Here is a 71,405-nt window from a genome sequence, read left to right on the forward strand (position 1 = left end):
AGGAGAATACACACAGTGTGACTTTATTTAATGAGACACTGCAGAAGGCAGACTACACAGATGGGAAGCCATTGGCTCCATGGGTGGTGGAAGAGCATTCCATACTGATATTTAATAGCGGGATACCTACCACAATGCATTATGTCAAAACATGCAGAATTTTACAACCAAAGGGGTAATAAATCAAATTCTATTCAAAATTAATAAATAATGATGGAGAGTATCCCAGGACAGAACATCATGTGAAAAATAATTTAACTATGCTACAAATTACTATGGTTTGAATGTTGCTTGTCCCTGCAAAAACTCGTGTTGAAATTTGACCCCCAATGTGGCAGTGTGGGGGGGGGGCCTAGTGGAAGGTGTTTGGGTCAAGGGGACGGATCCCTCATGATAGATTAACGTCCTCCGGTGGGGATGAGTGAGTTCTGCTCTCACAGGAATGGATTAATTCCTGCAGGTAGTAGTTAACAAGAGTCTGGGTTCCTTGGCTTCCCTCTTGCTTTCGTTCTTGCTATGTGATCTCTGGTGCACCCCTTGCTCCCCTTCCACTTTCCACCATGAGGTGAAAAAGGCTGAGACTCCACCAGATGCAACTGCCCAATCTTAGACATTCCAGCCACCAGTATTGTGAGCCAAAAGACCTTTTTTACTTATAAATTACCCAGCCTCAGGTATTCTGTTACAGAAACACAAAACAGACAAAGACACAAATGTAGGAAAAAACTCTGAAGAAGGTGTAGGGGAAATGGTGTTGACCTAAGTCACTTTGAAAGTGAATAGAATCCATATGCTGAAGGCAAACGAACTATACTTCATCACTGGATTCTATTTTATAAAGTTCTTTCCAACAGAAGCCATTAATTGTGAACAATTGTAAAACCACAGTATCTGTATCTGGAATAAAACAATGACTTACATAAGTCGCAGATGGTAGGAGCCAGGTCTCTCACTGTTGAAGTGGGAGGTTACAAATTAGCAAGGGGAGAAGGCTAGAATGATTCATGTGATAGTAGATCAGAGGTGGAGACATGAACGTAAACTTATGTTTAGTTTAATATAGATACACACAGTTCTACATAGAAAACTTTATAATTAGGTGTGTATAGGTAGGTTAGACACACACATATACTTCCTAGCAGTGCTAATGAGGAACAAGTGCTCATTCAACAATGTGCTCATTCAGCAGCCAGATGTAAGTTTTCCTACCATTCTGAAAGGAATCAGGCTCTTTGAGGAAATGTCTGATACTAGAACAGGGACAGTAAATATAGGAGTCGGGATAATCTTGAAGTATCAGAAAGTAAGTAAGTACTAAAAAAAATATATAAATATATCAAAGAAAAAGAATAGCCAATAAAAACAGCTACCGATGGCCAACACAGGAATGAATTGTAGTGTTGAATAATAACTAAAGCTGAAAGTAATTATCTAGGTGTCTATTTGTATACACAGGAGAATAAGAAAATGGAGTTGCATAGAAATCTCCTTTGCAAAAGAATTCCAAGTAATTGATGTAGACACTCAGCCATCAATAATGTGGAGCCAACTCCTCACTCCGTAAGTGTGGGCTCCGTACAGTGACTTGTTCCAAAAGAACACATGCAGTATGGGCAAGGAGGAAAAATAACTTCACAGTGGAGAAACCTGACAAACAGTAGCTCTTCCAAATGATCCAAGTGAACATCAAAGGTGACAGTTCACCTTGAGAACATGCAGTGACAATGAGGGACATTCTACAAAATTCCTGACCAATCCTCCTCAGTACTATCAAGGTCATCATGACACGGAAAACCTGACGCACTGTCACAGCCAGGAAGAGCCCACAGGGACATGATGACTACATGTCATGCGGGATCCTGGATGGGATCCTGGGTCAGAGTAAGACAGAACCAAGGGCATCCAAATGAAATATGAACTTTAGTTAATAATAGTCTATCAGTATTGGTTCATTAACTATGACAAATTATGTAAGATATTAATAAGCCATGTGAGACACACTGATAGAAGATGTTAATAAGAGATGAAACTAGGTTGCAGCTACATGGGAAATCTCTGCATTTTTTGGGGGGGCAATTTCTGAGTAAGTAAAAAAATGATGTAAAATAAAACTTTATTGAAAACAGTTAAATTTTTTGAACACTTCCTTGTTTAATTATTTATACCACGAATTACTGGTAATTGACACTGTTAACTAGTCCTGTTTTTTAAAATAAGAGTATTTATGACACAAAAAATTAAACAGTGCAGATTGATATATAAATCAAAACAAATGCTCTTTACATGTTTTCTGTTCGAGTAGTCACACATATGTGTAAACTTCATTATCATATTTTTTTCTTGTGCTGTGGTTGTGTCCTGGGTTCATTCTCTAAAATGCTGTTTGCCTTAGACCAGGAAAAAAAATAACCTTACAGATTCTGTTTCAATTCATGGCTAAATATTTTCAAAACAGTGACTTTGTAAAAATATGTTCCAATGGAAAATTGATTCATTGTGATGGGATCACTTATTCCAAAGACTTCTTGTCTTTATTTCGTGCCCATGCATACCTTTTAGCCATAATACAACAGAATCAAATATTAGCCACTGGGAAAAAATATTCAAAGGAAGAAAGTATGTGGAGATAACTTATGACCATGATGATTCAATGTTTTACCACAATGCTTTCTAAAACAGAAGAGTGTAAAAGGATATTCAAAGTCAATTTCCTCAGTGAGGCTTTGCAGAAAATAAGGAAACTAGAGAAACAAAAATGGCAGGACATTCTACAGGTGATTTTAGACGTTGCTATGTTTTACGGGAAAAAAATAGTTTTACCTTTTAAAGAATCAGAAATAATTATTGGAAACCCAAACTCTGGAATGTTTGCAAATTTAGTTGAGCTTCTGTGTAATTATGTCTATATAGCTAGCCACAAAGTTGATGATTTTTTAAAAATCTGTGCCTTATTTGTGTAATAAAATACACAATGAATGATTAATGCTCATAGGAAAACATGTTAGACCTTGTGAAAGGAAAATCAATCTTGAGGACCCAAAATCACTAAACTAAAGGGAAAAGTCAAGCTGGGAACTGCTGAGAGCAAATCTGCCTCCCATTCTATCCAAACTCACCCATCTGCTCACCGAGAGAAATGCATATCTGATTGCCTCATTTGAAGACAGTAATCAGCAATGCAAAAGGATGAAATCTTTTGTCTCTTACCTACCTATGACCTGGAAGCCCCCTGTCTGGCCTTCTCAATTTTCTGGACTGAGCCAATGTACATCTTACACATATTGATTGATGTCTCATGTCTCCCTAAAATGTATACAACCAAGCTGAGCCCCTGCCACCTTGGGCCCGTGTTGTCAGGACCTCCTGAGGATGCATCACAGGCATGCATCCTCAAGCTTGGCAAAATACACTTTCTAAAAAATCTGAGAGCTGTCTCAGATTTTCAGGGTTCACACATGTAATGTAGGATGTCAATGTTTATAAAACAGACATTATTCTATCTACTATTACAAATATGCTGCCAATTAACCTTAGACTTTCTCAACAAAATAAAAAATGTTGATGAGGTACAAATAATATATTTAAACTTAAATAATGTTGCCAGTTTTAATATGGCTACTTTTCAATTTTTCAATACTATTTTTTACTACTTCAACACTGTAAGAAAAATTAGTAATTAAAACATGAATAAAAGTGTTTACAGTGGGGTGCACATGTTTCCTCCAGCCTCTGCCCATCCCAGCTTTCATCCCAACTGTCCTGATGGTGGCTCTAAGCATTGCTCCTTTCTCTGTACCAAGATCTCTCCCCAGAAACAAACCCAAATCTTACCATATGTTATGGCACGCTGTGATGATGAACAGCGACGAGCAGCCAAAGCCTCAAGGCAGGGAGGCTTTTGTAAAAGAAGACTTATAGAATATAACATGTGAAAGTAAAGCCCAGAGCCGAGCTCCCTCCTCAGCACACAGGGAGCAGACAGGAAGCTTTTGCCTCCCCTTCCTCAATGGCCTGCAGCCACATCTCCCCAGGTCAGTCTTAAGGACAACGAAACTCTGGTCTTCAAGGTGGACACACTACTAGGTGCTCCAAAGCCATAGTGACCCACTCTCAGGTGGGTCCCGAGGAGAGCAAAACTCTGGTTCTAATCCTAACCCTAACCCTGTCCCAAGACTTTGACCCTGAACCTAAACCCTGATCCATACCCTGGTCCCTAATTCTGATCCTTACTTTGACCCTAACTTTGATCTTGACCCTGACCATGACCCCACCTCAAACCATACTTCTGGCCCTGACTCTGAGCATAATCCCTGTTATTATGTTTATGATCTATCTCTACTCTTACCCTCTAGTGGTAAATAGCTGTACCCCAATGCACTTTTAAATTATTTAACTTCTTTTCCTTGAATTCTGTAAGGACATCCTAAAGGAAATGTCATTATGTATTTTGTAGTCCCTCTGAGTGGCATGGCTTCAGATAAGTTCTAATACTTTGCAAGATGTAAAAGGTTTGGAGAGTGACAGCACTGGGTTGTTTGGGATGCATGTTGGCATTCATGATAGTCATTGGTGCTGTTCTCCAAATATTTTCAGTTCACTTTTTATGAATGCATTCTGACTGTTCCATCCCACCTACTTAAATTTTCACATGGCCACATGACTTTTTTTTTTTTTCTTTGCCAATGGAAGTGAGAAGAAAATAACATGTGACTTTTTCAGGAGAAATTTCCAAGAAACAGAGTTCTATTCCACATGCTTTTTTCTCTTTTCTATAGCAATGGGGATCTTATTGATGGTCTGTCCTTCCATCTGGATTCCTGTGTTAGGATGATACAGCACAGAGCTACCTCTCACCTGACCCATGATGAGATGTATATAAATGAGGAAGAAGATTTTTGAGCCACTGAAATTTAGAGGTTGTCTGTCACCACAGTTTAACCTAGCTCCCATTGACTGATGCAGCGCTGAAGAATGAGTCCAAACTGGATCTGGACAAGACATGTGAAGAGCACTCCAGGTTGAGTAAAATTCAAGTGTTGTCTCAAGATAACAGTGAGCACGATATGTTATTGGGTGGGTGTGGGATAAATAAGGTATATCAGGTGAGAATAATGAGAAACTCAACTTTAAAAGACGTTGCTGATTTGGACTGTGGAGAGATTCAAATGCCCTGCTTAGCATTTGAGATTGTGATGGTTGAACAAACTAATTAAAAGCCCTAAATGAAGACTTGGGATAAATATCTGAGGGTGTCTAATATCCCAATTTTTCATCCTAAAATCGGCAGGTCCTTGACCCCATTCTAGTGAGACTTCCAAAAGAAAAAAGACCTACATTTCTTCAACAACCCACATTCAGAGACTTTCCTGCACTTTTGACCTGTGGCTAACACTCCTCACCTTTCATTCTGTTATCAGCATTTTGGGGAAACACCTTTAACTCTCTATGATTTACAGGTTATTAAGTGGCCCTTATCATTCCCTCCAGAGGTGGAAAAGACTAATGATGATGGTGTCTGAGCTCACAGCAGCAAGCAGGCATGTGTGCTCAGCAGTCACGTGGCTCATCTGCTAGGAGCTTACTAAATACGATATTCTACAATGTTGCTTAACACAAGGGGAGACACTCCTGACTCAGAGGGTTTAATTGCTCGCCTACTTCTTTTCTGCCTCTTGGGCTCCTAAAATGAAAAACCCTGGGGTGATAAAATGAGTCAAAGGGGTGCCAGCCGTATCACAGCAAAATAGATTCCTAAAAATCCCTGGCCTAAGATGACAGCCTTGGCGGATAAGTTTGAATGTGCTGATAGTGGACATGGGAGAGTGAAGGTGGTTGAAATGTTCATATTAAAGAATTTCTACCCAGATTGCAAGAAAAGAGAGAGGAATGGAGATGGCAGCATGAGTCTCTACAATAAAAGCAGATGTTTTGAGATCACTTATATTTGTTCTGACAAAAATTAAAGACAGAAACCAAAGTTTAGCCTGAGGCTAAAATTAATTGGGCAATAAGCCAGAGGTACATATGACATAGACAGATTTAAACATTTCTCCCTATATTAATACAAATACTAAACTTACAAATAAATTGATTCCAAATAAAACAAATATTCCAAAAATTGGAATAAACACTGGGGTCTACAGTAGTATTTGAAGGAGATCTCACAAACAGGTTTGGTTTTTGAAGGTTAGAACTGATGGTCTAGAGAATTCATTTCATTCCAGAGAGAGAGAAGGAGGACTTTCTTGGGTTCCTTCAGGAATTAGTCTGGCTTTGCCTCATCTTTGTTTGAACTATGGATATGGCAGAAGAAAACATGATGATTTCACCGATTTAGGTACAAAAAGTCACTGGGTTCTCTAAGAAGCCTGGGATTCTTCTGCTGGAAAAATAAGTTTGTTGAGAAAAAATGAGTTGAGGAGGCTGTTACTGAAGTGAAGCAGAATTGTTTTTACATAATCTGCTCATTACCCACTCTGCAGTGTGGATAAAAATTATTCAAGCAAAAGGTCCTCTTACTGTTCCTGGAAAGCCGTGAATAGAGAACAGATTAGTTTTTTTTTCCCTCAGAACACAACCACTAGAAACATTCTACCTTAGATGAGATACTGCCTAATTATTTTCAAAAAACAGTGAAAAGTGATGGATGTAAATGTTTGCTACAAAATGAATACATGATAGAAACAGAAGCATCTGGGTCACAGTTATATTAGAGCTACCTGTGTTCCCCTGTCACTGAGATTAAAACAAAAATGTCCAACACAATCATTCACAGCATGGGAGAGGGGAAGGTGAAAGATGGAAAGGCCGGTCATAAAAAGATCAGAATTTCAGTCCATAAGGAAGTGGCTTTGTGCATTGTCTGTTGCTGTGTGCAAGGTGAAGGCTGGGGCAAGAAAACGTGCAGTAACAAGGGCTCCTTTGTCCATCTCACCTCTCTAGATACCAGGTTGCAGACACGTTGCATTTTAATTGAAAGATTGATATAATTTTTTTAAAAGAACACTTGCAGTGTTTGAAGTGACAAAGGCTTCTGTGACAAAAAAGCAGGGAAAGGGATTTTTTTTAAAAAAGCAAACAACAACAACAAAAACACCACAAAAAAAGCAAGCAACAAACAAACAAAAAACAGAGGAGGAAGTCGGCTGTGACTACTTCCAGGAAAGGACTCAAAGAGGCCACTGGAAATTTTATTCGCTTTGCAACTGTGGATTTTCCAGCCTGCTTCCTTTCTAAAGTATATTACTTTCTTTTTGGTTCATGAAGTTATCCCTTTCTGTTTTCTGGAACAGCTATGTATTTTCTTTATCTGTCATCTATCTACCTGCCTATTATCTATCTATTTACTATCTATCTTTTCTACTTTTCACTATCAAGAGCTTGGGTCAAGCAGGATAGAACTGCAGTGTATGTTCACTCTACCATTTAAAACAAGAGCTCTCATAGGCATTCTCCATCATATCACAAACCTGAGCTTTCTAAAACAGGGTGTGGCAAACTACCATGCATGGCCCATGTCTGATGCAGTCTGCATTTGTAAGTAAAGTTGTACTGGGACACAGCCACATACATGTGTTATATGACGTCTCTGGCTGTTTTCATGGTACAATGGAGGAGCTAAATCATTAACAGAGAGACCATATGGCTTGGAAAACTTAAAATGTTTAACATTTAGCACTTTGCAGAAAATATTTTCTGACTCTTGTTTTAAAAGATCTTAGTTTAGAATGCTACCTATTGCCTTCCGGATAGAATCACAACTCTTTACCACAATAGACACAGCTTGAATCCTGCTTCTCTATCCAGCCTCATCTATTATTTCCATTTCTCCTTATTTTCCTCGTGGCCATGCTGATGGATTGTCAGCTTCCCAGATGTGCGAGAATCTCTCGTCTCTTCCTGACATTCTCATGCTCTGCCTCTGCCTCTCGAGAACTTCCTGTCCCATCTCTCATGACAAATCCCTTCTTCAGCCCCTTTGCTCCTTCCTTAAGGATACCCGTTTGGCTCTATTTTGGGTGACATGCTCCTTCTGCGTCTCCCAGAGCCATCCTGTGTCTGTCAGCTACTGCATTTCTTTGCATCTCTGTGTCATATATCACCAAATCTGCCTAAGCTTTCATGAGTCACTGCATGACAACTTCAGACTCCACCAGCATTGTCCCCACTAACCACCAGGCTTAGACATTTGTCCAGTATGCTCAGGGTTGTGGGGTAGTAGCAGTAACCAGCCGGGGAGCATCATCTCTTACATCAGAATCAAATCTGTAGATCTCTGCCATTCCTAAGTATTTGGAGTTTAAAATTAGCATAAACATTTTCCTTAAAATAAGAACAAATGGCTTGAATAAGCTTTTGAAATGTATGATTTTTCCTCTGGTTCATTTCAGTGTTCAGTATTCAGACATGAATCTAAACACAACTCTGCTCTTAGTAGCTGTGTGACCCTGGGAAAGTCACTCAATCTCCCTCTGCTAAATTGTGTTGTGTGAATAAGGAGAAGAGAGTTGTTATTTGTATTTAGTGAATAATAACAAACAAAAGGCATTAGCTTTCTGGAACCTGGCATGTAGTAGATCCTCATGAAATACCAGCTCTGTTGATAAAACTAGATGAAAAGGAGCTTTCAAAGTCAACAACAACATCATGCAGTGAAGGACATAGATGAGAAGCTGCTGCTGCAGCCTGGAGCTCCTGGGGGCCCGTTTTGTCTGTGATTTAGCAGGAATGCACTACCTTTCCATGAGGAGACACTGCCCACAGAAACCAAGGCCATTCTTTGAAGACAAACATGTTTTAATAGTGTTTACATTGTGTAATTGTATAATATAAATAATAATTATTAATAATGTAAAATTGTTTACATTATTATGGTACGACTATTGTACAGACCTTTACACCTAGATATTCTGAAGTTGGTGGTCTGTGAGTGGCATTGAGTGATGACTGACACACTCTGACCTGGGATAGAACAACACGTGCCCCTGCAGTTTGCTGAATTTCAGGGCATCACCACCTTTTTTCAAGAGTGTGTTTTCCTATCCTCTAGAGTTTTGCCCACTTAAGCAATGGTTTTGCTGTAATAAAGAATTACACTATTTATCAAAATGTTACTTTGGAGAATAGTTTTCTTAAATTATCAGGCCCATAGCTAATGCCAATGGCTCCAAGGATGAGAAGGTAAAAAAGCCTTTTTTTGGGGGGGGGGCCAAGAGAAAAGATCACATTTCAAACTGTCTCATGCTAGTCACTGGAAAATTAGAAGTGAACACACGCCCCTCCCAGCCCAATCACAGCTACTAAATAACCAAGATCTCCCGCAGGTGCCTTGGCTTTGTGAGCCTGGAGTTGCTGGCTGGTACTGGGCAGCAGGCAGCAGAGCTGGTCCCATTTCTCCATGCCTTCCCCATGCTGTGGGGGACACAGGCACATTGAATAACCTGGGTCCTGGCCTGGTGCTGGCTGGGAAGCTATTTGATGTCAGGCTCATAGTGGACTTCTGAGTTGAAAAGAGAGTATGGGTCACCCAGCCCCACTTACTCATTTTACAAAGAATGAAAATGGGGCTCTATTTCAGACATGAGAGTACACATTGTAAGACTGTGCAAGCTTGCTGCACTCATATCCGCTCAGCACACACTTACTGAGTGCCAAGTGTCTCGAGCATGAGAGGGGCTCTAGTCCCCGGGGTCCCCCCATCCACAGACAACAGCAGCACTTCGAAGGACAGAGGTGCAAAGAACAAGGTGGGGGCCCTTCTGTTGGAGAGGCAGCTAGGGAGGGTCCTTAGAAGAAGTGACAGCTGAGATGTTCTCTGAAGGGTGAAGCTGAATTACTTGAAGTTTAGGACAAAGGAGTGTCTGGGGAAGTGGAGCCTATGAGCCAAAAGCATAATGACTTGTCCAGAGAAGTGTAACAACTCCCATATTGTTTCTATGCCAAATTCGAACAGGAATCAAAAAGGAAAGAGCAGGATCCCGGAGCCAGGGCCTTGGATTTCACCCGCTGGCAATGGGAATGTTCACTGGGAATCTTGGGGGTCAAAACATGAAAGTGTTTTCTCTTAGCTCCAATTCTCTCTGTCTTTTTCTGTCCCTCTCTCTCTCCCTTATCTTTACTTTTTGTATTATCCTAAGAAAACACAGATGTGTCAGACATGGGGATTAGCAGCCTGCTTCTGGATGACTTCAGGGGAGCACTTTGGCCTCTGTGAGCTTATTTACAATAATTCAAGAATCTTGCAAAAAAAAAAAAAAGTCATGGTAGCAGAGGTTAGAAAATCTCCTAGTATTTTTTCTGATACTTTGAATTTATGATTAATATGTTTAATCTTCATCTTCTGAAAAGTCACCAGTGCACGGTGAGACCATAAAAGGGTTCTGTTTCTGTGGTTTGTGTCTTCAACAGTCGGTGGTTTTGCAGCAACAGCATTGCATGTGGGTTTCAGGCTGATGATGCTCAACAGTGGACAGTTCTCTTCACCTGCCTGGGCCCCACTGCCCACCCCTTCCATACAGTGCAGGGTCACCTCGAGGCTCAGAGGGGCCGGCCTGGGTGGGGCATCTCCCCGGTCTGCAGTTTTCGTTGTTCTTTTGTGGCTCAATTGTAAGCATCCCACTGATCTTATATCTTCCCCGCTTTTCCTGAAAGTCTGTTTTTCATTCTTCATTCCTTTTCATCATCTCCCCTGTTTTCAAACTGACTCTTAAACCATGCCTAATGCGTTAATGTTATCACTTCCATCTACTCAATGGCAACGTTTTATCGCGTGTTGTTGTGACTTCCATTTTTGTTGTGTGTTTGGTTCCTTGTTCTTTTTCTTTTCTTCCTGGGCTGGTTCCTCGTTCACTCTTTCTATGTATGAGTCGGCGGTTGGTTCATTTTGGCTTGTGGAAATCTTCCATCTTTCCGGGCGGGTGGTGCTGAGCGGGCCCCAGGTGCGCCCTGCTCCTGCGAGGGGTGTGAGCGCCCATCGCGCCCATGGCCCCTGCGGCCTCTGTCCTGCCGGCTCCCCGCAGAGGGGCCTGGTCCCACGCTGTTTCTCCCGCTTCACCTCCTCCAGAGCAGGTCCCGGCTGCCTCTCCCACCTCTGCGTGTAGACCCGAGGTGTGGACAGCCCTTCTTTCGCTGCAGCCGAGTCTTCGCTGTCATCGTTCAAGTTGTCCCTGGGTGGATTCTGAAAGGACAAGGGGCAAATGGCCGCTCTACTCCACGGTGTGTCACTGACCTTCTGCTACATTTTATTTTACGTTGCCTTTGGCGGTTTTGAAACTGACCAATCCTTTCTGGAAATAAGAGAAGGTATAAAACCAAAAATGTTTTTTCAGTTCCTTTCCGAAAATGTGTTCGTTTTGGAGCCACTTGTGAGGACAAAGAGTTTGGAAAATTTAAGTGTATTTGCTTCTTCACTGTGTTTTGCTAACAAGAATGAAAAAAAAAAGCATTAAAAATGGCCTTAATAAACGTCTTCCAACCTCAAACAGGACTACGTTATCAGGTTGTTAATTTCAACAAATCTTAAGTTCCTACCGCAGTGGAGAGACTTTAGCTCTGTAAAGAGCAATTGAGGCTGGGCACGGTGGCTCACACCTGTAATGCCAGCACTTTGGGAGGCCGAGGCGGGCGGATGACCTGAGGTCAGGAGTTTGAGACCAGCCTGAGCAACATAGTGAAACCCTGTCTCTACAAAAAATACAAAAATTAGCCGGATGTGGTGGTGCATGCCTGTAATCCCAATTACTAGGGAGGCTAAGGCAGGAAAATCGCTTGAATCCGGAGGCGAAGCTTTCAGTGAGCCGAGACCGCGCCACTGCACTCCAGCCTGGGAGACAGCGAGACTCCGTCAAAAAAAAAAAAAAAAAAAAAAGCAGTTGAAACACTTCCTCCGCAAGAAATACACCGTTATGCGTGGTGGGGGAGAGTCAGGGCGACAGGGGCTTCCCGAAGCTCATCGCCCAGAGGAGCAGAGTTTCAAGTTTGTTTTTCTTTCTTTTTTGGAGACAGGGTCTCGCCCTGTGGCCCAGATGGGAGGGCAGTGGCACGATCTCGGCTCACTGCAGTCTCCGCCTCCCGGGCTCAAGCGATCCTCCCGCCTCAGCCTCCGGAGTAGCTGGGACCACAGGTGAGCCAGGCAAATTTTACTTTTACTTTTTGTAGAGAAGGGGGTCTCACTATGTTGCCCAGGCTGGACGTTTATTTTTAAGGAAATGGCCTTTACCTAAACACCATGAAGCCTGGCCCTAGCACTGCTGCGCCTCCACCTCCGCCCCCACTCCACCCACACAGGTGACCGTGCTCCGGAAAGGCGCCTGGGGCCCGGCTTCTTCATCTCCAGCCTCCGCACCTGGCAGAGGGAAGGGCTCGCGCCTAACCTGAGGTCAGAACTTGGTCGGGACCGCCGGGTGCAGACAAGGACGCGGGAACAAAACGTATGTGTGTGTTGGGGGGTGTTGCTGCGAGAGGGGGCAAAGGCGGGGACGCCGCGCTGGCTGCGTCCTGGATCCACCCGTGCTGGGCTCAGGGCCGCGGGTTCGGGTCCTGCCGGGCGTCCCACGCGCCGCGCCGGGGACGGGCATGAAACCGTCCACCTGCCTCAGAGCTCGGCTGACCTCTGGGCCGCGGGAAGGCGCGAGGGTCTCTTCCGCCTCTGCTCGCTGCTGAGTCCCCAAGGTCAGAATCCCGGCGGCGGGGGCTGCGCAAAACGCCCCCCACCCCCGCCTCGCTGCCCCCCGAGTCCCCTTCTCTGGCTGTGGGAGTTGGGGTTGAGCTTTGCGAGCCCAAGGGGGCGCCGCAAAGAGAAGGAGAACCTCGGAGCGCTCGGGGCAGGCGGGCCCAGCCCAGGCTCTTCCCACCCCTGCCGGCGTGTGAGGGGCAGCGGCGTGAGGACTCGGAGGAGGGGGGTGTTAAAGCGGAGAAAGAGGGGGGCGGGGGTGAGGAGGAGACGGGGCGGGGCGGCCCCGCAGGTTTCCGAGTCTCCGACCCGCATTCATCCCGGCTGTGCGGCCCCGCGCGGTTCCCGAGCAACTCCAGTAACTGAAACGTGAAGGGGACCCTGGCGCCCGGAGCTGCTGCCCAGGTAACGGCGCTGCGCCCGTCGGGCAGATGCGGGGTGGTCGCCCCAGCCCTGGACTCGGCGAGGGGGTGCGGGGAGTCCACGCTGCGGCCGCGCAGACCCGCGGGGCTGTTCGTTCCTGCGAGCGCCGGAACCGGGGAGGGGGCTGGTGAAGAGGAAGGGGCGGGGGGGAGGCGGGGTGCGAAGTTTCCAGAGGGAGGATTTGAGCAGCTGAGCCCGGGGCGTGCCTGGGGACGCCGGAGATCCGCTGCTTCCCCGGACGCTCACCTGCTGCCCGGCGCTGCGGGAGAAGAGCGCAGAACCGGGAGCCCTGGAGCCCTGGCCCCACTGCGGAGCGCCGCGTGGGTCCTACGCTCCGCGCCTTCTAGGGAAGCCCCTAAAGTTGGTGAGCCCCCTAGAAAGCAATTCCTTTGTGGCTACGTCCAGTAACAAACAGAAACCGCCCCCGACCCCCAAGCCCCAATTGCCTTATTCTGTTTCCACCTGTTTCAGCCCCCACGCTCCGGTGCTAGAGGGGGCCTGGTCAGACTGCAGACCCCGCCCGGCAGGAGGAAGAGGAGGCGGCCGCCGTGGCCCGGGCACCCCCAAGGGGAATGGAAGTCGGGTCCATATGAATATCGCAGAACGTGAAGGGCCAGGCAGCGGCCCCACCCCCCAACCTGCGACCGCCGGGCTCACGGGGAAGCCCCTTATATGTAACCCCTCATGTTCACAGGCAGCCCCTCGTGTTCACGGGCAGCCCCTCATATCCAGTGCTTCATAGCCTGACATTTGGGGGGGAAATCTCTGCCCACACCTAACACCTTAGCCTCTCAGGTAGGAGGAGCAACTTGTGCGGGGGTCGCCGAGGGGTGGGGGGCGTCAACTCTGGAAGAGACCACAGCTCTGGCCAGGACCAGGATTGCCTCCCGGCCACTTCCGGCTTCTGGGGGATTCCCTTTTCTTTGCAACTGGGGTGGGAGTGTACAGATGACCGGCCCTAGGCCTGCGCTGCAAACCCGAACCCAGGTTCCTATGGAAATGAGGCTCGTAGGCCACGTGGACTCGTGTGCAAAGGCCTGAAAAATTAACACTTTGAACAAAATCAGACACGTTTGAGCATTTGTGGCGAGTTTCAGTTGCCAGGGGCGCCTAGCAAAGGGAAGGCTGGACTGCGGCTTGTCTGGCCTCCCCCGTCTCCCTATGGCTTCTGTAGGCGATGTGACTGAATCACAAAACGTAGGTATCTTGCAGTGCCGTGTAAAGAAATATAAGTACTGTGAACAGTTTCCAGCATGTGATGCACGAAAAGCCGGGCTCCCACGCTGGCGTTAACCGGGGAAGGGTCAGTCACGGCAACCCCGGCCTTGCGCCCTCTGTTCCCAGGATGGCCGTGTCAGCCCGAGGACCCGCGTCCGCACTGGCCGTTGGTTGGGGCTGTGAGGGGCTAAGGTTGTCCGGGGATTGGAAACGCAAGTGCGTGTTGGAGGCTTGGCACACTGGGGACCTGGAGTGGGGGCAGAGGCTCTCCAGGACCTCCCTGTGGCTCCAGAGCAGCAAGTGGCCTGGTCTTCTGCCAGGCACAGCCGAGCACAGCTGGGCACTCCCAGCCAGCCCACGTGGACTGTATCTTTCTCCCTGTATTTGCTTTCTCCTGAGCTGTGTATTGTGAGTTTTTGTTGTTTGTTTTTGCTTTACCTGCATTCCTTTTCTGTTCTTAGTTCTAATTCTGCATGCTTTTTGCACACTGGTGCTTTCTGCAGAAGGGGATGGGGATGAGAGGTTTTGTGTGGATTGTGTCTGAGGCAGTGCGCCCACAGAGCATGCAGATTAGGAGAGATCTGTGAGGAGGGCCAGGGTCAGAGCGTGGTGTGTGGAGCTCTTGACCCTGGGGACTGCCAGTGTTCGTGCGGGTTGTGTGAGGGTGTGTTTGTGGGGCGGTGTATCCTATGGGGTGTGTTGCAGTGTGAGGTGAGTGAGGTCAAAGGGGGTTGGGGGGACGCTTCTGAATCTTGAGACCTTGTGTCAACCCAGAACTAACAGTTTTATCACGGAAAGATCATCTCCTGATAACGTTGTGTATTTGTGAGTGATGTCACATGGGGGAGATGGCGCCTGCCGCCCTGCGCCCTGCCTCTCTCCCGGAGCAGCGCGTCGGGGGTGTCATTTCCATGACAGTAAATGGAGATGTGCATTGTTGTTTTTCATGTTTACGTAGAAGAATTTGGGTATTTACTAAAAATGATTAACACCTACTTCTCTCTACTGGTGGAATTTTAGGGTGTTTCATTTTACATTTAATAGAATTTCTAAGGAATGTTAGTATATCTTACAAAGCAAAGATATAGATAATTTTAGGACAAGTGATAAAATGTGCTTTTAAGAGGCTTAATATTTTATTTCCTAGAGATTCACAAGAAAAGATAATGGAATAACTCAGTTTGGATGTGTCCATGATTGCCTAGCATTCAGTGTTGGTTCCTTTACCCCATTTTGGAGAGGTTCCTGATACCAGACAGGCAGTTCAAAAGCCAACAGGATGACAGATTGTCTCTGGTTCAGTTCCTCTATGTAAGTGTTAGAGGCAAAGACTGTGCATTTCACCCTTAATTCTAAATGTGATGAAAGGAGAGAATTTGCAGTGATTTAATTATTACAATAAAATGTACTAAAGTGACAGTTGACAAGCAAAAGGGGACTAACCACTCTGTATTGCCCAGATAAATCCCATTTAGACTCGACACACATACACAGAGACACACACACTTCCCCATGGAAAACAGGTCCAGCTTAGAAACAAATTGGTAAACTACAAGAGGGCCTGAGACTTCTAGCATGACTGAGGAACTTGGCAAATTCTCTTCCCCAAAAGCAACCACAAAGCTGAACAGAATTTCCAAAAACAGTCATTTTAGGATTCTGGAAATGGATTAAAGGCTTGCAAGAAACTGAGAAGCATTGAAACCCTTGGCAAGAACAGTGGGAGCCTGTGGCATTTCAGCGGGGACTGCTCCTGTTTCCCCAGGTCCATGGCATGGTAGCACTAGAGGGGAGAGCAAGACACCAGGAATGCGGACTTGATTTGGGGGAAAGTGTGGAAAAGTCCATGGCCAGCTGTTGTCAGAAACAGTGGAGTGTCGGGCAGACAGCCAAGGAAGGCCAGCATCAAGGCTGCTTGAGGTCATGCTGCTATTTCGGGCAAGCAACAGACCAGTAGATCAGGTAGAAATTCAAAGAAGAAGAAACCCTGTTCTCTGGTGGTTCTGGGACGCTGGCAAAAAGCACAAGGCTTCAGGTAAGCTCAGGGGAAAGCAGACGGGGTTCTAACGACTTCTCATTCCTAGATGGATGTGCAGAGTTACACAAGCAGAAAGTGAAGGTCAGGACGGGCTTGTAAACTTTCCGTGGGGTCCACACATGACACTGACATCCATCAGCAAAGAAAGAAGGCCTTTCCAGCTCAAGGTGTTTATTATCGACTGACTTGTGTCCCCCAAAACCCATACATTGGACCCCTAATCCCGAATCCCCAATGTAACTGTGTTTGGCAATAGGGCTTTTTTTTTTTTTTTTTCCAGTCGAAGTCTCGCTCTGTCACCAGACTGGAGTGTAGTGGCACGATCTCAGCTCACTGCAACCTCCGCTTCCCGGGTTCAAGCACGTCTCCTGCTTCAGCTTCCTGGGTAGTTGGGACTACAGGCACACGCCACCATGCCTGGCTAATTTTTGTATTTTTAGTAGAGACAGAGTTTCACCATGTTGGTCAGGATGGTCTCGATCTCTTGACCTTGTGATCTGCCTGCCTCAGCCTCCCAAAGTGCTGAGATTACAGGCATGAGCCACCACGCCTGGCCAGTGATAGGGCTTTTTAAGAGGTAATTAAGGCTGCATAAGGTCATAAGGAAGGGCCCTGATCCAATAGGACTGGCATTCTTGTAAGAAGAGGAAGGGACACCAGAGGCCACACAGAAGACTATGTGAGCACATTGCAAGAGGCGGTCATTTGCAAGCCAAGGGGAGGGGCCCCAGGAGACCCCAACTTTGCTGATACCTTAATAGTGGACTTCTGGCCTCCAGAACTGTAAGAAAATACATTTCTGTTCTTTGAAACACCAAATCTGTGATATTTTGTTATGGTGGCCCTAGATAACTCACATAATGTTTAAGCACAACCTCTGACTCACCACTGGCATGGGCAGATTCAGAAGAAAAAGACCCAGACTGAACAGGGCTTCCCTTAGACTGTAAGCAGAACAGAGGTGGGGGCTGAGTCTGAGTTGTTTCTCTCTGTATACGCAACAGCCTCACAGAGCTCAGCACACAGAAGCTGTCCTGTGAATGTCAGATGGACAGATAAACAGGTGAGACAAGGACTAACTGGAGACGCTGCCCACATCAGGACCTTGGAGAGCTCCAGACCTCAAGCTGGGAACTCTCTCTGCTCAGGATTCCAATGGCTTCAAGGTACTTCTTAGTCAGCTTTGACCTCTTCTTTGATTGATACTAAAATTTGATACTTTTACCTAAGATAGAGGTCACAAGGAGCTTAGTTTCAGGACTCGTGAAAAGATGGTAGGCCCAGAACGTTTAAGTATATGGCAGGATTTTGGGATCCCTGTGGATAATCTCAATGCCTCAGACTCCGATAGGGTTTGGTATGGCATCCATGTTAGTATTTCTCCCATGTAGGAGTCCTGAAGGTGTTTCAAAACAGATGGATAGATGCAACATTTGCGCATGTAAGGGCATCATGAAAAACTAAATTATGGCCGGGCGCGGTGGCTCAAGCCTGTAATCCCAGCACTTTGGGAGGCCGAGACGGGCGGATCACGAGGTCAGGAGATCGAGACCATCCTGGCTAACACGGTGAAACCCCGTCTCTACTAAAAAAATACAAAATTAGCCGGGCGAGATGGCGGGCGCCTGTAGTCCCAGCTACTCGGGAGGCTGAGGCGAGAGAATGGCGTAAACCCGGGAGGCGGAGCTTGCAGTGAGCTGAGATCTGGCCACTGCACTCCAGCCTGGGCGACAGAGCGAGACTCCGTCTCAAAAAAAAAAAAAAAAAAAAAAAAAACTAAATTATGACATGGTTTGAAATAGGTAGAAAATGGACAATTTTGTGAATAACTTATTAAAAATAAAATGATGATCCCAATACCATTGGATGAGAATCTATAAAATATAACTGAGTTATATAAACTGCTAGCCAGATGGTGGAGCCCGGAGGGGCAAGGGCCGGCACTTTCATGTCTTTTGAACAAGGAAGATGGTGCCTGCCAGGTAGGAGAGCCCTGCCTCCTCTCAGAACCCCCACAGTCTTCGTCCCATTTGGTCCTGCTGTTCTTACCTGTTGCCCTCTCCATATCTCTTCTTGTTCAGTTTGGTCCATCTCTCTCTGGAGTTGTTCCCCATCTCAGTCTCCCTGGTAACTCTTTCCTGTCTGTATGTGAGAGTACCTTGGAGAGAAGGCAGCTTCACCTTCTGCAAGTGGTCCCTGACATACCCTCATCCCTACCTGCCCCAGCTCCCATGTTGGTATATAAAAATATCTTTACAGTAAAAAACAGAGCACACTCAGCCCCATTGCTGTTTGATGTCCTACACAGCCTCAGGACTCTGCAGGGAGTCTCCACCAAGAAGAAGGCCCTCACCAGATTTGGTCCCTCAACGTTGAACTTCTCAGCCTCCACAACTAATTGTACTAATCATCAATTTATTCATGAAGCATGACTTGGATTGAACAACATAAGCTGGGTCAAGCATTTGAAGATGCTTTTGAGGTACTGAGGCAACATCCAACTTTAGATCCTCAGAACTCCTAATTACAAAAATTACCTGTCTTTCATCAACTGTTGTCTTCATATCAGAGGAAATTCCAGCTGCTATGAGTGTTGCCTACAGAGGAACCTGTCTACAATTGGAGAACTATGATGGCAGGGCTGTGGACTTCTCTTTTAAAGGAAATATTCATCAACCTCTGCAGAGCATAACTGAAAACCAGCTGGTACAACCTGCTCTTCTCCAGCAAGAGGAAGAAAAGGCAGGAAGAAGCTCTGGCTATTGAATGCCTTCACAAATCCCTGTGTAATTCTGAAATGGCATCTTGACACCTTTCAGTTTGTAACAAAAAACAAGGAAACTTCCAAACTTTGGAGCAAGAGAAAAGGCAACCAGAATACCATGACTTTCCAGAAATGGCCAGGGCACTGAGGAGCTGTGGAGGAACTGGGGAAATCACCAAAACCCAGTGCCATTTCAGTGAGGCCATTCTCCAAAAACTCTCCATCTTATTTCTTGGGGAAAGAGTTCTTCTACTTACAATATGATCAACCTGATCAAGAATATATTGGTTTCTATAACTGTGATGCAGATTATAACTATACAAATGCCAATTACCGGAAGCTAAACCACCCTGATTCCTAAATATAGTCTTACATTTCATGGTTTCCCGGTATGAGAAATTGCTAGGAGCCTGAGATTTTTTCCCTTGAAGCAAATACTGAAGATAAAAAAACCAATTAACTTTGTTGTTGCTATCTTGTATCCAATGGCATAAAATCTATACTAACTTGATTAGAAATTCTGCCAATGAACAACTTTATTGTTTCAAATGATGAAACCCATTCAATAATATAGGCTCAATGGCCTTGCTCTTACTGTTCCCTATGCAGCAACTTTCTTCTGCACTAAAGTGCCAATACAGACACTGAAGACATTGATTTAAATACATATATATATAAATAGATATTTAAATATGCAATATACAGATACTTTATATATTGATTTAAACATTTTCCTCTCATAGATGAAAAATTACTCTAACGTATATTGATGGCTTCACAAAAAATCATTTACAAAAAATAATTGCATGTGATACAGTGTTTGTGCCAACATGTGTTCATGGCTTTAAAGACTTCAGTGGAAATGTCTATTCAGGTCCCTAGCCCATTTTTAAATTGGTTTCTGTTTTCTTGTTAAGTTTGAGCTCCTTATAGATGTTGGATATCGACCCCTTATAGATATTGGATATTGACCCTTTATAGATGTTGGATATTGACCCCTTGTGGATATATGGCAGGTGCTTTTTCCCAGTATTTAGGTCATCTCTGCACACTGTTGATTGTTTCCTTTGCTGGGTAGAAGTTTTTTGGTTTGATGTAATCCTATTTGTTTAGTTTTACTTTTGTTGCATGCACTTTTGGTGTTAAGTTCAAAATAAAATTGCCCAGACCAATGTCATATAATTTTTACTCTCTGTTTTCTTCTGGCAGTTTTAGAGCAAGTTTATCCAACCTGTGGTCTATGGGCTGCATGCAGTCCAGGACAGCTTTGAATGTGACTCGACACAAATATGTAAACTTTCTTAAACATTATGAGATTTTTTGGTGATTTTCTTAAAGCTTATCAGCTATTGTTTGTGTGTGTGTGTGTGTGTGTGTGTGTGTGTGTGTTTTTTGAGACAGAGTCTTTCTCTGTCACTCAGGCTGGAGTGCAGTGGCATGATCTCGGCTCACTGCAACCTCTGCCTCCCAGTTCAAGCAATTCTCCTGTCTCAGCCTCCCAATTGGCTGGAATTACAGGTCTGTGCCACCACACATGACTAATTTTTGCATTTTTAGTAGAGAAGGGGCTTTTAAAAAAATACTTTAAATTCTAGGATACATGTGCACAATGTGCAGGTTTGTTACATATGTATACATGTGCCATGGTGGTGTGCTGCACCCATTAGCTCATCATTTACATTAGGTATTTCTCTTAGTACCATCCCTCCCCTGTCTCCCCACCCCACAACAGGCCCCTGTGTGTGATGTTCCCCGCCCTGTGCCCAAGTGATCTCATTGTTCAGTTCCCACCCATGAGTGAGAACATGCGGTGTTTGGTTTTCTGTCCTTGTGATAGTTTGCTAAGAATGATAGTTTCCAGCTTCATCCATGTCCCTACAAAGGACATGAACTCATCCTTTTTATGGATGCATAGTATTCCGTGGTGTATATGTGCCGCATTTCCTTAATCCAGTCTATCATTGATGGACATTTGGGTTGATTCCTAGTCTTTGCTATTGTGAATAGTGTTGCAATAAACATATGTGTGCATGTGTCTTTATAGTAGCATGATTTATAATCCTCTGGTTATATACCCAGTAATGGGATCACTGGGTCAAATGATATTTCTAGTTCTAGATCCTTCAGGAATCACCACACTGTCTTCCACAATGGTTGAACTAGATTACACTCCCACCAACAGTGTAAAAGCATTCCTATTTCTCCACATCCTCTCCAGCACCTGTTGTTTCCTGACTTTTTAATGATTGCCGTTGTAACTGGCATGAGATGGTATCTCATTGTGGTTTTGATTTGCATTTCTCTAATGACCAGTAATGATGAGCATTTTTCTCATGTGTCTGCTGGCTGCATAAATGTCTTCTTTTGAGAAGTGTCTGTTCATATCCTTTGCCCACTTTTTGATGGGGTTGTTTGACATTTTCCTATAAATTTGTTTAAGTTCTTTGTAGATTCTGGATATTAGCCCTTTGTCAGATGGATAGATTGGAAAAATTTTCTCGCATTCTGTAGGTTGTCTGTTCACTCTAATGATAGTTTCTTTTGCTGTGCAGAAGCTCTTTAGTTTGATTAGATCCCATTTGTCTATTTTGGCTTTTGGTGCTATTGCTTTTGATGTTTTAGTCATAAAGTCCTTGCCCATGCCTATGTCCTGAATGGTATTGCCCAGGTTTTCTTCTAGGGTTTTTATGGTTTTAGGTCTAACATTTAAGTCTTTAATCCATCTTGAATTAATTTTTGTATAAGGTGTAAGGAAGGAATCCAGTTTCAGCTTTCTATCTATAGCTAGCCAGTTTTCCCAGCACCATTTATTAAATAGGGAATCGTTTCCCCATTTCTTGTTTTTGTCAGATTTGTCAAAGATCAGATGGTTGTAGATGTATGGTATTATTTCTAAGGGCTCTGTTCTGTTCCATTGGTCTATATCTCTGTGTTGGTACCAGTACCATGCTGTTTTGCTTACTGTTGCCTTGTAGTATAGTTTGAAGTCAGGGAGCGTGATGCCTCCAGCTTTGTTCTTTTTGCTTAGGATTGTCTTGGCAGTGCGGGTTCTTTTTTGCTTCCATATGAACTTTAAAGTAGTTTTTTTCCAATTCTGTGAAGAAAGTCATTGGTAGCTTGATGGGGATGGCATTGAATCTATAAATGACCTTGGGCAGTATGGCCATTTTCATAATATTGATTCTTCCTATCCATGAGCATGGAATGTTCTTCCATTTGTTTGTGTCCTCTTTTATTTCATTGAGCAGTGGTTTGTAGTTCTCCTTGAAGAGGTCCTTCACATCCCTGTAAGTTGGATTCCTAGGTATTTTATTCTCTTTGAAGCAATTGTGAATGGGAGTTCACTCGTGATTTAGCTCTCTGTTTGTCTGTTATGGTGTATAGGTATGCTTGTGATTTTTGCACATTGATTTTGTATCCTGAGACTTCGCTGAAGTTGCTTATCAGCTTAAGGAGATTTAGGGCTGAGACAATGGGGTTTTCTAAATATACAATCATGTCATCTGCAAACAGGGACAATTTGACTTCCTCTTTTCCTAATTGAATACCCTTTATTTCTTTCTCCTGCCTGATTACCCTGGCCGGAACTTCCAATACTATGTTGAATAGGAGTGGTAAAAGACGGCATCCCTATCTTGTGCCAGTTTTCAAAGGGAATGCTTCCAGTTTTTGCCCATTCATTATGATATTAGCTGTGGGTTTGTCATAAATGGTTCTTATTATTTTCAGATACATCCCATCAATACCAAATTTATTGAGAGTTTTTAGCAGGAAGGGCTGTTGAATTTTGTCGAAGGCCTTTTCTGCATCTATTGAGATAATCATATGGCTTTTGTCTTTGGTTTTCTTTATATGATGGATTACGTTTATTGATTTGCATATATTGAATCAGCCTTGCATCCCAGGGATGAAGCCAACTTGATCAGCTTTTTGATGCGATGCTGGATTCGGTTTGCTAGTATTTTATTGAGGATTTTTGCATCGATGTTCATCAGGGATATTTGTCTAAAATTCTCTTTTTTGTTGTATCTGTGTCAGGCTTTGGTATCAGGATGATGTTGGCCTCATAAAATGAGGTATGGAGGATTCCCTCTTTTTCTATTGATTGGAATAGTCTCAGAAGGAATGGTATCAGCTCCTCTTTATACCTCTGGTAGAATTCGGCTGTGAATCCATCTGGTCGTGGACTTTTTTTTGGTTGGTAGGCTATTAATTATTGCCTCAATTTCAGAGCTTGTTGTCGTTCTATTCAGGGATTCAACTTCTTCCTGGTTTAGTCTTGGGAGGGCGTATGTATCCAGGAATTTATCCATTTCTTCTAGGTTTTCTAGTTTATTTGCATAGAGGTGTTTATAGTATTCTCTGATGGTAGTTTGTATTTCTGTGGGATCGGTGGTTATATCCCCTTTATCATTTTTTATTGCGTCTATTTGATTCCTCTCTCTTTTCTTCTTTATTAGTCTTGCTAGCAGTCTATCAATTTTGTTGATCTTTTCGAAAGACCAGTTCCTGAATTCACTGATTTTTTGAAGGATTTTTTGTGTCTCTATCTCCTTCAGTTCTGCTCTGATCTTAGTTATTTCTTGCCTCCTGCTAGCTTTTGAATGTGTTTGCTCTTGCTTCTCCAGTTCTTTTAATTGTGATGTTAGAGTGTCGGTTTTAGATCTTTCCTGCTTTCTCTTGTGGGCATTTAGTGGTATAAATTTCCCTCTACACCCTGCTTTAAATGTGTCTCAGAGATTCTGGTATGTTGTGTCTTTGTTCTCATCGGTCTCAAAGAACATCTTTATTTCTGCCTTCATTTCGTTATTTACCCAGTAGTCATTCAGGAGCAGATTGTTCAGTTTCCATGTAGTTGTGTGGTTTTGAGTGAGTTTCTTAATCCTGAGTTCTAATTTGATTGCACTGTGATCTGAGAGACAGTTTGTTATAATGTCTGTTCTTTTACATTTGCTGAGGAGTGCTATACTTCCAACTATGTGGTCAATTTTGGAATAAGTGTGATGTGGTGCTGAGAAGAACGTGTATTCTGTTGATTTGGGGTGGAGAGTTTTGTAGATGACTATTAGGTCTGCTTGGTGCAGCGCTAAGTTCAAGTCCTGGATATCCTGGTTAACTTTCTGTCTCGTTGATCTGTCTAATGTTGACAGTGGAGTGTTAAAGTCTCCCATTATTATTGTATGGGAGTCTAAGTCTCTTTGTAGGTCTCTAAGGACTTGCTTTGTGAATCTGGGTGCTCCTGTATTGGGTTCATGTATATTTAGGATAGTTAGTTCTTCTTGTTGAATTGATCCCTTTACCATTATGTAATGGCCTTCTTTCTCTCTTTTGATCTTTGTTCGTTTAAAGTCTGTTTTATCAGAGACTAGGATTGCATCCTGCTTTTTTTTTTTTTTTTTTTTTTGGTTTTCCATTTGCTTGGTAGATCTTTCTCCATCCCTTTATTTTGAGCCTATAGGTGCCTCTGCACATGAGATGGGTCTCCTGAATACAACACACTGATGGTTCTTGACTCGTTATCCAATTTGCCAGTCTGTGTCTTTTAATTGTGGCATTTAGCCCATTTACATTTAAGGTTAATATTGTTATGTGTGAATTTGATCCTGTCATGATGTTAGCTGGCTATTTTGCTCATTAGTTGATGCGATTTCTTCCTAGCATCGATGGTCTTTACAATTTGGCATGTTTTTGCAGTGGCTGGTGTTGGTTGTTCCTTTCCATGTTTAGTGCTTCCTTAGGAGCTCTTGTAGGGCAGGCCTGGTGGTGACAAAATCTCTCAGCATTTGCTTGTCTGTAAAGGATTTTATTTCTCCTTCACTTATGAAGCTTAGTTTGGCTGGATATGAAATTATAGACTGAAAATTCTTTTCTTTAAGAATGTGGAATATTGGCCCCCACTATCTTCTGGCTTGTAGTGTTTCTGCTGAGAGATCTGCTGTTAGTCTGATGGGCTTCCCTTCGTGGGTAACCCGACCTTTCTCTCTGGCTGCCCTTAACATTTTTTCCTTCTTTTCAACCTTGGTGAATCTGACAATTATGTGTCTTGGGGTTGCTCTTCTCAAGGAGTATCTTTGCAGCATTCTCTATATTTCCTGAATTTGAATAGTGGCGTGCCTTGCTAGGTTGGGGAAGTTCTCCTGGGTAATATCCTGAAGAGTGTTTTCCAACTTGGTTCCATTCTCCCTGTCACTTTCAGGTACACCAATCAGACATATATTTGTTCTTTTCACATAGTCCGATATTTCTTGGAGGCTTTGTTCATTTCTTTTTACTCTTTTTTCTCTAAACTTCTCTTTTTGCTTCATTTCATTCATTTGATCTTCAATCACTAATACCCTTTCTTCCACTTGATCGAATCAGCTACTGAAGCTTGTGCATGTGTCATATAGTTCTCGTGCCATGGTTTTCAGCTCCATCAGGTCATTTAAGGTCTTCTTTATGCTGTTTATTCTAGTTAGCCATTCGTCTAATCTTTTTTCAAGGTTTTTAGCTTCTTTGTGATGGGTTCGAACATCCTCCTTCAGCTCAGAGAAGCTTGTTATTACCGATCTTCTGAAGCCTGCTTCTGTCAACTCATCAAAGTTATTCTCCATCCAGCTTTGTTCCATTGCCAGTAAGGAGCTGCATTCCTTTGGAGAAGAGGCACTCTGATTTTTAGAATTTTCAGCTTTTCTGCTCTGGTTTCTCCCCATCTTTGTGGTTTTATCTACCTCTGGTCTTTGATGATGGTGACCTACAGATGAGGCTTTGCTGAGGATATCCTTTTTGTTGATGTTGATGCTATTCTTTTCTGATTGTTAGTTTTCCTTCTAACAGTCAGGACCCTCAACTGCAGGTCTGTTGGAGTTTGCTGGAGGTCCACTCCACACCCTGTTTGCCTGGGTATCACCAGTGGAGGCTGCAGAACAGCAAATATTGCAGAACAGAAAATGTTGCTGCCTGATCCTTCCTCTGGATGTTTCATCTCAGAGGGGCACCCAGCTGTATGAGGTGTCAGTCGGCCCCTACTTGGAGGTGTCTCCCAGTTAGGCTACTCGGGGATCAGGGACCCACTTGAGGAGGCAGTCTGTCCATTCTCAGATCTCAAACTCCATACTGGGAGAACCACTACTCTCTTCGAAGCTGTCAGACAGGGACATTTAAGTCTGCAAAAGTTTCTGCTGCCTTTTGTTCAGCTATGCCCTGCCCCCAGAGGTGGAGTCTACAGAGGCAGGCAGGCAGGCCTCATTGAGCTGCGGTGGGCTCCACCCAGTTTGAGCTTCCCAGCTGCTTTGTTTACCTACTCAAACCTCAGCAATGGCAGATGCCCCTCCCCCAGCCTCGCTGCTGCCTTGCAGTTCGATCTCAGACTGCTGTGCTAGCAGTGAGCAAGGCTTCATGGGCATGGGACCTCCCAGCCAGGCTCGGGATATAATCTCCTGGTATGCCATTTGTTAAGACCATTGGAAAAGCGCAATATTAGGGTGGGAGTGTCCTGATTTTCCAGGTACTGTCTGTCACAGCTTTCCTTGGCTAGGAAACGGAATTCCCCGACCCCTTGTGCTTCCCAGGTCAGGTGATGCCCCGCCCTGCTTTGATGCATACTCAGTGGGCTGCACCCACTGTCAAACAAGTCCCGGTGAGATGAACCCAGTATCTCAATTGGAAATGCAGAAATCGCCTGTCTTCTGCATCACTCATGCTGGGAGCTGTAGACTGGAGCTGTTCCTATTTGGCCATCTTGGATATCTGCCTTGAGAAGGGGTTTCATCATGTTGGCCAGACTGGTCTCGAACTTCTGACCTCATGATCTGCCTGCCTTGGCCTCCCAAAGTGCTGGGATTACAGGTGTGAGCCACCGTGCTCAGCCTGTTAGTATATTTTATGTGTGACCCAAGACAGTTCTTCTTCCAATGTGGCCTAGGGAAGCCAAACAAGTGGATACCCATTTTAGAGTTTCTGGTGTTATGTTACAGTCTTTGGTCCATTTTAAGTTGATTTTTGAATATAGTGTGAAATAGGGGTCCACTTTCATTCTTCTGCATGTGGAAATCCAGTTTTCCCAGCATCATTTATTGAAGAGAATGTCCTCGTCTTCTTGGCACCAGTGTTAAAATCAGTCACCTGGACATGCGTGGGTTCATTTCTAGGCTCTCTGTTCAGTTCCATTGGTTAATGTGTCTGTTTTTCTTCTTTTTCTGGTCAATTTTGTGCTATTTTAATTACTATGACTTTGGCATATACTCTGAGGTCAGGTGATGTGATACTTTTTTTTTTTTTTTTTGTATTTTTGTAGAGATGGGGTTTCATCGTGTTAGCCAGAATGGTCTCGATCTACTGACCTTGTGATCCGCCTGCCTTGGCCTCCCAAAGTGCTGGGATTACGGGCGTGAGCCACTGCGCCCAGCCGGCGGTGTGATACTTAACAACTTTGTTCTTATTGCTCATGATTGTCCTGGCTATTGATGGTTTTATGAGGTTGTATATGAATTTTTTATTACTATTTTTTATTTCTGTGAAACAGACATTGAGATTTTGTTAGGGATTACATTGAAACTGTAGGTTGCTTTGGGTACTATGGACTTCTTAACCATATTAATTATCCAATCCATGAATATGGGATATCTTTCTGTTTATTTGTGTCATCTTCAATTTATTTCATCAATGTTTTATAGTTTTCATTGTCAGGTCTTTCATCTCCTTGGTTAAATTTATTCCTGGGTAATTGTTTAAAGCTATTATGAGTGGGATTGTTCTCTTGATTTCTTTTTCAGATAGTACATTGTCAGTATATACAGAGACTACTGATTTTCGTGTGTTGATTTTGAGTCCTTCAGCTTTACTGTACTTGTTTATAAGTTCTGAGAGTGTTTTAGTGGTGATATAGTGTGGCTATGTCCCCACCCAAATCTCATCTTGAATTATAGTTCCCCATAATCCCCATGTGTCTTGGGAGGGACCTGCTGGGAGGTAATTTAATCATGGGGGGTTACACTCATGCTGTTCTCGAGATAGTAAGTTCTCATGAGATCTGATGTATGTTTGTTTGTTTGTTTTTGAGACAGAGTCTTGCTCTGTCGCCCAAGCTGGAGTGCAGTGGCACAGTCTCAGCTCACTGCAACCTCTGCCTCATGGGTTCAAGGGATTCTCCTGCCTCAGCCTCCCAAGTAGCTGAGATTAAAGGTGCATGCCACCACACCTGGCTAATTTTTGTATTTTTACTAGAGATGAGCTTTCACCATGTTGGCCAGGCTGGTCTTGAACTCCTGACCTCAGGTGATCTGCCTGCCTTGGCCTCCCAAAGTGCTATGATTATAGACGTGAACCAGCACACTCAGCCCCGAGATCTGATGGTTTTATAAGGAGCTTTTCCACCTTTTGCTCTGCACTTCTCCTTGCTGCTGCCATGTCAAGAAGGATGTGTTTACTTCCCCTTCCAACCGATTGTAAGCTTCCTGAGGCCTCCCCAGCCATGCTGAACTGTGAGTCAATTAAATCTCTTTCCTTTATAAATTACCCAGTCTCAGGTATGTCTTTTATTAGCAGGGTGAGAATGGATGAATATAGTAAGTTGGTACCACAGAGAGTGGAGCACTACTGTAAAGATACCCAAAAATGTGGAAGCAACTTTGGAACTGGGTAATAGGCAGAGGTTGGAACTATTTGGAGAACTCAGAAGAAGACAGGAAATGTGGGGAAGTTAGGAACTTACTAGAGACTTGTTGAATGGCTTTGGCCAAAATGCTGATAGTGATATGGACAATGAAGTCCAGGCTGTGGTGGTCTTAGATGGAGATGAGGAGTTTTTTGGGAACTGCAGTAAAGGTCACTCTTGCTATGCAAAGAGGATGGTGGCATTTTGCCCCTGCCCTGGAGATCTGTGAAACTTTGAACTTGAGAGAGATGATTTAGGGTATCTGGCAGAAGAAATTTCTAAGTGGCAGAGCATTCAAGAGGAAGCAGAACATAAAAGTTTGGAAAATTTGCAGCCTGAAGATGTGATAGAAAAGAAAACCCCATTTTCTGGGGAGAAATTCAAGCCAGCTCTGGACATTTGCACAAGTAACAAGGAGCCAAATGTTAATCACCAAAACAATGGGGAAAATGTCTCCAAGGCATGTGAGAGACTTCCACAGCAGCCCCTCCCATCACAGGCCTGGAGGCCTAGCAGGGAAAAATGGTTTCATTGGCTGGGCCCAAGGCCCCCTGGTATGTGCAGCCTAGGGACTTGGTGCTTTGCATCCCAGCCACTCCAGCTGTGGCTAAAAGGGACCAAGGTACAGCTTCAGAGGATGCAAGACCCAAGCCTTGGCTGCTTCCCCATGGCAGTGAGCCTTCAGGTGCACAGAAGTCAAGAACTGAAGTTTGGGAACCTCTGCCTAGATTTCAGAGGATGTATGGAAACACCTGGATGTCCATGCAGAAGTTTGCTGCAGGGGCAGAGCCCTCATGGAGAACCTTTGCTGGAGTCATGTGGAAGATAAATGTGGGGTTGGAAGCCCCATACAGAGTCCCCACTGGGGCACTGCTTGGTGGAGCTGTGAGAAGAGAGTCACCATCCTCCAGACCCTAGAATGGTAGATCCACTGACTGCTTGCACCATGCACCTGGAAAAGCTGCAGACATTCAATGCCAGCCCATGAAAACAGCCAGGAGGGGGGCTGTACCCTGCAAAGCCACAAGGATGGAGCTGCCCAAGGTCATGGGAGCCCACCTCTTGCATCAGCATGAGGTGAGATGTGAGACATGGAGTCAAAGGAGATTAATTTGGAACTTTAAGGTTTAATGATTGCCCTTTTGGATTTAGGACTTGCATGGAGCCTGTAGCCCCTTGGTTTTGGCCAATTTCTCCCATTTTGAATGGGCATATTTAGCCAATGCCTGTACCCCCATTGTATCTAGGAACTAACTTGCTTTTGATTTTACAGGCTCATAGGCAGAAGGGACTTGCCTTGTCTCAGATGAGATTTTGGACTTGGACTTTTGAGTTGATGCTGGAATGAGCTAAGACTTTAGAGGACTGTTGGAGGGGCATGATTGTGTTTTGAAATGTGAGGACATGAGATTTGAGAGGGGCCAGGGATGGAATGTGTCCCCACCCAAATCTCATCTTGAATTGTAGTTCTCATAATCCCTGCATGTCTTCGGAGGGACCCAGTGGGAGGTGATTTAATTGTGGGGGCAGCTACCCTTATGCTATTCTCGTGATGGTGAGTGAGTTCTCATGAGATCTGATGGTTTTATAAGGGGCTTTTCCCCCTTTTGCTCTGCACTTCTTGCTGCTACCATGTGAAGAAGTATGTGTTTGCTTCCCCTTCTGCCATGATTGTAAGCTTTCTGAGGCCTCCCCAGCCATGCTGAACTGTGAGTCAATTAAACCACTCTTTTATAAATTACCCAGTCTCAGGTATGTCTTTATTAGCAGTATGAGAATGGACTAATACAGGTGGAGTCTGAGTTTTCCACGTGTAGGATCACTTTGTCAGTAAACAATGGCAGTTTCACTAGCTCTTTTCTTATTTGGATGTCTTTTGGTTTTTCCGTGCCTGATTACCCCAGCAAGGACTTCCATTTATATTAATATATTGCGTGGATGCAGCAAGAGTGGGCATTCCTTGTCTTGTTTCAGATCTTTGAGGAAAGGCTTTCAGTTTTTCAACACTGAATATAATGTTGGCTGTGGACTTCTCATAAATGGTCTTTATTGTGTTGAGGTACATTCTTTCTATTCTTAATTTGGTGAGTTTTTAACAGGAGGGGATGTTCAGCTTTATCAAATGCTTTTTCTATGTCTGATGGGGTAATCGTATGATTTTTCATTCTGTTAATGTAATATATCATATTTGCTGATTTGCCTGTGTTGAACCATCCTTGCATCCCAAGGATAAAGACATTTCTCAAAAGAATACATACAAATGGCCAACAGATACAAGAAAAAAATGCTCGACGTCATAGTCATTAGAAAACGCAAATTCAAACTACAATGAAATACCATATCTCACCTGTCAGAATGCCTTTTTTTCAAGAAGATGAAAGACAAGTGTTGGCAAGGATGTGGAGAAAAGGGAACCCTTACACATTTAGTGAAAATATAACTTCGTACAGCCATTATGGAAATTAGCATGGAGGTTCCTCAAAAAACTAAAAATAAGCCATTGCACTCCAGCCTGGGCAACAGAGAGAGAGACCTCATCTCAACAACAGCAACAAAACCTAAAAACAGAATTACCCTGTGATCCAGCAATCCCACTTCTGGTTATTTACCCAAAAGTTGTGAAATCAGTTTGTTAAAGAGATGTCTGCAGTCTGGGTGTTTGGATAGTGTTTATTGAAGCACTATTCAAAATGGCCAAGTCATAGAATCAAAAATAGCAGCAGGTGAAATGGATAATGAAAATGTGCATATACATCATTGAAGACATTTCTGCCTTAAAAAAGAAAAAAATTCTTGCATTTGTGTTGACATGGATATAACAGGAGAACATTATGCTAAGTGACATAAGCCAGGAACGGAAAGAGAAATACCACATCTTCTCACTACATGGAGAATCCGAGACAATCGGACTTACAGAGGCAAAGAGCAGACTGATGGTTACAAAGGTTGGGGGGACGGGAAGATGATTGTCAAAGTACAAAATCTCAGAAAGAATACATATATTTTTCTTTTTTGATTTATATTGCATAGTGTGGCGAATCTAGTTAATAACAGAGTATTACACATTTAAAAATTGCTAAGAAAGTAAATTTCAAGTGTGCTCAGCACAAAAAATGTTAAGTATTTGAGGTGCTGGTTGTGTTAACTAGCTTGATTTAATTATGTCACATTGTATTCGTAAATTACAACATCACTTTATACCTCATACATTTACACAACTTTTTAAATAAAAAAAAACAAAACAACAAAGATCACAGTTGCACAGAGGCAAAAAGGCATAAAACCGAGTCACAAAAGTAGTAGAAACAATCAGCAATTATATGAAATGAGTGTTGCAAGAACTTCAAATAGGCAGCTTTTTCTTTCCTTCCCAGGGTCTGGCTCCTTTCAGAGTTCCAGCCTCTCGAGTGATTTCTCCAGAGCCCACTCAGTGACACCTCTTATTTGACACATGCCTCTGCCTGTATATTCTGTGACCAAACAGGGTTTTACTTGTGTTTGGTTTGTTTCAGATGCAAAAGAGAGCTTGGCATATATGCCTGGGAAGTGGAAATGTTGGAAAATCTGGGCCTCTGAAATAAGGATTGCTCAGAAAGTCAGTATTTCTTCCCACAACCAGGGGAGCCACAGCTAACTGGCCCTTCTCTATCCCGGCAGGCCTGGTCCTATGTGGATTTTAGTGGCTGTTATGGACCCCTCTGAGTCAAGGGCAGGGGCCCTTCCCCCGGTCACGTTGGCCTTTCCAGGCCCTTCTCCTGCCCTGTGTCCTGTGGTGTGACAGTGACGACCATGTTGCTTTTGGGGCAAATACTGTGAGCTCAGGAGTGGATTCAGGCTCAGCTTTGAGATACTCGGCACAGGCTTTTAAAACCCACTCTGTCCTGATAACATCACCTATGTATTTGGGCCTGGAGGAGCCTCAAGACTGCAGAGGCCAAATGTTTTGTATTTTTTGTGTAATTTGTGCCATGAAGAACCACCAGGGTCTGAACATTGTAAAGCAAGAGGCAGAGCTCCTGATTCTCTGGGAATGTTGTTCTTAGGATGGTGTACAGAAACACTCGCTGGAGGCAGGTGACTTCATCTGGCTGTTTCAACATGGTGAACGACACAGCATTATTTTTATTTTTAGAGAGTACCAGGTGCCATTAGCAACCTGTATTTGCCTTAATCTTTTCCGCAGTGGGTAGGGCTGGCCAGATGCACTCGGCTTCTGACTTTCTCTTGAGTCAGACCGACGGGGGGCTCTGATGCTTGGGAACAGAGACAGGCCTGGGACACAGGAGCCACTCCTTGTCCAGAATATGAAGTTCCCACCTTCAAGGGACTTTCTGAATTGGTAAATATGAAACACCATGGAAAAAAAAATAAAAACATTTTCACATCTACTTAAGCATAACTGGGAGCGACAATGATGTGCTGCTGAAGCGAATCGCCCCTTTGGTTGCAGTGCAGCTGACCGTGTCCAGATGCCCAGTGTCTGTGTGCTCCGAGGCTGGGGAAAATAGGCTGCATCCAGCGAGTCCAAGCAGTGTCCACCTTTGCCTCTCCACCAGGCATCGCAGAAAACCCGCCGTGAGGCTGCCACGCTGCCTGCCCGCGTGGCCTAGTTCTCCCCTCCAGTGAGCAGATTCCTTCAGCACCATGTGCAGCAGAGAGGGAAGGTGGTGAGACGTGGGCCGTGAAGCTGCTCAGTGCAGCCCTCAAGTCTCATCCCACCCCACAGCTGCTGTCCGGTGGTGCGGCTCCAGCATGAGGGGCTGGTTTGAATCCCATGTCTCCATCAAGTTGAGCCCCAACCCCCATTCCCCAGGAGGCCCTGGAACACAGGAGGCCGGGTCCCACTCACTGTCCACTCCCCAAGGCCCTGGAACACAGGTGGCCGGGTCTCACTCTGTCCACTCCCTGGAGGCCCTGGAACACAGGAGCCCAGGCCTAACTCACTGTCCACTTCCTGGGGGCCCAGGTCTCATCACTGTCCACTCCCTGGCACGCCCTGGAACACAGGCGGCCGGGTCTCACTGTCCACTCCCCGGAGGCCCTGGAACACAGGAGGCCGGGTCTCAACTCCCTCGATCCTCTGCTTTCAGGGCCAGAGCCTGGAGCGAGGCTTCACCTCACTCACAGATCAACCTGCCTGGCCCCAGGAGACCTGCAGGGTCAGGGCCACATGCCCGTTCCTTCCTAAAATGCTTGTCACAGACTCCCCACCTTCCCTGGGTCTTCCCCAGGCCAGAGGCCCTTTAGGCTTGTGCTTTTGTGTTCCCGTGTCTCCGGGTAGTGCCAAGGGTTGCTGAGATTGGACCGGAGGCAGCTCAGCATTTCAGGAGTGTGAGGCGTGGAGTGGGGGACACCAGGGCTCCCTCTGCGCGCAGGCGGATGACCATGAGGCGTTCTCATAGTGGGGCCTCAGTGTCCTCATGTCTCAGAGCGGGGGCTGATGACAAAGTCTCTAAGTCATTCCAGCCCCAACGTTCCTCAGTGCTCTCCCGGGCCAGGGTCTTTGCTGGGGAACTGGGGAGCTGTCGGAAGGTGAGGAGCTGTGAAGAGAAGAGGCTGGGCTGTGGGGAGCTGGTGCAGGGAGAGGCTGAGCACAGGCCCCAGGAACAGCTTGGCCTGACCCGATCCCAGCTCCACCACCCGCTCCGTCTCGGGCCTCACCTGTGTAACATGCGGTGCTGAGAGTCCGTTCTCTTGAGTGCTGTTGTGAGAGTTCACTGAGGGGATGCGGGAAAGGAGCTCAGCATAGGACTTCCGTCTTCCATCCGGGAGCCCTTGATCACCTTGTGGCTGTCATCAGGGAAAATCCATGTTTCCACCGAGGGGAGCAGAAAAGACGCCTCCAGGGCACAAGGTGAGAAGACAGGCAAAGCGGGGGCCCCAGGATGTGCATCCAGAGGTCAGGAGGGTGGTTTGTGGAGTCTGCCCCCCACATTCCAGGCCACCCCAGGCAGAAGGCAGAGTGTGTGTGTACACGTGTGTTTGTGTCTTGCTTGTATGCACGGGGTTGTGTTTGTGGGTGTGTGCGCACACTGTGGGGGGCAGGGCAGGCCTAGGGACTGGGGAAACAGATCCAGTTCCCATCCCGCCTGTCCAGCTGCAGGGCTGCATCCTCAGCCCTCAATCCACAGAAAGTCTCCTGGCATGGTTTTTGTTCTTCCTTCTTTTTCCTTTGGCCCCATTTTTTTCCTTCTTTTTTTACTTTCCTTCTCTTCTTCCCCATCATTGTAATGATTTAGTCTCTCTTATATTTGTCTCCTTTTATAATAATGACACTTGTTTGCAAAATACCACATAGGTTTTCCAAGGATGGCCCTGCCCAGTGTTCCAGTTCCCAGGACAAGAGTTCCTTTTCCTCTATCCCCAGCCCCCGTGCCCCCTTCCTTTATGGCAGCACTAGTGCCATCATATTGGGAGTAGAAACTTCCATAAATGCTTCCTCGTTTGATCTTCCCAAAATCTGGGGACAGAACTGGTAGACAGGTGATCACAGCATCCTGCTGCTCTGGGGGGTCCTGGGCCCATCTGTCCTCTCGTTCCGACCTACACAGGGCCTCCTCCTCTTCCACCTCCTCCTCAGGTGCACTGGGGTCTGCAGAAAAACCCTGGCTGCAGAGGGCAAGGTGGGAGGCGGCAGCGGGCCAGGTGAGTGGCTGCAGAGGGTGAAGTGGGAGGTGGCAGAGGGTGAGGTGAGTGGCTGCAGAGGGCGAGGTGGGAGGTGGCAGCGGGTGAGGTGAGTGGCTGCAGAGGGTGAGGTGGGAGGTGGCAGAGGGCGAGGTGAGTGGCTGCAGAGGGTGAGGTGAGTGGCTGCAGAGGGCGAGGTGGGAGGTGGCAGCGGGCGAGGTGAGTGGCTGCAGAGGGTGAGGTGAGTGGCTGCAGAGGGCGAGGTGGGAGGTGGCAGCGGGCGAGGTGAGTGGCTGCAGTGGGCGAGGTGAGTGGCTGCAGAGGGTGAGGTGGGAGGTGGCAGAGGGTGAGTGGCTGCAGAGGGTGAGGTGGGAGGTGGCAGAGGGTGACGTGAGTGGCTGCAGAGGGTGAGGTGAGTGGCTGCAGAGGGCGAGGTGAGAGGTGGCAGAGGGTGAGGTGACTGGCTGCAGAGGGCGAGGTGAGAGGTGGCAGAGGGTGAGGTGAGTGGCTGCAGAGGGCGAGGTGGGAGGTGGCAGTGGGCGAGGTGAGTGGCTGCAGAGGGTGAGGTGGGAGGGGCAGAGGGTGAGTGGCTGCGAGGTGAGGTGGGAGGTGGCAGAGGGTGACGTGAGTGGCTGCAGAGGGTGAGGTGAGTGGCTGCAGAGGGCGAGGTGAGAGGTGGCAGAGGGTGAGGTGAGTGGCTGCAGAGGGTGAGGTGGGAGGTGGCAGAGGGCGAGGTGAGTGGCTGCAGAGGGCGAGGTGGGAGGTGGCAGAGGGCGAGGTGAGTGGCTGCAGAGGGCGAGGTGGGAGGTGGCAGAGGGCGAGGTGAGTGGCTGCAGAGGGCGAGGTGAGAGGTGGCAGAGGTGAGGTGAGTGGCTGCAGGGTGAGGTGGGAGGGGCAGAGGGTGAGTGGCTGCAGAGGTGAGGTGGGAGGTGGCAGAGGGTGACGTGAGTGGCTGCAGAGGGGAGGTGAGTGGCTGCAGAGGGCGAGGTGAGAGGTGGCAGAGGGTGAGGTGAGTGGCTGCAGAGGGTGAGGTGGGAGGTGGCAGAGGGCGAGGTGAGTGGCTGCAGAGGCTGAACACATCTACCTGATGCAGAGCCTTCCCTGTGGCTTCTCAGCCTGCGTTCCGCCCTCCTGGGAGAGAGACAAACCTCACAGGGTTTGCTGTGAAAACACCGGGTGGATGGTGGCCAGACCTCACATGGAGATAAAGGGCCCGAGGAAAGGAGCACAGTTTGGGCAGGGGAGAACTCTAGTGCTTGCAAACGACTGAAACCCTGGCGTGGCAAAGTGTTCTCCGGCCAGCGGAGGGTGGTGTGATGGCCGTTTAAGCTGATGTCAACCTGAAACCTGGAGCAGTTTCACTGTTAGGACATCTGTTACATGGCACGCAGGCACCCCTAAGAGCCCAGATGGGGCCTTTGGCACATCCTGCTTCCAACACATGATTATCCATAGAAGGGCTTTCTGCAGCTTAGGCGAAGCTTGATTTTCTCATTTCCAGCCTTTGCTTGCTCCTCTGTCATTGCAACCCAGTGTGGCCTCGTTTTGCACCACGGGGATGTATAATGAGCATTCAGCCCACAGGAACATTGACAACTAACCCACACTCTCTGCTGCTTTTGTGGCTTTCACTGAAACAGGAGCCAGTGGGGAACCCCGAGGTAAGTGGTGGCCTCCCATAATTACAGGCGTGTTTCCCGCTGCGGCATGTGGACCTCACCTATTAACAGAAGTTGGAGGTAAAGCCTAAAAACCAACTCTGCTGTGAGGTGGAGGTCAGGGACGGGTCTGGACGGGAGCCCACCTGCTCACCTCCCTCACGCTCCCCTGCAGCCTCCAGGCTTCATTCTCTGCCATGCCGCCTTCAGCAGTATTTTTAAGAGTTTTCATTCTCATCAAAGAGGTGGAGATTAAATGGTGTCCTCACCCCAAAAGGTGCCCTGCCTTGCCATTTGACCACAGAGGGCTGCTGGGAGTGAGGAGGTCTGGCATCGGTCACGGCAGTGAGTCAGAAGACACGGGGTCCCTGCCGGCTTTCTGAGTATCGGCTGTGACCCACTGAACTCAGTCACTGAGCAGCTGCTCTGTCGGGCATCGCCACCCCTCACTTCTGCTGCTGGGGAAACCTGTGTGCTGGGGACATAAATACGAGGAGGAGGAGGAGGTGGGGGCTGGCTGGGAGACTCCATGAAGAGGAGGCCTAGGAGGGACAGGGTCAGGAGGTTTCCTCAGCAGAGCCTGCTGGCAGCGGGGGAATTAGCCTACACCAGAAGTGGCAGGGCGCCACACGGAGAAGTGGCGGATGGAGGATGCACTGGGCAATGTCTTAAAGCCCCAGTTAACTGGGGGTGCAGTGAGGAGCTGTGGAGGGTTTCATGAGCTGGTGCTGCCCCAGATGCAGGATCGACACCACACTTCTGTGTCTGTTCCCCTATGCTTAGCGTCCTGTGTGACCCGGAGTGGATGCCCCGTGTGCATGACGATGCTGGGTAGGTCAGCCTCGTGTGCTGCAGGGTGAGTTGACTGGCAGAGCCTCCTACAGGTGTCTGGGCAAGAGGGGACGGCGCTGAGCTAGTTGGGGCCAGGACCACTCATCACTGCCCCAGCATACCGCAGCCCCTGGGGACACAGAGGGGAGGAAGGGGGCAGGAGAGAGGGTCAGAGGCTGTTGGTGTTGTGGACAGAAGTAGGTGTGTGGCCTCAGCAGGTTGGGTCTGGCTCAGGGGAGCAGTAACAGTTGGAAGGAATAGCAGCCCAGACCTCCCTGACGGGCTTGGGATGAGGCTGTGCAGGCAAGAAAGATGAGAGTCCAAGGAGGGCTTTTCCTTTTTGTCCACTGGGGAGAGACACTGAGGGAACTTCTTGTTCATAAGGAAGCGGCCGCAATCCAGTGACCAGCTTTAAGGAAGATGCACACAGACAGGTGTTAGCATATCTTGCTTTACTCTGAAGGGTGGAAGTTCATTAGAGTGACTTGTGGTGGATTCAACAGCATTAAAATGCCAATGAATTAAGGTAATGGCATGACACAGTTATTCATTTGTTGCTCACATGGTCACGGCAGGTGTGTGGCCTGCAGGTGGTTCTTTCCTGTGGGCCATTTAGAGACCCAGGTCTCTTCCTGCCTGTGACTCTGCCTTCCCCGGAGCAATGGCATCTATGTCCCGGTGAAAATGGGAAGAGGGCCTGGAGGAGGCGCACCTGGTCCTCCCACAGGAAAGACCTGTGTTCCATATAGCCGCACGACCGCAGGGGAGGCCACAGGCCTGGCTGGACAACTCGCCGTTGCTGCCCAGCTGCCTTGCCATGAAATTCCCAAATCTGAAAGCCGTTCATCAAAAGTGCAGAATAATATTCTGTACTTACATGTGACTTTAGTTAATAATCTTCGCTTGTCTACTATTTAAATATCTGTAGATTAGAAAGGTGTTTTTGGTCAAAAGTAAAAATCTAACCCGGTATTTCGCATGGCACATTAGCGTTCCTGTCTCATTTGTGTTGCTGTGAGGTGCTGGGATTTGCGTCACTGTGTGTCTGGGGGCGTGGAGACTGCTGGTCCCAGGACTTCTTTGCCATTGTTCTATTAAAAATTCCTGACATTCCCAGAACACTGCAGGGGTTTCTCACCCCTGTCATGGGTTTTCTAAAGGCTGATTCCAGGCTGGGTCCAGGCACTTTTGTCCAGACGCAAAGAGGTGGAACCTGCCAAGCCTCCCAGGGCCCCTTGGAGGCAGGAGGCCCCTCTCTGGCAGGCTCCAAGTGCCTCCCCGCCACCACCACCATTATGCAGCCTGGAGTGGGGACAGAATCCCTGGTGTCCGCAAGGGCCCCCAACTCTGGGCGCTTCAGAAAAGCCCCTCCAACCTAAGGGAGGAAGAAGGAGGACATCTATGCATCTCTGGCCTCTTGGCAGAGTCTTGCTCGTGTAGGACACATCAGATCGGGAAACTCCAGACACATCTTCCACAGCAGCTCAAGTGGCCTGGAGCCTCCTCTACCAACCCGTTTCCTCCTGTCCTGTTGGCTGCCCTCAGGTTCTGTGAGTGGACCCACCTCACATGTGCTGGAAATTGTCATCCTGTCCCTCTGCATCTAGGGCTGCCTTGAGGTCACCCGTTCACCCTGAAGGAGGCCAATGCTTGGGGCTTTGTGTGAAGCCAGCAGCCTTGGGTGCTGCCCACTGAGGGGTGCATGGGGGCTGAACAGATGCCATCTCCAGGCTGCCCTCTACTGACCACCTTCCTCCAGCCGCCCTCCCCAGGCCACCCTCCGCTGGTCACCCTCCTTGACCCTCCTCTGCTGATCACCATTTCTTCTTACGGTAGGAATCAGGGTTCCCAACTCAAATGCCAGTGTGGAGGCCCTGCCTCATGTCTGCCTGCTCAGCACCTCTCTTCCCCTCCATGACTTGCATTAATAAGGCATTCAGTTTATATTCTAAAGCAGTTCTAAAGTTTTGGATGCAATTTTTCCTAGTATATCTGGAATAGGTTACCGGGGATTGCAGTTAAGTGTTGAATACATGCCATTTTTTAAAAGATGGCAGTGTAGGAGCTGCCTAGTGTATCAAAGGGTTGGTCAATCCAAATAACGAAGATGAGATGGTTTATGGCAGAGAGGAGAGTGTGGATTAGCAGTGAAAAGAGTGAGGGTAAACCTGGATGGAACGGCCTCGGGTTAGTAAAGAAAGAAGGAAACGCAGCAGCCTGCCACCAGGACCAGCAGCAAACCTGGGTCCTGCCACCCCAACAAGAGAACAGCAGGCTGTTCTCCTCTGTGTAGTCTCAGGCGTGCCCGCAGAGGCAGGCAGGGAGCCGGGCTGAGCAGGGTTAAGGGGAGGGAGAGCCCTGGTTTCTGTGCCACCGTCTCTCCCATAACACTGTGCAGTGTGTGTTCTTTGCCCGGTGTCTAGATCCTTCTGAGTATAGGTGCAACCAGCCTCAAGAGTGCAGAAGGCCCTTTCCTTTCAAGGCTGCACAGCCCTGGCTGCTGCATCTGCTGAGTCTTCAGCCCCTTGAAAGGGATGCCTGAGGAGAGGAACCAGTTGGGTGGCTGCCATAGCCTGCCCCTGCCCAGCCCATCTGACAAATGTCAAACAATGTTTGACATTTAGGACACAGTAATGATTGGAGAGCCTGGCCCGCAGGAGCCGCACCTGTCCATTCCCACAAGGGCCACTTCCGTTTGTGCTCAGTAATCTTGAGGAACGGGGGTTCCTGTGTGTCTTTTTATATTTCCAGAATAGAAACCTTCGAGAAGTTGGAAGGGGCCATTTTGGAAGGAAGCAATGGCAGAGGAAAGAGGGTTATCCTAGGTAGCATGGGATGCGATTACCAAACAATAGTGGTTTTCATGAAATTAATTAGATCATCTTGCAAATAAAATTCCCTAGGGTAGAAATGCTCACTCTGCCCTGAGTGGCTGTTAAACTGTGCTTTGGTTCAGAGTGGGGGACAGGAGCACGTTTCTCTGACAGGTTCACAGTGTGCGGTTGCCGGTGAGCCTGGCTTGTCAGTGCCTGCATGGGATCCAGGGGACTGGCAGCGGAGGGACCAGGACCTGGCTGGGAAAGGAGGGTGGTTGGGACTGGGCTTGTCCCCAGGTCGGGGTTCAGGTGGGGTCCCCACTACCCTAGCAGACCACAGAGCAGAAAGGCCGGAGGGACCTGGCCTGAGGCCCCCTCTGTGGCTCCTGCCTTCTGGGCCAAGGGCAGTGGACGAGCTGTCAGCCTGCAGCATCCAGGATGAGTCTGTGGAGCAGTGTGGCTGCTCTATGGTGAGAGGCACCAGGAGCATAACGGACAGACGACACTCTAAGATTGGTGTGAAAGGGTGCAAAATAACTCAATAATTTTTATATCGATCAGGTATTGCTACGACAGTATTTTCTTTATGTTGGGTTACATAAAATATATTTTTCAAGTTAATCAGTTTATGTTTGCCTCTGTTTATCTTTTTAAGATGAGGCTCATAGAAACTTTCAGTGAGGTGCTTTGAATTCTCTATCTAGGCCCCCACTTGGGGGAACGGGCTGCCCTGGCCGATAGCCCAGATTGTGTACTTGGAGCTAGGCTGATTCTGGCGGTGACTTGGATGCTTTGTGCACACAGGACAGGTTTACCGATCCTTATACAAAGCAGAAGGCATCCGCACGGGCGGCCCAGGAAGAACCCTACAGATGTGACCTGGGGGTGCCATCTTGGCCCTAACACCCACGACCCACCACAGCTTGGACATGTAGCAGAAAATAAGTGAACACTGGGCTCCCCACCCCCATCCTGTAATAGTGAACACCGGGCCACCCCGTCCTGTAGTGGGCTATGAGGGCACTGGGCTTTTACCTCATCCTGCCGTGGGTATGAGGGGACATTCGCTGGACTCAGTGGACCTTCCTTACATCCTGCATCCATCTATTCCTAGAGGTTTTTTTCAACTTGATAAATAATTCACATTTGTTCATACAAGAAAATTACACCATAGCTGTGTTGTGGGATGGCATTCCTGGGTCCTGTGGATCACCTCATTCTCCACTGAGCTCCTTTCTATGGTGACAGCTCCCGGGTCAACATGCAAGGCAATGACAATATGTTTCTACCTTTCTTCATCCAGCCCCTTGTCCCGTTCCTCATCCGTCTTTCCTCCCCATTGTTTGCCTCATTTTGCTTCTTCATCCATTTCTCACCTCCCACCACCTTTGCCCAACAGGGAACCTCCGCAGAAGCATCCCAGGTCCACTAACAACCATTTTGTTCTTGTGGAAGAACATACAGGACGCTTTTCTTTGTGTTCCTTTCCCGGGTTCTCAGCTCACGGGTCCCAAGGAGGGCTCCTGTGTCCTGTGTATTCGACTCCCGTCTCGCGTGTGTTGCAGTCAAGTTTCGGTCACTGTGTGAAGGCAGCTGCAGGCTCCCAGTATTCTCCAATCTTTCCCTGTCACGTGGTCCCACTGATGTGTGTGCCCAGGGAGGAGGGGCACTGGGTCTTGGTGAGTGCTGAAGACCCCACAGACCCTCGGTGTTGGCACTCTTTTCCCCCCGGAGACCTACACATCCACCCTGTTTTCTTTCAGGACTTAGCACCTCCCACCTCCCACCTCCAGCCTCCCTTTCTTGCGTCCCACTCCTCAGGTGCCTTCCCACCCCCCGTTTCTGCTCTTGGCCAAGCCCATCTTCCTGGAGAAAGCGGGTCATGCCCAGCGGCGCAGGCGTGAGAACAAATGTGGCGAGCGCCCAGGCTGCATCCGCAACCACACCAGGGTGGCACGTAGGGCAACCCCTACCCCTCATTCCGTTCTTCGCAGGCCACTGCTGACCACAGCTGGCTGTCCACCTGGGACGTGGCACTGTGGCTTTCCCCACCAGGGCCCCCTTTTACCTTGTGAACCCCCAGCAGGTCCCTTGGACCATGGCTCACTCTCTCGGAAGATGGGTCAACGGGCTTCCCCGCGGAGCACAGCTGCACACTGTGTGCTGGTCACGGCTCACCGTGAAGCGGCTCTGTTTGCGTCTCCACTGACTGCACGGTCGGCACTGTGGACACAGCAGCATCCTGCCCTCTGGAGCTTGAGCCCTAGTGGAGAAGCCAGATGCTACCCAGACAACCACAGTATTCACACGAAGCTTACACCGTGACAAGTGCTACCCACCCACAGCCTGGTGCAGCAGGTGCCTGGTCACAGAGAGCCCAGGGCAGGCTTCCAGGGGGATGGCTCTGGCTGAGTTCTGCAGGGAGTCAGAGCTGGATGGCACCAGAGGGAACAGCCAGTGCCCAGGGTGGGGCTGGTCTCCCAGTTCCTGACCTGCAGAATGGGAGTGTGGCCTTCGTTCAGGTCCATCCCTTGCACTCCACTGAAGGCAGACTGGTGGCTTGGACTTAAGGACGATGAGGAAATGTGTGTGGAAGTGGTTTTTGAGTCTTCAGGCAGTGTTGGAGCCCAAACCACACAGCAACTGCCAGGTGGAATGCAGGATTGTCCTGCACGGCAGTGTCTGACCCTCCCTGTCTGTCACTGGCCGGCTTGATGTGTGGAGACACAGAGAAGCTGCCCCAAAGTAACTCACATTCCAGGGCAGGGTGGAATGTTTGCCTCCCTGTGCGCGTCTGCTCCCTGTGCGTCTTGCTTTGTGCTGGGCTGCAACCCCGTGCATAATGAAAGAATATGAGCAGACTGTGCCCCAGTCTCCCACTGAGCTCCCTGGAGGGGTGATGGGTCTGCAGAGTAAGAACACGTAGATTTTTGCTGGCACTGTCTGGTTTTAACTATTTTTACCTGAGAAAAAACTTCAATTCATGTGCTCCATGAGTATGGGGCTAGTGATCAAGGGGTTTGTTCCTACGTGTACCTCAGAAGAGGTGGCAGATTCACCTTAGAAACTTTTATTTTAACACGTTTAATTTTTTTTATTTTACTGCTCTTGCGGTTTTCACGTTTGTTTAAATTTGAAATGCCAGTGGTTTGAGGAAAAACATGTTCAGCGTGGAAGCAGAACTTCAGCAGATGCAGCTCTTTTCCTGTCTTACTTTAGTGAGGCTTTGAGCTGCCGCGCACAAGCAGGCAATGATCCGGCCATCGCCCCTGTTAACATGGGGTCCTTGTCCGTTGCGTGTGAGTTCCCCTCTCTGGTGGAGGGGATTTGCTGAATACTAAGTGTCATTCTTAAGGGTTATACAAATTATTTAGTAATGTGCAGTGTTTCTCAGCAGCCATGTGCAACTAATACCACGTGAATTCATGAGTATTTCTGGAACCAGGAGACTTTTTAAGATCATATATTCGTTCATTCAATGAATCTTTATGGGTGTCTGTTGTGTGCTGGGCATCATTCTAGGGGCTAATATTCCAGTGGGAGAGAGAGATGCTAAACATGAAACTATAACTGGATATCAGCATAAGTGATTCACAGGGTGTGTTACAGGGAAGCCTCGAAGAGAGGCCGGGTGGACAGGGAAGCCTCGATGAGAGGCAGTGGGCAGACACATGCAGGAGGGAGGGGTCGGGCTAGGCAGAGATCAGGGAGTGTGTGTAGGGCAGAGGGAACCATGGGTGAAGTTGTGTGTCTGAGTGGCATGTGGGGAGGCCTGTGGCTGGAGGAGAGGCACTGGGGCCTTGGGCCTGGCCCCGTCTCGCACACTCACACACGCCTCCTGCTCCAGCCACCGTCCCTGGGTTATGGATGCAGTAACATTCGAGACACTACAGAGTCCACACCCCGGGGCCCTGGTTCTGTTTGTCCCCAGAGAAAAACAGGCTGGCCCTGAAACACTCCTGTTTCTTCCATGGCTGACGCTGGCGAGTACACCTGCAGTGCCTGTGAGGGTGCTGCTGTCTGCCACTGAGGGCCAGGCCAGGACAGGTGCCACATGTACAATGTGAGGGCTCAACACAGCCATTTCCAAGGCTGCACTGACTCCACGGGAGCGTGGGGGTCTCTGAGCTCCCACATCCTGTGGGTGGCCACAGTGTCCTGGATGGACCAGTGCTGCAAGAGCTAGTCTGCCAGAATGTTTACGCAAACTCAGAAAGACGTTTTTGCTTTTTCATGAAATTACAAATTTTAAAGTATCTACTCCACCCATATTCAAGAAAAGTATAACAATTCCTCAGTATAGGACAAACAGACTTTCCACTCTGATAGGTCAAGAAGGGGGCGTCTGATACCCCACTTCCTTCTCCAGATGCTGCACCGTTTACTCCCTTTGTAGAAAGTCAGTCTCTTCCTGTCTTTCTCTGTCTGCCCCTCTCCCCACTCTCCTTCCCTTCCCCCCTCACCCCCTCCCATGTTCCTTTCCCTCTCTCCCCCGCACTCTCTCCCGCTCCCTCTCCCCTCTCTCCCCGCTCCTCCTCCCCTCCCCCATCTCCCCTCCCCTTTCTGATTGGCTCTGTCCACCTCACATTGAGCAGCTGTCCCGACCACTCTGTGGATGCTGCTCTGAGGTCACCAGTGATCTATCTGTTGCCAAATCTAATGATCAGTTCTCCGTTCCCGTCTTGATAGACCAATAGCATTTGGCCAAGGTTTGTCATTCTCTCCCTTTTAAAACACTTTCTTCCTTGGACCTGGGACATCATTGTGTGTAGAGACCACATATGGTTCATCCATTCTTCTCTTGATGGACACCTGATTTGTTTCTGTCTTTTGGCAGTAGTGATTAATGCCATGAACGTTGGTGTACAGATATCTGTTCAAGTCCCTTTCTTCCTACCTCACTGGCTGCTTCTTTGCAACAGCCTTTGTTGGTTCATCCATATTTTGGATTTTTGCAACCAAAAGTTTTTATCTAGAAATCTGTCATAATAGCACATTATGTTTTATAATCAGTTATAATCCATAATTGGGTGGTTACAGTACTGCTAGTATTTTGTATAGTGGTAGAGTATATGCAATAATTACAATTCTAACCGTTTGTTGAGTGTACCATTTAATGGCATTTAAATACATTCACAATGTTGTGTAACTATCACCACTATCTATACCCAACACTTTCCCTATCCCAGACATCAACTCTGTACCCAGGTGAGAACTCCCCATTGCTCTCTTACCCAGGCCGTGATAATGTCTACGTTCTCTCCCTGTGAATCTGCCTGTTCTAGTTCCTTTATGGAAGTGGGATCGTACAGTATTTGTCCTTTCATGTCTGCATAAGGTTTTCCAGGTCTATTCAATTCATGCTGTCACAGATCTCAGCATTTCAGTCCCTTTTATGACCAAATAATATCCCATTGTGTGTAGAGACCACATATGGTTCATCCATTCTTCTGTTGATGGACACTTGATTTGTTTCTGTCTTTTGGCAGTAGTGATTAATGCCATGAACATTGGTGTACAGTTATCTGTTCAAGTCCCTACTTGCAGTTCTTTTGAGTCTGCAACTAGGAGTGGAATTGCTGGGTCCTATGGTACATCTATGTTTAACTCTTTGAGGCACCACCAGACTTTTCTGCAGTGGCTACACCATCTTACATTCCCACCAACCTGTGGGTACCAACTTCTCCACTCCTAGCCAACACTCACTTTCCATGAAAAAAGTATATTATTAGAGCCATTCTAGTAGGCAGGAAGTAGTATCATTATGGTTTTGATTTGTATTTCTGTAATAACCTATGTTGAGCATCATTTCATGTGCTTATTTGTCTATCTTCTTTGCAGAAATGTCTATTCAACTTACTTGCCCATTTTTAAATTGGGTTGTTTTGTTGTGGAGTTTTAGTTCTTCATGTATTCTGGAAATTAGGCCCTTATCAGGTATGTGATTTGCAGATATTTTCTCCACTTGGCAGACTGTCTTTTTGCTTTCTTGAGAGTGTGCTTCAATGCAAATCCAATGCCATGAAGATTTACTGCAGTGTTTTCTTTGAAAGTTTTATAGTTTTAACTCTTAAATTTAGGTCTTTGATTCATTTTGAGTTAATTTTTTACAGGTGTAAGGTAAGCTTTAACTTCATTCTTCTGCATATGGATGTCTAGTTTTCCCAGTGCCATTTGTTGAAAAGACTGTCCCTTACACAGTGAATGTTCTTGGCACCCTTGCCAAAAATCATTTGACTGTCTATATTAAGTGTTTATTTCCAGGCTCTCTTTTCTATTCTGTTGGTCTGTAAGTCTGTCCTGATGCTAGTACTGTACTGTTTTAATTACTGTAGCTTTGGGGTAAATTTCAAATTCAGGAAGTATGTATGAGTCTCCTAATTTTGTTATTCTTTTTCCAAGATTGTTTTGCTATTTGGGGCCCCTTGCAATTCCATATGAATTTGGGGACCTGCCTTTTCATTTCTGCAAAAAAAAGCCATTGCAATTTTGAAAGAGATTGCATTGAATTTGTAGATCATTTTGGTTAGTATTTACGTCCTAGCAACGTTGTCTTTCTATCTATGAACATGACATTGGCTTTCCATATATTTGTTTCTTTAATTTCTTCCTCAATATTTTGTAGCTTTTAGCATATGAATCTTTCACTTCCTTGGTTAAACTTATTTCTAGGTATTTAATTCTTCTGGATGCTATTGTAAATGGAATTGCTTTCTTAGTTTCCTTTTCGTATTAACTGCTGTTGCATAGGAACACAAATACCGATTTTCACATGTTAATCTTGTACCCTGTAACTTTGTTGAATTTTTATATTAGCTCTAGTAGCTTTTTGTGTATTCTTTGGAATTTTCTCCATATACGAACATGTTACCTGTGAATAGAGAGAGTTTTACCTCATCCTTTCCAATCTGAAAGTCTTTCATTTATTTATTTTTTGTTGGTTGTCTCTGTTGCTGTCGCTGGAACTTGCGGCAGAGTGTTGAGTGGACATGGCAGCAGTGGGCACCCTTGTCTTCTTCCTGATCTTGGGGAAAATGTTCAGTCTTTTGCCATGGAGTATGATGTTAGCTGTGAGTTTTTCATAAATACTTTGTATCACTTGAGGAATTTTCTCCCACCCTTGTTTTCCAAGAGCTTTTTTACGAAAGGGTATTGAATTTTCAGAAGCCTTTTCTGCATTGATTGAGATGATCGTGCGGGTTTTCTCCCTTCGTCCTGCTACTGCAGTGCATGACATTGACTGATTTTTTTATATTGAACCACCCCCATCTTCCTGGGATAAATCCCACTCGATCGTGGCGAATAGTCCTTTTAACATACTATTTCCTACCATCTTTTTGAGGTTTTTTGCACATGTAGTCATAAGGGATATTGGTGTGTAGTTTTCTTTTCTTGTGATGTCTTCATCTGGCTTTGGTATCCGAGAAGTGCTGGCCTCCTACCATATGTTAGGAAGCATTCCCTCCATTCCAGTTTTTAAAAAGAGTTTGGGAAGGAGATCTATCTACTCTTGTGACTTCTAAGCATGGACACATTCCCTGGCCCAGTCCTAGTTCCTCCTGCCCTCTGTCTGCACACATAGTTCCACCTGTCTAGACACACCTGCATGGTAGATGGTTCTAGAACCACATCTCCAACCCAACCGCTACTCCAAGAACCAAACTCATACAGCAGTGAGTCCACTCAGTACGTTCAATAGGCAGCTCAATCTTCATATGGCATTTCCTTCTAGACATGCTTCTCCAGTCTCTCCCATCTCAGTCAGTGGCAATACCTTCCACCTGCTGGTCAGGCCCCAAATCCTTGAATTGTTGTGTTGCTGCTGACTCTTGACTGCAGACAGCAGAATCCGCTGTAGCTAATTTAAGCAGTGAAGGATATGTGTGAAGCCACTGGGTAGATCATAGCATCCATGGGAGAGTCAGGAAACCAGAACAGCGAGAAACCACCACAACCCTGGAGAAACGCCCAGCCACGCTGTAGGACAGTTAGGGAAACCCCCACTCCCTGTCCTCTGCTGCTCAGCACCAACAATGCCGGGGACAGGACCCAGAAGAACCAAACACCTCAACACCCAGCTGCTGTGTGCAGCCCGCTTCCTGTGTTCCTTCCCCATCTCACGTCATGCATCTCCTGGCAAAACTGGGCACATCTGCACACCAGGTGCAAGGGATCCTGGAGTGTGGCATTGCAGCCTCCAACTTCTGCACACTGGAGGGCATACTGGGGGGGGTGGTGGCAGGGTCACTAATTCAGTGTCTGCCTCTATGCTGTTTGGGTTCTTTCTCTCCACAGCCAGTTTGTCAGCAGTCCTGCCCCCTCTGCCTTTACAGGTCCTGCTTTGACCGTTTCCCACGACCTCTGTCATTCCCCCGTAACCCAACCTCATCACTTTCACCAAGGTCAGGCGTCCACTTCCTGATCTCCTGCCTGGGCCTGCTGAGCTCTCTGAAATGTAAGTCAGAACAGGTCGCCTCCTTTCCAACCCCATCCCCTCTCAGTGTCCCCACATTCGCTGTGTTTGTGAGCTCACCAGATCTGTCCTCCCCACCCCCACCCCACAGGGCCTTTGCACAGGTGGCTCCTTTGCCTGGAAGTCCCAGGTAGCTTCCTCTCAGTGTCTGCTCAGACTGCCCCACCAGAAAGGCCTTTCTTGACTGGATTTGTGTTTTCTGTCCATTGGCTTATTTCCCTCCACTGGAATGTCAGCTCCCCAAAGATGGGGGTTGTGCTGTGACTGACCAGTAGTAGTTGATGAGTAAGTGCTTTTTAAATAAACCAAGCTATGTTATCCATGTTTTGGAAAAACTTCCTAGAAAACATCCCTAATTCCATGGATCCATGGCAAAGAAGGAACCAGATCCGTAGAAACTGGGGCTGGAGAAGCTCACAAAGGACTCCTGGGCTGAGAAAGCCCCACACGGTCCTACTTTCTTTCTGCATAGTGGAGGCGTGGCAGGGGTGAGCTCCTCCGACTCCAGAAAGAGTGAGATTCCGGGCTGCACCCTGACCAGGTGCCTGGGTCGCTGCAGACCGTCCTGGAGGTGCTGAACAGGGATGAAGCCGTTTATTCTGGAGGCATGCCAGCATTCTTGGGTCCTGCTCTGGCAGGAGCTGTGGGGCCACACAGGCTTAGAAAGGTGGTTCCCATCCTGCACAGCACCGTGGGCAGTCCTGTCATGGGGACGGGGTGGGAGGAGGATGAGGTAGGGGTGTCGAGGGCGTCAGGTAGGGGTCGGCACAGAGGGCAGGAACAGGTCAGCTCCCTGCTTGCCTGGGCTCAGGGATGGGGCTGGAGGTCCTAGGAAGCAGAGCAGGTGGGCAGGGCAGGGAACAGCGAGAACACAGGTGTAGACGGAGAATCAAGGAGGGCGCAAACAGGGATTCCAGGGAGGAGTAGACAGAAACTCAAGAGAGGCCTCGACGGGGATCCCAGGGAGAAGTAGACAGGGACTCAAGGGAGGCTTGACAGGGATCCCAGGGAGACTGCCTACTGCATAGGAGGGAGGCTCCCCGCTGTGTCCCTGACCTTCATCCGCTCTGTAACCTGTGATGAAACGGAGCATTATCTGTAAATGAGCACATCTGTGCTGCAGTTTTTGGGATAGTGCCAGGGTAGGGGTGAGAGACAAGAAGTTGAGGGAGGTTTCTAGATGGAGGTGAGGTCCCTGTGAGGCCCTCCTGGACGGGTGGACTCTATGAGACCCTCCCTAGCTGAATTCCCAGCAGGAAGCCAGTGCCCAGAGCAAGAACCCTACAGCCGCCTCCCTGGACTAATGGATGGGAGAGGGACTTTGTTTTGGGAGGTTCTTTGTAGATCAAGGCATTAAAATTACACCTTTGGGGAAAGCATGTTCCAGAGCGCCAGACACCCGAGGCGCCCTGAGTTGGGGGGGTGGGGGGTGACGGAATTCGGGCCCTCGCTAAAGCCCTCCATGCTCCAGGCCAGGCGCGGGGAGGCGCGCAGCTCCCACAGCGGCCCCTGGACGGAGGAGAGGGTCTGGGCCGTCCACACCTGCAGAAATCTGGAGCCTTTCGGCCTAGACAGGGGAAATCGGTCCCATCCGCGGACACTGGCAGAACTCAGGGGTCAGATCCTCTGCCCTGGAACATTCGGATTTGTGCGTCTACGTTGTGGAAACCAGGGGCCTGGCCGCGTGCAGCGAGCGGCAGCCACAAAGTGGCGGGTCCCCGAGCTCCGGGCTCCGGGAGAACAAAAGCAGAAGCGCCGCCGCCCGCGCTCGGGGAGGAGCCGCCCAGGTTGGCGCGTCCGGGGCCAGGGGAGACGCCCCGCCCAGGCCGGACCCTCGGAGCCTCCTGGGGAGACCCCGGCCCCGCCTCTCGCTGCCCCGGATCGGGCGGGGCCCCGGGAACGGAACGCGCGCAGCGAAGGCGGCCTTGGCCCAGCGCACGGCAGAGTTAGTTCGGGAGACTCGGGGCCAGGATGGGTCTCAGCGCAGCAGACGGCGGAGGCGGCCCGGGCGCCGGGGTAAGAGGGGGCGGGTGAGGGCGCCCGGGTGGGGGCGGGTGAGGGCCCGGCGTGGGGACGGGTGGGAACGGGGATGGGGGCGGGTGGGGGCGCCCGGGTGAGGGCGGGTGGGGGCCCGGCGTGGGGACGCGAACATCCAGACCGGCCGGCGGTGACGCGGGCGCACTGGGGGTCCTGGCGCAAGTCCTGCGGGCGACGCTGCAGGAGCGGGAGGGAACTTCTTCAGGTTCCCTTTTTCTCTAACCTCATGAATATGCGGAGAAGAAATATGCTTTCAGGACAGATTTGCCCTCTCGGTGCCTGAAGGGGAGCCAGGGGAGGGGAGTCTGAAATCTCATCGCCAAAACTGAGAGTTGCTAAGTTACTCTTTAGTTCAAACCGGTGGGACCGAACAGTGATCTGCGGTGGCCCGGAACAAAGAGAATTTTTACTTAAAAATACCAAGGTTGACTTTTGTGTTGGAATGCCAGTTGATTTAAGTAAGAAACATTTCATAGTAAAACAAGACAATTATTTCAGGTTTGGGGAAAGAGTGATAAAGCTGTTTTCGGGTTTTTCATGTGAGTTGCAAAAAGTACGTTGGGTTTTTGCCTTTCCCTGTTTCGTGTGAAACTAAAGAGTGGTTGAGGTGTGGTAATTACCCTCTACTTCTGTTACTCAACAGCACTTTTGCCTAAAAAGTTTAGTTGGTATGTCTAGATGTCTATTAAGAATTAAAACCTATAATTAAAAAATTAAGTTAAATGTCATTGAAACGGGGCATAATTGATACTTTTGGCTGAGCCTTAGGCAGCGGGTGGGTCCTGAATCAGGATTCCTGGGAAGGTAAGTTTCTCAGCCTTCCGAAGAGATTTACTGTAAATCTTCATGTAATGTGGACAAAGGTGAGTTTTAGCTTTCAATTTCCCTGAGCCTACCTCGAATTCACAAAATTCCAGGCTCTCTGGGTCAGGGGGAGCTTCAGGGATCTGTAGGAGGCCGACGTTTCCGAGATTCAGTGAGATATTCAGCATTTCCATTCCCTATAGGATCACAACCCACTGGGCAGCAGTCCTTGGTGACCCCCACCGAGAAGTGGGTTCAGACTTCTGTTTCTGAGGAGACACAGGTTTTTATTTCACTGTGTGGCATCTGGTGTGCAAATGCAGGTGTGGCCTGGGCTGGGAGCACACAGGCTCTGACCTCGCGGCCAGCCAGGAGGCCAGGGTGTCAGGTCCCCTGTGTTAGCCAGAGGCCTCTCCTCTTTTATCCTGGTAGAGGGGCTCTGCTGGCCTTTCTGGTGGGTGGGTCTAGTCTGAAATCGCCTTTGTGGGATCTGTGGCACTGGCTAGCTCTCAGGCCGGCCCGTGGTCTCACAGAAATTCTTCATTACTTGTAAAGTATCCAGAAAATGCTGGGCTGAGGAAGTAATTTGCCCCAAGGCTCTCTGAGACCTGTGTTCAGAGGTTGTATCATCCCGCCAAACACAGGAGGCCCCAGATCCCCAGATCTCAGAGACTGTTGTGAGAAATCATTTGAGTCCAGCTCAGACACCTCCGCCTCCCTCCTTCCAAACAGAATGAGTTTGTTCTCTCTTTGCGTTTGAACAAAAGTCAGGCCATCTAGAGCCTCCTAATCCTCACCTCAGACCTCCAAGGTGGGGCTACTCATTCTGTACACGCTGGAAATTGAGGCTTCAACACCTGCCTGGCGTCTGCCTGCCCAGAAGCAGCAAAGCTAGGTTTGAGCCAAACTCAAGGCCCTGGTTCTCCTTCTCCCCTCAAGGTGCCTGAAATTTTGGTGCCTCTCCTGGCTGACACAGCATCAGTGCTTCTGTGCCCTGGGGCAGCAGTTCTGTTCCCCACCTGGGTGCCCCCACACCTGACACAGCCACTGCCCCCTATGGACAGGCCAGTGCTGTTGGGTCCAGCCAAGACCGCAGGTGCCACGTGTGTGGTGAGGGGCTCCCTTCTTCCAGCATGCTGTTGAAGACGGAGCCTCAGACTTTGTCTGACCTGAGAACCCAACATGCTTCTGGGCAGGGGGAGAGTGAAGAGAAGTAGGCTGGGGTGAGTGGGTGGCAGGTGGAGGGGGTTGAGAGGTGGCAGGTTCTATCCCAAAAGTGTTGGTCCTGGGCCTGGGAGTCTGGACTCTGGTGAGCAGAAAGCACCCACCGTCTCCCTTTACCGTATGGGGGGCCCTGGGGGTAGGTGTCTGTGAAGTGGGTAACAGGCTTCAGACCCCGACCTTGTGTCCAAAGAACAGGCTTGGGATCTTGGAAACCAGCACATCCACCGTCCATGAGCTGTTGTCCTTTGGGCCAGTAGCTCAGCCTCTCTGAGCTTCAGTCTGTTCATTGTTTGTAGGAATCGTCTGTGCCCCCCCTACCTCTCCGAGTACCCTAGATTCAAACTTGAAAAGAGATGTACACAGGCTTTTTACAAGGAAACACAGTTGCACTCTTCACTTACTTTACCGTCCTTTAACAGTGTTCCTGAATTGAAAGCTGCCTACGTCCTGATATCTGGGACACTTTTCTGGGCCGCAGTTCACACCTGGGCCCAGGTTCTCAAAAACAAAGCTTTTGAATTATTTTAGATTGATCTTACAAAATTTTCCCTGACAGAAAATCACATTGTGCAAAAGAGATACTTTGTGGCGAATTTCTTTGACATGTTAAAACTGCTTAGGTTTCTGAGGCTGACACAGCCTGGACGTGCATTCTGCACTGGAGTCGCTGTAGTCAGCCAGGTAACAAGAATACGCCTCCCCTGGAGAAGCTAAGCCTGCCCACATCCACCCTGTGCCCCTCAACTCTGGTACGCCTCACCTTGAAAGGGCTTTGCGGGCACCCTGCCTGCTTCGTCAGCCCAGAGCCTCTCCGGCCCTGAGGAGGGTCTGCATACGAGGATCGGAGCCGACTTCACCATGCCCTGTCTCTTGCCAGATCCCGTGTCCCCAGGCAGCATTGCCAGTTGCCTCATTCCCCAGCTTCTGTGGTGCTCAGCAATCTGTCCATCCTCTCTGATAAAGCCCGGATTCCCTCCCTTTCCAGCCTTATTCTAAGACAAATTTGCCTTTGGTTGCTACGTGGATGGGCGGAGCCTGCCCTGTGGGACTCTCCTTCCAGGCTTCCCACCTGAACATCATTCCTGAGACAGTCAAAAATAAAAATGACCCTCCCCTCCCGTGTCTAGTGGAGGGGGTGGCCCTCCCCTTTGGTGTCTGGTGGAGGGAAAGCCCCACCTTTCTAGTGTCTAGTGGAGGGGACCACCCACCCCTTTGGCGTCGACTGGAGGGGGATGACCTACCTCTCTAGTGGCCGTTGGAGGAGACCACCCGCCTCTTCAGTGTCTGCTGGTGGTGATGCCTCACTCCCTCGAGGTCTAGTACAGGAGGTACAGTTTGGTGGAAACGTTTGCTGAAGTTCTCACCTGCCTTTAGGCAGTGACAGATTTCCGTACATTCAGTGGGACATCGGGGGATTGGAATGAGTTTCTGAAAGCTCTTGGTCCCTAACTCTTGATATCATAGAATGAGGCATAGGACGTTTGGTGTGGGGGGTGGTGTTACAGTGCTTTGGGATTCAGGCTGTGCACACACTGGCCCAGGGCAACTTTTGGTTTCCCCAGTGAGAGGGAGGAGAAGGCCCTGGTCCTTACCTTAATCACCTTTAGTCTTGAGTGGTAATAGCTTTGCAGTGTGCTTAGAGCAGTGTGTGGAGCACAGGAACCGCTCAATAAATGTTAGCTATCATTCTATGATTCCAACATGAGAGAGAGGGAGATTTTTCTAGAAATAAGGAAAAAAGAATGAGTTCCAATTTTTTGTCAAAGGTCTTAGGGAAAAATATTCAATGAAATTATTTTCATGTTGTTTATACTCAAAGATACCACCAATAAATAGGAATTACAACTATAATATATAGTATTTTAGCAAAACAATCATGTAATATTTTAAAGAAGTGTTTTGTAGAAGTGCCCAAATTGTTAGGCAGTGAACCCCACTAAGTTCAAGGGTTCCTGAGTTTTCTTTATGGATTGTTGAGAAAGATTAAAGAAGACCTCCTTGGAACAAGCATTTAGTCAGCCTGTAGGACCACATTGGGCACAGGTATGAGTATTCGTGCGTCTGGAGGCTGGAGCATTCTATGGCAGCAACCCAGAGAGTCACAGTGACCACTCACGCCTCCAAGACAAAGGTACCCTCTCCGCAAAAGACAGCATGTAAGAAGAAGAGCATAGGGAAGGGGGTTGTTGGGGAAAGATTATAGCTAGGGTGGGAGTAATAAATGCAGGGAGAGCAACGGTTCCAACAAATGAGAAAAAAAAATTAGCACAATTTCCACAAGGTACTAGGACTAACTTCCTGAAAAGAATTTAGCAAAGTGAAATTTACATAACGTAAAATCAACCCTTTTAAAGTGACCAGTTCAGTGGAGGTCAGTCCATTCACAATGTTAGGCAACCACCATCTCTTTCTAGCTCCAGATCATTTTCCTCATTCCAAAGTCAAAACCCCTTCCCTGTCAAGCCGTTTGTCCACATTCCGTCCTCCGCAGCCCCAGGCAACTCATCTGCTTTCTGTCTCTATGGATGTATCTATTCCAGACATTTCCTATCAGCGGAATTGCACAATATGTAGGCTTTTGTGTCTGATTTCTTTCACTTGGCATGATGTTTGTGAACCTCATCTGTTGCAGCATGTATCAGTATTTCATATCTTTTCATGGCTGTATAACTCCCCACCGTACGGATAGACCACAGCTTGTGCATTCATCTGTTGATGGACATTTGGACTTTTTCTTTTGGCTTTTGTGGATAGTGCTGCTATGAACGTGTGTTTATAAGTGTTGCGTGTGTATATATATTTGCATTTCTCTTGCATATATACCTGAGAGTGGAATTTCTAGATTCCATGATAGTTCTGTGTAACTTTTTGACAAACCACCAGACTGTGCCCCACTGCAGCTGCACCATTTCCATTCCCACCAGCAACTGCACAGGTGCAGTTTCCCCACATCCTCACCAACACTTGTTCTTTTATATTTTTTACGTTATCGTTATAGCCATCCTGGTAGATCTGAACCGTTATCTCAGTGTATCTATGTATCTTTTGACCCATTATCTGTTATTCAGTTTATCTATATTTTCTTTTGTTGCTCGTGCTTTCAGTGACACATTTAAGAATCCTTTGCCACATACAAAGGCATGAAGGTTTACCCCAATGTTTTCTTCTAAGAATTTTATGGTTTTAGGTCTTGTGTTTAGGTTGCGGATCCATTTTTAGCTAACTTTTGTATGTGGTGTGGGGTATGTGGTGTGGGGTATGTGGTGTGGGGTAGGCGTCTAACTTCATTCTTCTGTATGTGGCTATTCAGCTCTGTCAGCACCATTCATTGAATGAAGTATTTTTTCCCCATTTTCAGCCAGGGTCTTTGAACCCTGGGTTTGTTTCCGGACCTCACTTCTGTACCCTCAATGTCAGTTCTTCTTTTGTCAGTACCACATTGTTTGATTACTGTAGCTTTTTTTTTTGAGACTGAGTCTCACTCTGTCGCCAGGCTGGAGTGCTGTGGTGTGATCTCAGCTCACTGCAACTTCTGCCTCCCAGGTTCAATCATTTCTCCGGCTTCAGCCTCCCAAGTAGTTGAGACTACAGGCACATACCACCATGCCCAGCTAATTTTGTGTGTGTATATGTAGTTTTAGTAGAGAAGGGGTTTCACTGTTAGCCCTGATGGTCTCGATCTCCTGACCTCGTGATCCACCCACCTTGGCCTCCCAAAATTCTGGGATTACAGGCATGAGCTACCCCGCCAGCCAAATGCTGTAGCTTTATAATAAGTTTTGAAATCAAGAAGTCTGAGTATTCCAACTTGGTTCTTCCATTTTTTTTCAAAAAAAATTTTTGGGGGGACCGGATATGGTGTTTCACGCTTGTAATCCCAGCACTTTGGAAGGCTGAGGCGGGCGGTTCATGAGGTCAGGAGTTTGAGACCAGCCTGGCCAACATAGTAAAACCCTGTCTCTACTAAAAATACAAAATATTAGCTGGGTGTGGTGCTGTGCACCTGTAATCCCAGCTACCTTGGAGGCTGAGGCAGGAGAATTGCATGAATCTGGGAGGCGGAGGTTGCAGTGAGCCAAGATCATGCCACTGCACTCTAGCCCAGGTGACAGTGTGAGAGTCTGTCTTAAAAAATGTGTATATATATGTATATGTATGTGTATGTGTGTGTGTGTATATGTATGTGTGTGTGTGTATATATGTGTGTGTGTGTGTGTATGTATATTGAGATTTTGGGGCCCTTGCAATTCTATACGAATTTGAGGGTCATCTTTTTCATTTCTGCAGAGAAGACCATTGCAGTTTTGATGGGAATTGTACCGAATTTGTAGATCACTTTAGGTAGTCTGGACATCTTACATGGCAAGCCTCCCAGTTCATGAACACGTGATGTCTTCCATTTGCTTGTGTTTTCTTTAATTTCTTCAGCAATGTTTTGTAGATTTCAGCAAGCAAGTCTTTTACCTTTATATTTAAATTTATTCCTAGGTATTTAATTCTTTTAGATGCTATTGTGAATGGAATCGTTTTCTTTTTTTTTTTTTTTTTTTTTTGAGACGGAGTCTCGCTCTGTCGCCCAGGCTGGAGTGCAGTGGCCGGATCTCAGCTCACTGCAAGCTCTGCCTCCCGGTTCACATCATTCTCCTGCCTCAGCCTCCCGGTAGCTGGAACTACAGGTGCCCGCCACCTCGCCCGGCTAGCTTTTTTTGTATTTTTTAGTAGAGACGGGGTTTCACCGTGTTAGCCAGGAGGGTCTCGATCTCCTGACCTCGTGATCCACCCATCTCGGCCTCCCAGAGTGCTGGGATTACAGGCTTGAGCCACCGCGCCCGGCCGGAATCGTTTTCTTAATTTCCTTTTCAGAGTATTCATTGCTGGTGTATAGAAGCATAACTAATTTTTGTGTGTAATTCTTGTACCCTGCAACTTGGCAGAATTTACTTATTAGCCATCTGGCTTTTTATGGATGTTTTATATCAAGGATTATGTCATCTGAACACAGAAATGGTTTTACTTCTTCCTTTCCAATTTGGATGCCTTTTATTTCTTTTTCTTGTTTGATTACTCTGACTAGAACTTTCAGGACAATGTTGAATAGAGGTGTAGAAAGCAGGCATCCCTATTTTGTTCTTGATCTTGGGGAAAACTTTTCGTCTTTCACCATTGAGTGTGATATTAGCTGTGGGTTTTTCATAAATACCTTTTACCATATTGAGAAAGTTTCTTTCTATTCTTGGTTTTCTGGGTCTGTTATCTTGAAAGTGTGTTGGAGTTTGTCAGAATGCCTGTTCTGTGTCACTTGAGATGATCCTGTGAGCTTTTTTCTTTGTTCTATTAATGTGGTGTATTACATTGATTGGTTTTCTTATGTTGAAGAACGCTTGCATTCCAGGAATAATTACCACTTGGTCACGGTGAATAATCCTTTTTTTTTTTTTTTTTTTTTTTTTTTTTGAGACGGAGTCTCGCTCTGCCGCCCAGGCTGGAGTGCAGTGGCCGGATCTCAGCTCACTGCAAGCTCCGCCTCCCGGGTTCACGCCATTCTCCTGCCTCAGCCTCCCGAGTAGCTGGGACTACAGGCGCCCGCCACCTCACCCGCTAATTTTTTTGTATTTTTTAGTAGAGACGGGGTTTCACCGTGTTAGCCAGGATGGTCTCGATCTCCTGACCTCGTGATCCGCCCGTCTCGGCCTCCCAAAGTGCTGGGATTACAGGCTTGAGCCACCGCGCCCGGCAAATAATCCTTTTAACATGCTGTTAGATTTGGTTTACTAGTGTTTTGTGGAAGATTTAGAACTAACTTTTTGACTCTGCTCTTAAATCTCATTATGTTGTATGAAAATACATCTTAAGAATGTAAATTTTGAAGTGAGAAATGACCTCTTTGAGAAACAAGTTTGTGCCAAAGGCCAAAATATAAAATTACTAGAAAGTCTGCAAAAGTTAGTAAAAGTAACACGTAAGACTTCAAAATGTAGCTAACTGGAAAAAAGTCTGTAGGGGAAAGACTGTTGTGAAGTTAATCCATATGAAACCCTCAAGTAGTACCTGACATATACTAGAACTCACATCAGTTTCTGTTATTTTGTTATTGTTATGAGTATAATTAAGCTACATTTTTTAGGATTTGACTATATTTTGTAAATGGAAATACCACTACTAAAGCCAGAATGCTATAAACATAATGATATCTTTTGTTTCCAAAGCTGACGTACTAGAGCTATGTAAAAATAATAATAAAAGCAAGATATTTTGGTGGCAAAGTTATCTCAGGGTAAACACTGCAACTGCCAGTGCTGCAGGCGAGTATTCTCGGGGCAAATGGATTAAACGTGTGGCACCTCCCCCGTCTCTCTTGCCCCTGCTCCTGCCTGTAAGACACGGGCTCCCCTTTACCTTCCTCCGTGAGTCAAAGCTCCCTGAGGCCTTCCCAGAAGCAGAGGCTGCCATGCCTCCCGTACGGCCTGCAGAATGCTGAGCCAATTAAACATCTTTTCTTTATAAATTACCTAGTCTCAAATATCTCTTTATAGCAGTGTGAGAACAGACTAATACAGACAGCACCGACACTAACACTGGCACTAATACTCCACCAATGGCTTGGGCCCCCTTGGAACTCCTAGGGTGCTCATGGATTTGGGGCCCTGCCTGGGCTGACATCTGTGTGACACGTGACTTTTTTCTGCTGAGGCTGATGCTGGCTGTGTGTAACCCTCAGGTCTTGGAGCGGGTGGTTATGGTGAGCAGATCTGGTAGAGTCTTCTTGCTAGCACATCTGGCTGAGGCTCCAGGTGAAGCGTCAGGAAATTTGTACCCCTCCATTGCAGAGTTACCACTCTGTTCTCTCCCTGGGCCCGATCCTTCCCTGGCCCAGAACAGGAGCCTTGCCCTGGGATAGCTGCAGCATTGTCTGTCTTCAGCCTTGTGAACTTACAGCCAGTGCGTGGGGTGGGGACTGACACCACCTGCCATGTGTGAAGTCAGATGTTCCCGCCCGGGTCCTGTCACTCCCACCAGGGGCGTCCTGTGAAGTTCAATGCCGTGTGAGTGGGTCACAGTTCAATGCCGTGTGAGTGGGTTTTCCCGGGTGCTTTGTTCTCATTTTTCCTTTCCCATCTTCGTTCATGGGCTGACACTTTTCTCAGGACTTTTTTTCTTTTTCTGCTTGGATTCAAACAATAAGCAATTGAGGAGGGAGTCTAGCAACCCCCACTCTGGGAGAAGAGGGGGTTCAGCCCAGCCATGATCAGAGAACACACCGCATGCAGTGGTTTCCCCAGTTTTCCCTGCGTTTATCTTTATATCCCTGAGACTTGCTTGTGTACATAACTGTGTACATTGTCCCACCCTCAACTCTGGATATACTGCCATTTCCTTTGCAGAATTCCTGCCAGATCCTTTTCTATTCCTTCTTAAAAATTGATACGTAATAGTTGTACCTATTTTTGGGTGCATGTGATATTTTGATACATGTATACAAAGTGCTATGATCAAATCAGGGTGGTTGGGATATTCGTCACCTCAAACAGTTTTCTTTTGTTTTGGGAACATAGTGATTCTCTTCTAGCTATATACAGTAATCTATACAACAAATTATTAACTATAATTTGCTTACTGTGTTATAGACTACTAGAACTTATTCCTTCTATCTGACTGTATTTTTGTACCTCTTAACTAACTTCTTTCATGTTCCCCTCTCCTTTCCCAGCCTCTGGTAACCACTAGTCTACTCTCTCCCTCCATGAGATCCATTTTTTTAGCTCCCACATGAGTGAGAACTTGTGAAGCTTGTTTCTGTGCCTGGCTTATTTCACTGAACCACAGCCTAGTCCCAGCACCGGTTCCTAAACAGCCCCAGCCCAGTCCCGGCACTGATTCCCAGACAACCTGAGCCCAGTCCCGGCACTGATTCCCAGACAACCTGAGCCCAGTCCCGGCACTGATTCCCAGACAACCTGAGCCCAGTCCCGGCACTGATTCCTAGACGCCCTCAGCCCAGTCCCGGCACTGATTCCTGGACGCCCTCAGCCCAGTCCCGGCACTGATTCCTGGACGCCCTCAGCCCAGTCCCGGCACTGATTCCTGGACGCCCTCAGCCCAGTCCCGGCACTGATTCCTGGACGCCCTCAGCCCAGTCCCGGCACTGATTCCTGGACACCCTCAGCCCAGTGCCAGCACTGATTCACTCACAGATGTGCATGTGCCAGAAAAAACTTAACACTCTTAAAAGAAGACAACAAAATCCCACTGTCAACATGCAGTGTCCACTGTATCCAGCACATAATAAACATTTCTAAAATAGGGATCATTCAAGGAAGAAAATCATTATAAAGGGGTCAAATGTTCCAATATTAATTATGTTGACAACCAGTAACCTGATTTAAAGTGGTTTTAAAGTAATTTTCTTCATCTCAATAGATAATAAACCTGATTTTTTTACACAATTTTGAAAAGAGGAAGAGGGCTCTATTAATCACTGTACAGTATACAGTAATTATGATAATAATCCATTTTTCTGGTGAGCAAGGCCCCATGGCAGCCCTGCCCGGCCTCAGGCAGAGACTCTGATAAGTTGTTTGACATCCTTCCAGCTGCATTTCAACCACCATTGCCGCTCAACTCAGATTAAAAGGTGAAAGATGCTTTAGGAAAAGCACAAGAATCATGCATAATTTAAAACATGTCTGTGGTTTTTCACTAACACTATAAATTACAACCTTCCTGCTGTAAGACAAAATCAAATCAGAACAAGATGCCAGCTCCCTCCACGGTGGAGGAACACTGCGCAGTGGGTGAGGGCTGTCCTGGGTTCTCCTGTCCTGAAGGCGGAGGAACGCTGCACAGTGGGTAAGGGCTGTCCTGGGTTCTCCCGTTCCTGTCCTGAAGGCGGAGGAACGCTGCGCAGTGGGTGAGGGCTGTCCTGGGTTCTCCCGCTCCTGTCCTAAAGACTTCTCCATGAGGTTGATTCCCGTCGCAGCTGTGGATTCCCAGCTGTGACTGGGGGCCCTGCCCAGAGGCTGCTTTGGAAGCATGTTAGGTGAAATTTCAAATCCAGTCGTGCAAATACAGAGCATACCTCCACTTACCACTTTTGTGTCTACTCCTATTTATATTGTTAAATGGAATCTGAAGGTGTTGGAAAGAAACCATGTTGATGACTTAGGTGGAATCTGCTGTTAGATCTACAATGTAGAAAAATTAGTTTCAGTCATCCTGTCAATGGTATCATCCAGAGTTAGTTATTTCTCTTTTGGAAACAAGCATGGCAATGGTTTGGGGAGGCCAGGTGTGCTGTTTAAAGACAGGATCCCGACAGACCTGGCAAAGCAGCTGGCCTCAGATGAAAGGGAATTCGCTTTTCGTTGGAAGTTGGTTTGTTGTGGTTTCATTCAGCAGTGCTGCTAGCAGCAAAGCCAGCAGACCCTTGGAGGAACAAGAATGCGTTTTTCCCTTTGAGACCTGAGAAGATGTACGTCTAATTAAGCCGACACATTTTGAGGACATTTTTTTTTTCTGCCTAATCGTCTTCAAGACAATGTATGCAGGAAAGAATGGTGGTTATCACCTGCTGTCCTGCAGAACTGTAACATGCGGCAGCTGCAGAAGCTGGGGGGCCCGTGGACCGAGCACACACGCCCTGCCTCTGTCTCCTGCACTGTCGTGGGACCAGGTCTTGATGGAAGCCCGCAATTTCCCTAATTGGACACAATGGTAGAAAAGTTAGATTTGGTATAATTAAGACTGTAGGAAATTTTCTTTTAGATTGGTGTGCTCTTTTCTGCCTAGTCATGGTTTGGAATGAACAAATCCTTACTTCCAGCTGAAGTCGTATTTTCGCATAAAGAATCCAGCTCAGGGCTGATTGTGGTTAACATCAGTCTTGCACACTTCTTGTTAAGGGCCTTCACCACCATAAAAAGTCCGAGGACCCTTGTTTTGAGTGTGACAGAACTGGGCGTGGTGTGTTGTGGTTCTCCTCCTAGTTATTTTCAGTTCTGGGGAAAGCACGAGAGCTGCTGCCCCGGGAAGGGCATCTGGGCAGGTTGGGGTCCGTCTCCGAGGGCCTGACAGCTCCCCCATCCAGCACTTTGCTTTGCAGAACAAGGTTCCATTCCTCGGATTAAAATTTTGCTGTTTAGATTTCATGATAGAAATTACCTTAGGCCTAAATACAGTTATCTTCAAATACTTGCGTATTTATTTATTTCAAGGTATTTTGTTTTTGTTTGGCAGAAAAATCTGCCGACGGTACTTGGTGGCCGATTTAATGAACACATGGAACTCCACTTTGTAATTGTCCACAGTGCTCACATTTCAAAACCTGAAACAAATTTAAGGTAGAGGTTTTTCTCAGGACCCTGCTCTGCAAGCTCCACGTGCCGCTGAATTCACAAATGGTTCCTCCTGCCGCAGAGTGAGGGCTGAGAGCAGTTGTAGGTGTGGAAGCAAGAGCCGGAGCCCAGGGTGGCTGCACAGGCAGGGGTGGGAGGAGTGTAGGTGCAGTTTCTGAGTTCTGTGCGCACGTGTGTGCCCACAGGGAGACCGAGGTCCTGCGTGCAGCTTCTGTGTGTGTGTGCGTGCTCACGTATGTGCCCACAGGGAGACCGAGGTGCCGCCTGCAGCTTCTGTATGTGTGTCTGCACATGTGTGTGGTGAGAGACAAGGTGCAGGGCACAGTTCTTGTGTATGTACGTGTGTGTGCCCACAGGGAGACAGAGGTGCCGCCTGCAGCTTGTGTGTGTGTGTGTGTGTGTGCACGTGTGTGTGGTGAGAGACGAGGTGCAGGACACAGTTCTCGTGTGTGTGCGCGCGCAGGTGTGGAGGTACTGGATGTTGCCCACGTGAGGAGACTCGTGCAGGGTGCAGTTCTTACCCGATTCTCTTCCTGCCATGGTCTGCTCAGTGCAGACGTGGGAAGAGGCTGGAATGTGCAGCTTCAGGGGCCGCCCGCGGGGACGTGCCAATGCAGACTCACCTCTCTGGGGCTTTAGGGTTAGCTCCAGGTCCTGCCCATCTCTGCCTGCTGGAGGAGAGTGCCAGTCCTGCTGAGGCGGCCCATGTACCCATCAGGCACAGCCCCTGGGGCTCACTGGACAGGGCCTACTTGATGTTTGCTGTCAGGGACGCTGGCCCCAGAGATCCCATGCTTGGCCCCTCTGCGGTCCACTGCTGTTCTGTGCTCTGGGCCCCATCCTGCGCACCCAGGCACTGGCCCCACCCTGTCCTGCCATTGTAAGTTCCACGACGTTGCCCCTGAGGCCTCCAGCGAACCTGGACAGCCCTGGCCTTCCCAGGAGGAAGGAGGGGCTGCCAAGCCTGAAGATTCACCTGGGAGAGTCTTGGGTGCTCCCTTCCCCATCTCCTCACACAGCGAGACCTTCTCACTCTTGGGCCCTGCTCAGACGCCCCTTCTTCTGGGAAGCTGGCCTGGATACTGGGCGCTGCTGAGGACTCACCCTGAGATCCCACCTGCCCATCTCTGCCCGGGGTCTGGCCTCACCCTGGACTGTGAGTCCCTGGAGGGCAGGGTTGCTCTGGGCAGGGGATTGGTGGGCGTGTGTCAGTGAGGAGGGGAACTGAGCCAAGGCTTGCCCTGCCCTTGCCCTGGTGTGGCCAGGAATTCTGGCTGGACCTCGGTGGGGCTCAGCAGAGAGCAGCTTGCATCACCACCTGGCACAGTCACTCCCAATCCAGTGATCCGGGTGGGACTGGGGCACCAGCCTGGGTTCAGGTGTGCCAGGTGTGTGCACCTGGGCTTCGGGGAGATAGGAATTGGAGTGTGGTGGAGTGGAGCAGCACCTTTCTGGTACAGTAACCACATAGGCTCAGGGAATAAGGAGAAGAGCCCTCAAAACGGAGGCTCCCAGCTTGACCCCAGACTCTGGAGCACTCGGCCATCTCCTGCCGCCAGGGCCTGCGTCTCCAGTGGGCTTCCCGCGTGGATTGGATTGGATATGGGAATCGGAAAACCATTTCAGGGGAGTAAGACATTTGCTGGGTGAAGCTTTTCACCAGGACCTGGGAATCTTCCTAAATCTACTCAGGTGGTAAAGTCAGTACGTTAGGAACCAGGGATAACGTGGCTTTTGGTGATTGCTGAACTCTTCAAAGAATGTAGAACAGAAACCCAGGGAGGCAAGGCATGATCCATTCCTTCCCGCTTGCCATCCTTCGTATCCTTCCTAGCACCCTCTTGTACCAACTTTGGGCCAACGAAACCTTTAGTCTTAGAAGCATTTTCAGCATCCTCAGCGGAGATAGTGTATACAGACCGGGTACAGATGGCTGGGTGTAGACAGACCGACCTGCACACCAAGCCCTGTTTGGGACGAGGCTTCCTAGACGGGTTTTGATTCAATGGTGGTTTCTGAGTCTGCACAGACAGGTAACCAGAGATGGGCACGGGTACCTGGGCCGGATGCCAGGAGCCATCACTGGGTCCTGATGGGCCTGAGCGGCTGTGACCAGGTAGCAGCCCAGAGTGAGCCTCCTGGGGGGTGTGGGTTTCACACCTGGCCTTCTCACTCACCACCCTGCTGTGCTGAGAAAGTGGCCATTGATGGGAACTGGGGCAGAGCAGGGGCAGTGTGGGTGCCCCCACTGTCCCCGGGGCCCTGCTTAAAGGAGCCACGGATGTCTGCTGCCCATGGATGTCCTGCTTTTTGCAGGCAGATCAGGAGGTCAGGAGTTTGAGACCAGCCTGGCCAACATGGTGAAACCCTGTATCTACCGAAAATACCAAAATCAGCGAGGCACAGTTACTGGTGGTACACACCTATAGTCCCAGCTACTCGAAAGGCTGAGAGAGGAGAATCACTTGAACCCGGGAGGTGGAGGTTGCAGTGAACCGAGATCACACCACTGCACTCCAGCCCGGGTGACAGAGTGAGACTTTGTCTCCAAACAAACAAAAAAAATCCGGCCAGAGGCAAAGGCCACAGCAGTGAATTAAAAGTACCTGCCATGCCCCCTCCAGGTACCACACCCTGGGCTGCAGCATTGTGAGCATCACTGTGTGTTGGTGCCAGAGGGACATGCTAAACCACGGGTGACACAAGCTGGGGCTGGGCCGGGCTGTGTCCCCTGTGGGCATGGGGCTACGAGCCAGGGAATGCAGATAGGGTGAGAAACAAGCATCTTGACTAAAATGTCACCCTCGTTTCAATAAAATTGTAAACTTCATTGGGAAAATAAATCCTTCATTGAAGAGTGAAGCTTTAAGATGGGTTTTCAGACACCCTCTTCCATTCCTGCTCTGCCACCACCGTCCCATTGGCCAAGTGATTGCATAGAGTTCAGGGCAAAGCTCAGCGAAGTGCCAAGGGACTGGCGGGCACTGGAACTGCACCAGCTGCTCTGCAACACACATACACACATCCGCACCGTCTGCAACACACGTGCACACACCGGCCGCTCTGCAACACACACGCAAACATCCGCACCGTCTGCAACACACGTGCACACATCCGCACCGTCTGTGCTTCAGTGAGGCTCATGATCTTGTAAACCAGAAGGCCCTCGGGTTTGAAGTCAGCACGCGTGTGTACATTTGACAGAAACAAGAATCCTGAGTTCTACAAAGACAAGAAATTGGGCTGAGCCGAGCTAGTGGGCGTGTGCTTGCAGGTCCCCTGCCCCGTCTCTCCCTCTCCTGGCCCCGAGGCCTGGACACAGCTGGCAGGAGTTCCTCTGTCCACACACACCGCGCCTGGCCAGGCTCACACTCCTTCAGAGTCCTGCACACACACTGCAGCTCCCTCATCATGAGCAGCCATCTGCTGGCGGCACTCCCAAAGGTGGTCCCCAGAATCGGGGTGCTGCACACACCAGGCCAGGAGATAGTGCACACCCTGCCCTCGAGGGACACAGGACTCATGAGCAGTCGAAGGCTGCTATGAATAGACCTGGTTCTTGGCTCACTTGGCTTACTCAGCACCTCAACCTACCCGACTCTCAGTCTGCAGGCAGCTTCCCTGGGGCAGCTCTGGCCTGGCCCAGGCCCTGAGTGGCCCCAATGGGAGCCGTTCTGAGGAGGGGGTGCAGGTAGGTGGGACCCGCCGAGTGGAGCATGCGGCCTGCCCCAGTCACCAGGGAATCAGGCAGAGGCAGGGCCAGGGCTTGGCAGCGACGTGCACCGGCTGTCTCCTTCCTCAAGACGGTGGCCCTGGATGGAACTCTGGGCTGCTGACCACATCTGGACTTGAGGGTGGGGGAGGAATGGGCCTGGATTTGGGGATCTGAGAAGTAGGAGGACGCCTTTCCCGGGGACAGCCCCGGGTTGGCATTTCAGCTCCTGCGGAATAGGCCATTCAAGACGCCCGTCCTAGATCACGTTCCTCTTCCTTCCTGCCCATCTCTCATGTGTCTGTTGAGCATTTGCCCCACATCCCGAAGCACAGCCTTCCCGGTGCCCGGTGGGTGATTCTGTCCCCGGCCTGAGACAGGCCCACTCGTTCTCATGGACTGTGTGTTTGCTGTGTGGCTCAGGTGTGATCTGAGTTTTTGGAAATCAGATCACATCAGCATTTCTGCATGAACTCAGACTATTGAGATCATTCCTGTCAACAAGTAAGTGGCCCTGTCAGGTTGGTGGGAACGAGCCGCGTGCGGGGAAGGGAGCTGACCCGTGGGGTGACGGGGCCGGCAGGGGGCCTCTGCTGATGGGATGCAGGGCTCAGGACCCCAGCCCTGACCTTCCCCGACCCACGCAGTTTCCAGAAGCTGAGCTCTGCTGCGGGTACCTCTAGTGGCTGGCCCCGCCGACAAGACAGACCCTTCTCCCACTGCAGGCCAGAGGAGTCCCTGTTTTATTTTCAGTTTCCTTAGGGCATTATCTGTGTGATTAGCTATTCAGAGGCATCTCTGATGTAACTGTTGTGCCATTACGAAAAATTTCATAATTTTTAACTTCTTTGGCTTTCACTGCCTGGCAGTTCTTTTCCACACACGTGAGCCTTGTGGGATTTTCTCAGGGACTGTTACCTCCAAAAACAGCATTACACATTTTTAAACAAGAATCATTGTCTCTTCATAAAAGCATGTTGCACCAAAATGCCAAGCGGAAATCAGTGGCCAATGATACTGTTTTTAGGGTGCCAAATGGGCACAATTCAGCAACCTTGAGGAAGGCACCCTGAGGGTTTCACCATCAGTACTGTTTAAATGACAACAAAGTCATCAACACAATTAAAATGTATTTGCTGTGGATGAGCTTGTTTTCTGAGAACAAAGTGGCGCGTGGGCCAGCTCTGTCTGCCCCATCGGTGGTTGTCCCCTCCTCCCTGTAGAAACCCAGGAGGGCCGGGAGGAGCAGCTCCCGCAGGACTCACAGCCCCACCCCAGAGACCCTATGCTGTTCAGGTGCAGGGGATGAAACTTACCCCAAATCTAGGCTTGGTTGTGCCTCAGTGTAAGAGGAATGGCAGCCCATATTTACAGAGGTGGTATATAGAGCCTCCGCCCCAGGACAGGGCCACGGGTCTGCCTAATACGTCTGCACCTCTGCTGTGGGACAGCACAGGGAGAATCACCAGGAGCTCGCCCTACACCGTGAATTCACCTGCACCTTTTGTCTTTCTCAGTTACATCATGCCAGACACAGGGCGTGGGACTTCAGTGTGGATCCTTCACTGCCAGCCTTGGACCGTCGTGTGCACCTGTCTTGAGTTCTGTGCCTAAAGTTTGTGAATTCTCTCTTTCATTTCAGGATCTGGAATCTCTTGATGCCTATATCCAGAGGACGCTCTCTGCCTTGTACCCACCTTTTGAAGCCACGGCAGCCACGGTGCTCTGGCAGCTGTTCAGCGTGGCTGAGAGGTGCCATGGTGGGGATGGGCTGCAGTGCCTCACCAGCTTCCTCCTCCCAGCCAAGAGGGCCCTGCAGCACCTGCAGCAGGAAGCCTGTGTGAGTACCTCCCCTGTAGCTCTGAGACTGCAGCCAACCTGGAGGAACCTGCTCTTTCCCTGGGATTGGGCCCATCAGGGCACTGGCTCAGTCCTTTCCTCTGGCTTCTGGCTCCTCCCACCCTTATCCCAAATGAAGGGTCAAACAAGGCTGCGTGTCCCAGAAACAAGGGTTTCTCAGGCTTCCTAGGAGTGTGGAGCTGTCTTTGTCCCCAACCCCCAATAAACTTGCACTGCACTCTTTGAAGGAAGGAAACAAGTCATTCTCCAGAGCCGGCAGCTCAGAGCTAAGTTACTACAGCAGTCACAATGCAGGCCCACCTAGAAGGGATAGTAGTGAGCACTTCAGAGCTAAGTTACTGCAGCAGTCACTGTGATGGCCTCCCTGGAAGGGGTAGTAGTGAGCACCTCAGAGCTCAGTCACTGTGCAGGCCTCCCTGGAAGGGATAGTAGTGAGCACTTCAGAGCTAAGTTACTGCAGCAGTCACTGTGATGGCCTCCCTGGAAGGGATTGTGGTCTCAGTTCCAGACCAGCAAAGTAAGGCAGATACCATGCTAACGCCAGACACACAAAGGTTTTGGTTTCCCAGCGTGTATACAAGTTACGTTTACACTGTAGTCTAAGTGTGCAATAGCATTAGGTCTAAAAACAGCATACATACCTTAATTTAAAAATAGTGATTAAAAAATGCTAATGTTGATGGCTGCTGACTGATCACGGTAGTGGTTGGGGTGGCTGTGGCAACTTCTTAAAATGAGACCACAGTGAAGTTTTCCACGTTGACTCTTCCTTTTATGAACAATTACTCCAGCAGGCAATACTGTTTGACAGCATTTTACTCACCATAGAACTTCTTTCAGAATTGGAGTCGATCCTCTCACACCCTTCTGTTTATCAGCTAAGTTTATGGAATACTCTAAATCCTTTGTTGTCATTTCAGCGGTGTTCACAGTATCTTCATCAGGAGCAGATTCCATCTTTTTTTTTTTGAGATGGAGTCTTGCTCTGTCACCCAGGCTGGAGTGCAGTGGTGCAGTCTCAGCTCACTGCAACCTCCGCCTCCTGGGTTCAAGCGATTCTCCTGCCTCAGCCTCCTGAGTAGCTGGGATTACAGGCGCATACCATCATGCCCGGCTAATTTTTGTGTTTTTAGTAGAGACGGGTTTCGCTATGTTGGCCAAGCTGGTCTTAAACTCCTGACCTCAGGTGATCACCCGCCCCGGCCTCCGAACAGATTCCATCTTAATAAACCATGTTCTTTGCTCATCCATAAGAAGCAATTCCTCATCCGTTCAAGTTTTATCCTGAGATTGCAGCAGTTCAGTTACATCATCAGGCTCCACTTCTAATCCGAGTTCTCTTGCTATTTTCCCCACATCTGCAGTTCCTTCCTCTGTGGGAGGCTTGAACCCTTCAATGTCATCCGTGAGGGTTGGAATCAACCTCTTCTAAACTCCCCTTCGTGTGGACATTTTGGCCTCCTCTCATGAATCTTAAATGTTCATAGTAGCATCCAGAATGGTGAATCCTTTCCAGAGGTTTACAGTGTACTCTGCCCAGATCCATCAGAGGAATCACTCTCTATGGCAGCGATAGTCTTACAAAATGTATTTCTTAAATAATAAGACTTGAAAGTCAAAATTACTCTTGAGCCTTAGGCGGCAGAATGGACGTTGTGTTACCATACATGGAAACAACATTTATCTGCTTGTACACTTCGTCAGAGCTCTCGGGTGACCACAGGTATTGTTGGTGAGCAGTAATATTTTGAAAAGAATCTTTTTTTCTGAGCAGTGGGTCTCAACAGTGGGCTTAAAATATCAAGTAAACCATGCTGTAAACAGATGTGCTGTCATCCAGGCTTTCTTGTTCTATCTATAGAGCAAGGCCGAGTAGACTGAGCATGATTCTCAGGGGCTCGGGATGTTCAGAATGGTCCATAAGCATCAGCATACAAGAATAAAGATATTTATCCTTGAGGCCGGGATAAAACTGTAGTGATCACCAGGTTGTGGGTGTGTTGCAGCGAACTGCTGGAAGGTGCCTGGCTAGGTTATAAAAGCACGGCCTTTGTTAACCAGCACCACTTAGCACTCCAAGTGAATCAGGGTGTTGTTTCGAAGCTGCCACAGGGCCACTTTGGTTTGTTAGACTCCTTGAGTGTCTTTTGGTTAGAATGACAGGGCTAGGGGAGGGGCCAGGCACAACCTAGGTTTGATTCCTTGTGTGAGGTGGTCTGTTCAGAAGACGTTTTCCTTTGTGAGGATGTACCTTTTGCACATTTCAA

At 47.8% G+C, this 71,405-nt stretch overlaps 1 protein-coding gene and 1 long non-coding RNA gene across 2 annotated transcripts in view; one reads left to right on the forward strand and one right to left on the reverse strand.

Annotated features, from left to right (window-relative positions):
* Positions 1–6,239: 6,239 nt before the first annotated feature.
* On the reverse strand, positions 6,240–8,802 carry LOC117064664. The gene is made up of 3 exons (XR_004429574.1): positions 8,737–8,802; positions 6,935–7,033; positions 6,240–6,524 (listed from the first exon to the last, which is right to left on the reverse strand). It is a non-coding gene; the product is annotated as an uncharacterized LOC117064664 (long non-coding RNA).
* Positions 8,803–51,070: 42,268 nt separating this feature from the next.
* Positions 51,071–71,405, forward strand: part of PLEKHG4B (pleckstrin homology and RhoGEF domain containing G4B) — an 87,175-nt gene continuing 66,840 nt past the window's right edge. Inside the window, exons 1-2 of the mRNA XM_033178652.1 lie at positions 51,071–51,165; positions 68,921–69,118. Coding sequence (XP_033034543.1) covers positions 51,121–51,165; positions 68,921–69,118 — 243 coding nt within the window. The 5' untranslated portion in view covers positions 51,071–51,120. The remainder of the gene's footprint in view (positions 51,166–68,920; positions 69,119–71,405) is intronic.

Source organism: Trachypithecus francoisi, unplaced genomic scaffold (assembly GCF_009764315.1).
Source record: "Trachypithecus francoisi isolate TF-2019V2 unplaced genomic scaffold, Tfra_2.0 Lachesis_group2, whole genome shotgun sequence".
Classification (NCBI taxonomy): Eukaryota; Metazoa; Chordata; class Mammalia; order Primates; family Cercopithecidae; genus Trachypithecus; species Trachypithecus francoisi.